Source organism: Cryptomeria japonica, chromosome 6, assembly GCF_030272615.1.
Source record: "Cryptomeria japonica chromosome 6, Sugi_1.0, whole genome shotgun sequence".
NCBI lineage: Eukaryota > Viridiplantae > Streptophyta > Pinopsida > Cupressales > Cupressaceae > Cryptomeria > Cryptomeria japonica.
In genome coordinates, this window is record NC_081410.1 from 161836508 (window position 1) to 161908596 (window position 72089).

The window sequence follows — 72089 nt, forward strand, 5'->3', positions numbered from 1 at the left end:
ATTTTGATAATCTAATCAAAATAAGTAAGAAGCACCAAGTAAGAGGTCTACCGAGTCTTGAAAAACCCGAGAATGCTATGTGCCGAGGATGCCAGATGGGTAAGATGACAAGATCGAGCTTTACAAGTAAGTCTTACACTTCTAAGGGAATTTTAGATCTTGTGCACACTAATCTTTGTGGTCCTATGAAAGTTGAAAGTTATTATGGTGATAAATATTTCATATTATTTGTGGATCACTATTCAAGGATGATGTTAGTAATGTTTCTAAAAGAAAAATCAGAAGCTTTTCAAATGTTTAAATGGTACAAGGCAAGAGTTGAAAATGAAACAAGAAGACAACTAAAATGTCTTAGATCAGATAGAGGAGGAGAGTTCACATCTGATGAATTCAACTTATTCTGCAATGATCATGGTATTGAAAGACAAGTCTCTGCACCAAGAACTCCACAATAGAATGGAATAGCCGAGAGAAGAAATAGATCTATTGTGGATTGTGCTAGAACACTGATGATTGAAAAGAAGGTGCCACAAACATTTTGGAGAGAAGCAATAAGCACAGTTGTTTACACCCTGAACCGAGTACAATTGAAGAAAGGTACTTTGAAGACACCATATGAAATCTGGTATGATAAGAAACCTAATGTTAGTTATTTTAAAATCTTTGAAAGTAGATGCTATGTTCACAAAGATGATAGAAATGGAAAGTTTGATCAGAAAAGTGAAGAAGGAATATTTCTAGGTTATTCTTCTAGAAGCAAAGCATTTAAATGTTTGATCAAATCATCTAACAAAATAGTAGAAAGTGTAAATGTGAAAATTGATGAATTTGCAGAAAGAAATGATGAAGGAAATTCCAAGGAACTAGAAGACTATGATGAATTTGTCTATGTTCAACCAACAAGTCTTATCGAGAAAACTGTTGAAGAAAAGGAAGAGAATATCCAGTTACCGAGTGATGAAGAATATCATACAGAGCCTACCAAGCCTGTATTAGCCAAGTATGTCAGAAGACATCATGCACCAAATCAGATTATAGGAGATAAGGATGATCCAGTGATGACAAGGAACAAACTGAGATAGAACACATGTCTGATATCTGAATTTGAATCGAGAATAGTGAAAGAGGCATTTAACAGTGAAGATTGGATAAATTCTATGGCAGAAGAGATTGATCAAATCAAGAAGAATGACACATGGACACTAATCCCAAGACCGAAGGACAAAAATGTAATCAGTACAAAGTGGATTTTCAGAAACAAGCTAAATGAAAAAGGAGAGGTCATTCGAAACAAAGCAAGACTAGTTTGCAAAGGTTATGCTCAAGAAGAAGGAATTGATTATGGTGAAAATTTTGCACCTGTTGCTAGACTTGAAGGAGTAAGAACATTGTTGGCATATGTTGCTTACAAGAATTTCAAGGTATATCAAATGGATGTCAAATTTGCATTTCTAAATGGAATATTAGAAGAAGAAGTTTTTATTGAACAACCTAAAGGATTTGTTGAAGGCAATAATAAAGATCAGGTTTGTAAATTGAACAAAGCTTTATATGGTTTGAAACAAGCACCTAGAGCATGGTATGAAAGATTGCACTCTTATTTGATTAAGATTGGTTTTATAAGGACAAGTGAGAACATCAATATGTACATGAAGAATGATGAAAATGGAATACTGATCTCAACCATATTTGTTGATGATATTATATTTTGTGGAAATGACTCTTTATGCAAGAACTTTGGAAATGAAATGAGCAAAGAATTTGAGATGTCATTAATCGGTGAGATAAAGTATTTTATAGGTTTACAAATATTGCAAATGAAAAATGAGATTTTCATTACTCAATCCAAGTACATAAAGGAAATCATGAAGAAATTTGGAATGGAGGACTCAAAACTAGTAAGTACTCCTATGACTACCAATTGTAAATTATCAAAGAATGATGAATCTGCATTTGTTGATGAGACACTTTACCAATCCATGATTGGAAAACTTCAATATGTTGTTCACAACAAACCAGACATAGCACATGCAGTAGGTATAGTTGCAAGATTCTCTGCAGATCCTAAGGAAACACACATGACAGCAATCAAAAGAATTTTTAGATACTTGAAAGGCACAGAGGATTATGGCTTAGTATATCAGAAGGGAAATAATTTTGAGTTAAAAGTTTATACTGATGCTGATTAGGTAGGCAACATTGATGACAGAAAAAGAACAAGTGGAGGAGCTTTCTTTTTAGGAGAAAGACTAGTGAGTTGGCTTAGCAAGAAACAAGGATGTGTTTCTCAGTCAACATCAGAAGCTGAATATGTTGCTGCAACATTGAATTGCACCAATATTGCATGGATCAAACAACTGTTGGAAGGTATAAATGAGAAAGTTACCAAGCCAGTAACTATATTCTATGATAATACTAGTGCCATTAACATTTCAAAAAACCCTGTTATGCACTCTAAGACTAAGCACATCTCTATCAAATATCATTATCTTAGAGAAGAAGCTCAAGAGAAGAAAGTGGTGTTGGAGTCTGTTAGCACAAAGGAACAAATAGCAGATAGCTTCACCAAGCCACTACCAAGGGACACTTTTGAATATCTCAGAAGTAAGTTAGGGGTCCTACCCCTATCTTCTACTCACTGACCGAGTACGGTGAAAGCATCAATCCGATGACTCTATCGAATATCTTTTAGGAGTTGATGTTGGATTACACACTTTAGGATGTTTTCTAAAGGTGTATAGGAAATATTACAGAAAACAATACAAGGAACAGGAATTGAAGACAAAATGCTCTCACCGAGACTGAATTGACACATTATAGCAGGAATTCACTTCATACAGGAAGAAATTATGTTTTAGTTCTTTACTTTTTGGCATTGTTGTCAAAGGGGGAGAAGACTAATTTAAGGGGGAGAAAATTGAGAAGAGAGGAGAAGTCTAATGTATGGGGGAGAGCATTTTAGCATTTCAGAATCATAGCAATATCCGAATCTTTTAAGGTCAAATCAATTGGTTTTGCCATCAATGCCAAAGGGGGAGATTGTTGGCAATATAGCATTATAACAGACAATGAAAGATTGTTGACATTTCAATAAGGATATTGAAAAGGTTGTTGATGATTATGGATATAACTGATTAAGGATGTTTACTGTCTTGATATTATTATTTTGTCATTGATGTCAAGAAATTGTTTTCTAATTCAGTATGATGTTGCCATATCTTGAGAAGTATGATTTAAAGAATATAAAAATGTGGGTAAAAGACATAGGAAAGATTATGATGAATAAGGGGATGAATAAGGTATTCAATGGGCAACTATTACCGAGTCAGACACTAATGAGATCATGATGTTTAGATTGTTTTAACATCATACATATGTTGTAAATTGTAAGGTTAATACTATACTATGTTATCAAGCAAAGAACCTAGTCTGTAAACCCTAAGGTTATCGCTATCGGTTAATGAAGGCGGAATGTCTACCAAGTGAAGTTTAGTATTCACCGAGTTGTTACCGAGTTGTTACTGAGTTGTAACCGAGCTGTAACAGAATGCATTAAATATTTACATGCGCTATTTAATAAAGGAAGCTGATGAGCTGGAACTGATTAAATGATTGGTATGCCATGCATGAAGTTTGTTAATGAATCTATGGCAAAGGAAAGTCGACATGAAGATCTACAGCGTAGATTGAACCACAATACCCTAGCACAAGTTCCAAGAAATATATGCAAGTTCCAAGGTGGGGTAAAACATTTTATAGATCGAAAGATGCATTGAACCTGGACAAGATTGAAGATCTGATGGCTATGATTGATCATGGGAAATGTGATCAAGGAGATTAAGCGGTTAGCTAATTGTTTATAAATAGGGATCTGTTGATAAACAATGTATGCGGGCAAGTGTATGCACAGGGATGCTACATAGTGATTACTGAGCACAGAAGCTTGAAGACCTATTTGAATAGCAGAGTATAGAAGCTCAGCAGATGGACAAGATTAGTTCTATGTCTAGATTATATTGAGCAAATAAGAATCTGCTTTAGCATTTTAGATGTGAAGTTGTAGATAGATTTTTATTACTGTTATTTTGTGAAAGTGACAGAAAATGACTTAATCGAGTGGACTTAATAGTCTTATTTGTAAAACCCTCTAGCAAGGTGACATTCTGATTGAGTGTTTGAAATCCTTTAACAAGGTCACTTCTAACAAGGTGAAGATCCTAATAGATCTTAGGGAAATCCCTTAACCGGATCACATCTAGTAATGTGTTTGTAATCTTTAACAGGATTTTCTTTTAACCGAGCATACTCTAGAAGAGTATATTTCTTAGTGGGTCTGAAATTCCACAGTGGTTTTTCCCTATTTGGGTTTCCATGTTAAATATGGTGTTATGAGGTTTATGATGTTTATATGCTTTTGAGTTTGCATGTTTAACTATTTTGGTTTTATTACAGAAGTATATGCTACCAAGGTTGAATCTGATGTTTTATGGCTGATTAAGTTTGTATGATTCGCCCCCCCCCCCCCTCTCATCTTGTTGACTATTGGATCTGTACTTATATTAAGTATCAGAACTATCAGTTTTGTGTGTTCTCATTGGTATGTTCAGGTAGTTGTTTGCTTTTCGTTGCAGATCATATTTTTGGTTTCGAGGCTGGTTCTTGTGCTTAATTCTAGATTCTCGGTCCATTTGGATTCTTTTTTGGCAAGATATTGCTTCTGATTTGACTATTTCTGGGTTTTGGAGGAGTTTGGGGCTAACCAATTGGTTTTATTCTTTTCCGATACAGTTTCGTGGTGTGTGGATCTATTTTGGGTCTCACTTAATGTTTCCAAGTCCTTGGTCAACCTTCTTGTTGATGCGCACTTCTCGGTTGTTCTTTTCTAGAGGAATTTCTTTCATTCTTGGGGCCAACCTATTTATATATTTCATTTTCCTGCATGGGTAAATGTAATATTTTGTGGCTGACCCAGATGTTCTGGAGGGTACATATATGATATTATGTAATCATTTATGGGGTAGTAGATCAAAATGATTATTTAGATCCATGATTAGAGATTCTGATGACTCAGAGAGTTCTGGATGGATTGCATCTGACATGTTATCTTGCATGTAACCGGTTGATTACCGGGTGTTCTATGATGACTATATGATGATAACCGATTGTTTATCAGAGGTTCTAAGATAGTAATATGCTCTGATTATGTGATATATCAATATTTTATTGTTTCTTCCATTATGTTACTCTTGCTGCATGAGCCGGTTAGTTCCCTTTGAGGATCCACCGATCATGGCTGCACCAAGTAGTATCAGAATGGGTTATGAACCGATTGGTGGAAGAGCTAGTTGTGAACCTTTAGGCATTCCTTTGGGTGAACAGATCGCCAAGTGGAGGCAAGATGCGAGTGTGTTCAATAGATCACCGAGTGTGAGGCAATTTAAACTGGTAGTCAGATCATTGAGTTGAGGTAGTTCACCAGAGTAGAGGAGGAGATGCCGCCTAGAAGGGTGAACCCCCAAAGGGTAGAGCAAATGATGGAGGATTTCAAGAATGAGATGAGGAACGAGATCCAGAATGCATTGGCTGGTTTACAGAGGAATTCAGAGTCCGAGGATGAGCATGAAGAAGCTAGTGAAGAGCTTGAGGCGGAAGAGGCTGAAGGACCAGAAGACAAAAGAGATGAAATATTTTTTAGAGTAGTGGTGCAAGAAAGTAAAGTTCATAAAGTAGAGGTTTCAAACTTTTCTAGAATGTTGAACCCAAAGAATCTGATTGATTGTATCATAGAGTTGGAGAATTACTTTGAGTTTGAGGATGTCAAGGACCCATAGAGAGTTTGCTTGGCATAGACTAAGTTGAAAGGTCATTCTTCCTTATGGTGGAAAAAATTGCAGGGAGACAAAGTGGAGAATGGTGAAATGAAGATCGCTTGGTGGAGACAAATGGTTGCAAGATTAAAGGCCAAGTTCATACCGAGAGACTCTAAGTTGGAATTGTTCAAGAAGTTGCAGAACTTGAAGCAGAGAAACATGAGTGTGAAAGAGTATACTAAAGAATTTTATAAGGTGATTATCAGATCTAGGCATAGAGAGACGGATAGAGAAAAGGTGGCGAGGTACATAAATGGACTTGCATTTAACATTCACGATGAAATGAGTATGTTGGGGATTTCCACAGTTGAAGAAGCCTACCAGGATGCTTTGAAGGCTGAGGAGAATGTGAGAAGAAGACAATAGAATAACCCTAGAGAAGGAGAGATGCAAAGGACAGATGAGTGGCAGTGTAGAGAAGCGGAATGTTGAAGATGAATCAAAACCTAAGTGGAGTAAAGAATCGGATCAGAAAACATAGAGAAAAGGTAGTGGCAGTAGCAACTGAGAATTTCTTGACAAATGTTTCAAGTGTGAAAAAATCAGACACGGATCTTATGAATATAAGCAGGGAATGGCAAGAATTTGTGTGGAAAATGAGGAACTAGAAGGTGGAGTTATCAGAACTGACTATGCACCGGAGCCAGGAGAATCCCTTATGTGCAGAAGAGTCATGATGGAGTAGATTAGTGGAGATACCGAACCTACTCAGGGAAGGAGTCTTTTTTGGACTGTGTACAAATCAGGTGGTAAGTGTTGTAGGGTTATTGTGGATGGTGGAAGTACTGATAATTTGGTCTCCGAGGAGATGGTAGTGAAGCTTGGATTGAAGAGGCTTAAGAACCCTTGTCCTTATAAGGTGAGTCAGTTACAAGATGATCAAAAGCTAGAAGTAAAGGATAAGTGTTTGGTGAGTTTTAATATTGGACCTTTCATGGATGAGGTCTTGTGTGATGTTGTATTTTTTAGTGCTTATCATATCTTGTTGGGAAGACCTTGGCAATTTGATAGAAGATCTATTTATGATTGTATAGGAAACCTAATCACTATTGAGAATGATGGGTAGAAGTTCACATTGGCTTCTTTGAAGGAGAAAGAGAATGAGGTGAATAATCTGAGTCGTAAGATAAGTTGCAGTACTGAGAAACCGGTTGCAGAGGTTATACCGGAAAATGGCATGAATTTGTAGAAGGATTTGATAGATAAGTATGATAACAAGATAGAACCGGATGACAGAAAGCTTTGGTGACAAGCCTGATTAATTCTTATGGTAGAAACAAATCAGAGTTGCAGAAGAAAGAGAGTAGTAAGAAGAGACATTGTGCAGATCTGAAGCAAGGGAAGAGAAATAAAGAGAATCATAGGTTAGAGAATCTAGTTGAGGTTCCGAAGGAGCTAAGAGAGAGGTTTGCAGATAAGGAAGATGTTTGGATCAGAAATGAGTGTGTTGCGGCCATAACTGATGAATCCTTAAAGAGAATTGACCAGCCTATGCAACAAGAGTAACACAATGGAAGCAACAATAAAACATTAAAAGATCATAGAATCAGATCATATTATGATCTTATAACCTACGGTAACCAACTGGTTATCATCATACATTCATCATAGAACACCCGATAGTCAATCGGTTACATGAAGGCTAACATGCCAGATACAATCCATATGAAACTCTCAAAGTCATCTGGATCTCTAATCCTGAATCTAAATCCTCTTTCTGATCTACTTCCCTACAAATGACTACATAATACCATATATATACCCTCTGGAACATATCCGGGTCGGTCACAAAATATTACATTTACCAATGCAGGAAAATGAGACGTGTAAATAGGTTGACCCCAAGAATGAAATAAATTCCTCCAAAAAAGAACAACCGAGAAGTGTGGATCAATAAGAAGGTCGACCAAGGACTTAATAACATTACACAAGACCCAAAATAGATCCACATGCCAAGAAACCAATCTGAAAAAGAAGAAAACCAACCGGTAAGCCCAAAACTGCTCCTGAACCTAGAAACAGTCAAGCCTAAAGCAATATCTTGCCAGAAAATAATTCAAATGGACTGAGAATCTGGAATTAAGCACATAAACAAGCGTGGAAACTGAAAATTTGATCTGCAATGAAGAGAAAGCCACCACCGGAACATACCGGTAGGAACACAAAAAATGCACACAAAACTGAACAAGAACTAAACTGAAAGGAAATATTTTTGGTTGATGCAAGATTTCTCATAGACCGAGGATGCTCTTGCATCAAAGCATGGGATCTATATCTTGAATCCTTTTCGATATTCAAAAATTTCCTCTCATGGAACATCTCTTTCTACTTGGGGTGTCTGGTACAGGAGCATCCCTATCTATGAGCAATCTTGCATCAACCAAAAATATTTCCTTTAAGTTTAGTTCTTGTTCAGTTCAGTGTGCAGTTTTGTGTTTTCATGCTGGTATGTTCCGATAGTTGCTTTCTTTTCATTGTAGATTGCATTTTTTCTTTCCAAGCTAGTTCTTGTGCTTAATTCTAAATTATCAATCCATTTGGATTCTTTTCCAACAAGACATTGCTTCCGATTTGACTATTTTGGGTTCTAGAGCAGGTTTGGGCTAACGAGTTGATTTTCTTCTTTTTCGAAGCAGTTTCTTGACGTGTGGATCTATTTTGGGTCTTGCTTAATGTTTCTAAGTTCGTGGTCAACCTTCCTATTGATCCAAACTTCTTAGTTGTTATTTTCCAGAGGAATTTCTTTCATTCTTGGGGCCGACCTATTTACACGTTTCATTTTCCTGCATTGGTAAATGTAATCTTTTGTGGCCGACCCGGATATGTTCAGAAGGGTATATATATATATGGTATTATGTAATCATTTGTGGGGTAGTAGATCAGAATGAGGATTTAGATTCGTGATTAGAGATCCGAATGACTTTGAGAGTTCCAGATGGATTGTATCTGGCATGTTTTTTATTAGAATAAACAAGTTTTGAGGGGGCCAAAAACCCCATACAACAATTTTTGAAGGGACTTAAAACCCTCGGATTTTTCATGGATCTGGAACCAACAAAGGGATGATGCAAAGATATAACTCAAAATTAAACAACAACAAAGTCATAAACAAAACTAGCCTTGTGGCACCGAACCAACACCAACCAGTCAACAAAGTAAGCAAATACAACTCAAGCTAGCAAAAACAAAAGATATAAATCAAATTATAGATCTAAAAGCAGAGATCAAGGGTTTAAATGGCACACTCAACCAAAAATAAGGGTTTTCCCAGGCTCCCTTAACCTGTAATAGAGTTTGCTGCCAACAACAAAAATGAATCCTAAGGAAAAACAAAAACTAGCCAAACTAGGCCCTTGAAAACTACCAGCATCCAGCCTGTCCTTGAAAAGAGAAAAGAAAAAAAGGTTTTTCCAGGATCCCTCAACCATGAAAGTGAGTTTTTGAAGGCTCCCACAACCTGACAGGGTTTTACCAGGCAACCCAGAACCTTCAACATAAAAAACTACCACAAACCAATAGTTCCAGGAAAAACAAGCAACATCCATCTCCACCTCAGTAGGAGCACAGTCTCCTCCAACCACATCCATCTCCCCCTCCATAGAAGACATGACCACCTCAATAGGAATGACCATAAAAACACCAAGATGCAGATTAACCAGCCAAAAAAACAAGGCCATGGAGTCGTGAGAGAGATAGACATAAGGATCCATCCTCTAAAAAAAGAAAATAGGGTTTATCTTAAATCTTTTCAAGGCCAAAACCATCCACCCCATGGGGTTTTGGAAGGATCCCCAAACCCAAAGTGATGGGTTTTAACCTGGGTCCCATAACCAAGAAAGAAAATCCCCAAACAGAAAGTCTGAGGAAAACAAGCATCCCTAACCTCTCCATGCATCTACTCACAGGAAGAAAGGCAAGACTCAAATCCACCTCAATAGGTGTTGGGATCACCTTAAAAGACACCCCTATAGCCATCCCATGAGAAAGAAAATAAAAAGAGGAATCCTGAAAGCAAACAAACCCCAGTCCAACCTCTGGAGTGGAGAGGACTAGGCCTGCAAACCTTGTGCAATGTAGCAACAACAGAGTAACTCTCGCGCAAGGAAATCCGGCCATAGGGGACCAAACATCACCATAGACATAGAGAGGATTAGAAGCAAAACCAACCCCACACCCCTCCATGCAAGAAGAGAAGGTACCAAACCAGGTGAAAATCCCTCCAAAACCATGTCGGCTGCACCCCTCACAGATCCTACCGGAAAATCCAAAAATCCTTTGGACCCCACCAAAGGGGAATATTGCGTGCATTTGGGATGTTATCTTGCATGTAACCGGTTGATTATCAGATGTTCTATGATGACTGTATGATGATAACTGGTTAATTAATAGAGGTTCTAAGACAATAATATGATCTAATTTTATGATATTTCAATGTTTTATTTTTTCTTCCGTTGTGTTACTCTTTCTGCATGAGCCAACCAGTTATCTTTGAGGATCCACCGGTCATGGTTGCGCCACCAAGGGTGAAAATGAAGCATAGTGATGGTGCATGTTCAAGAGATGATGCATGTTTCCAGTACCTAGTGCATTGGAAAGGTATACCAAATGAAAGGATAATTTTAAAATAAAATAAGAAGGATATCAATCATATTTTTGTTGCAGGTCCTCACTCATGGGACTTGAGTTTCATTTCCATGGGGAGTATGGTGCAGGAGCACCCTCTGGACCTAATATGCCTACAAGAGGAAAAGTTTATATTTTTTAAAAAAAATTTGTATAATTTTTGTAAGGTCATTTGTGACTATTCATGATCTTTTTGGATCATTATGTCAAGGTTTGAGTCATTTGAATAAAAATTGTAAAAGTTGCTCCAAAGTTATCAACATTGTCAAGGCAACTTTGGCAACTTGATGACAACTTTTTAAACTTTTGGTAAAAGTTGTTTAAGGGTAGTTGTAGGTTAGTTGGGTAGTCTAATATGATGCAAATTATATAAATTTGGTTTACAAACTTGAATTTGGAGGTTGGAGAGGGTTGGAGAAGGATGGAATAAAGAACGAACTTATTTTTGTAGCATCTTTACAATTCTTTCTGAAGTTTTTAGAATTTGCAGTCTAAAACATTCCATTGTACAACCTTTTGATGACCTCAAATTTAAGACTATAATATATGGATGGAAAGATATTTGTTTCATTTCCAAATATTTTTGGCTCATTAAAATTTATTGAGTTTTGTGTAAGATATGTCATTTTTGGTGTAGGTTGTCGTGAATGCCTGATTTTTCTATAACAGTCTGAAATAAATGTATGGTATGGATTGATAAGATACAATAACGATCTGAAACTAATAAGAAAAGGTGGATAAATGAGTCTAGTTTCATTTAATTTTGATCTGATCTAATTTCATTAATTTTTGAATGAGTTATGACATTTTTAGTGAGTGAAGGTTTGTCATAAAACTTGGGTTTCCAACAAGCATTAAGAAAACTATAACTTTATATTGCATCATCCAAAAAGGCTCAAACTTGGTGAGAGACTTTTTTACATTGCTGCATAAGGCTCCTAGAAAGTAATTTGGGCTATTTGATCATTTGGGAAATATATGGATGTTTTTGTGTGACTTTTCATAGTAAATGTTGTCATGAGGGTTTAATAAAATAATATATTGTTGAGTTGTTTGATATAATGATGACTTGTGTGCCATCAAAATCCATAGTGAGAGGCCATGTTCAGGCCAATATTATATTTATTTGCTCAATTTTAGATGACATGTGTGAAATAGAGCAAAGAAGCAATGTATCCAACTGGTGTAACTGGAGTGCACCTTGAATTCGTTTAAGTATAACTTGTATGTCGATTGATGTTACCCCACCTCTGCATCACATCTTTAGAAATTGAATCCAATTTTTATAGAAGAAAATAATGACTTTTAATGATCCCCATTTCTATACATTGACATTGGTTTGAAGATTTATATGATACCATCTAAATTTAATTTGAATCTGTTATTGATTATAACAGTCCACCCTTATGAATGCCACAATTTCCTAAATTTGGTCTTTTATTAATTCATCATTTTCTACTTTCATGACTTGATTCCATTATTTTTCCCTCTATATCTTGAATAACCTTTTTTCCATGAGTGCGTTTACATTCCCTTTTTTAAGCTTTTGAGCATTGATGATTTAGATCCCTCTAATGTACCTTATCATAACTATCATCTTTTATTATATAAAAGAAGGGTTTACCATAAGAATCAATTCTGTCATTTGTAATGGTATTATCATCGTGTAAAATTTGTTTAGTAATGCACATCTCATTATCATTATCATTGATATATAGTTTCTCATCATCCCCACATGAAGTTACTGTAGTGCTTGCAAACACCACCAAGGCTCCTCTAACCATCAGACCCATTCTTCTCTGCCATGCCATTCATTTCTTATTAACTGGAGGTCCAAAAGCTCAAGTGAAATGATGGGGACTACGCATATGGGGAAGTAGATAATACTTTACCTTTGATTTGGGTGGAGCAAAGCGGAGATAGATGGTGCAGAAGCAAAACTGGAGAAGAAAGACAAGAGCGCTGCTACACATTACAAGACTATTCTCCCATCCATTGCTTGTGAGAGGGGAGCCATACAAGGTGTATACAAGAAAGTTTAAGAGGCCTATTAGATAGGGCATCCCTGACATCTCTCCCGTTGTCTTCTTCTTATTCACTCTCCAAAAGATAACCCTGCTCATCAATAAGTTAATAGAAATTTAGAAATATTTACAATATATGAACTACCCTTCACTCAACCCAAAAAATGTTCTTATTGTTCTACTTACAGTGGTGCTCCATACATAAGCAAGCAAACGTGCTTCCTGGATTACACACGAGCAGACCAATATTCAGTACAAGTATAGCAGCTATGACTCATGACAGTAACCTAAAACATTGAATTGAAAAATAGAATAAGGTTAAATACAGTGTAATGACCTAAAATGCCAGCCCCGCAACGTATGAGTTTATTCATTATTGGTTTTCTCTCGAAAAGAGGAGAAGAAAAATGAATTACTCGTAAATGGTTACAAGCTGTAGGGTGGTCCTGCATATTTATAGCTGAGTTTTTCACCCGTGCCTACTTGTGCTTCCACCTGTTAAGTTCATGTGTAGAAGGTTATAGAAAATAGGAATAAATGATATTTACTATTTATCATTGTAATAAAGAAGAGATAGTAAATTAGGGAGCATCTTTTCATTATCTAGAAATGGATCATCGTTCATTACATTTAATGGTTTATTCATAAAACATTTAATTCTTTAATCAATAAATCATTTTCAAAGTCCCTTTTTACACATAAAAATCTTTATCTAAAAATTATAAATTTTCTTTTATTTCTAATGATAATTTTCTTATCTAAATGATTCCCTTCCCTTCATAAAATTTAATGCACGATGATCTATTTTTAGATACATGAAAAGATGCTCCCTAGTTTACTATCTCTTTATGCCACAATGACATACAAATATCTCTAAAGAAAAAATTGATTTTGAATAAATTTGACTTGTAGATGACATGAAATGCATGCATGTTTTAGTTTCTCTATAAGTAGTATTATTTTATTACTCTGAATAAAATAGAATCATTCCCACTTGTCTGTAAGTATATGCAATTGTAACAATCTTTAATGAGAGTGAAAGAGACAACTAACAAACATACAAGATAATTATATGATATCTCTCCACATTATTTTAAATTTTTTTTTTTGAAATATAAATATACTAATCTTTATTACAATGATAAATAGTAAATATCATTTATTCCTATTTTCTATACCCTTCTACACACAGACATGAACTTGAGAGGTGGAAGCACTAGTAGGTACGGGTGAAACACACAGCTTTAAATATGCAGGACAATCCTAGAGCTTGTAACCATTTACAAGGAATTCATTTGTTTTCTCTTATCTTTTTGAGAGAAAACCAATAATGAACAAACTCATACGTTGCGGGGCTGGCATTTTAGGTCATTACTCTGTATTTAACATTCTTATAGTTTTAAATTCAATGTTTTAGGTTACTGTCATGAATCATAGCTGCTATAATTGTACTGAATATTGCTGTGCTTGTGTGTGAGATCCAGGAGGCACATTTGCTTTGCTCATGTATGGAGCACCACTGTAAGTAGAACAATAAGAACATTTTTTTTTTTGTTCCAATGGAGGGTAGTTCGTATATTGTAAGTATTGCTAAATTTTTATTAACTTACTGATAAGCAGGGGTATCTTTTGGAGAGTGAATAACAAGAAGACAACGGGAGAAATGTCAGGGGTGCCCTATGCAATAGGCCTCTTTAACTGTCTCATCTACACCTTGTATGGCTCCCCTCTCATTAGCAATGGATGGGAGAATAGTGTTGTAATGGGCACCAACGCTCTTGGCATTCTTCTCCAGTTTTGCTTCTGCATCATCTATCTCCGCTTTGCTCCATCCAAATCAAAGGTAAAGTATTATCTACTTTCCCATATGAGTAGTCCCCATCATTTCACTTGAGCTTTTGGACCTCCAGTTAATAAGATATGAATGGCATGGCAGAGAAGAATGGGTCTGATGGTTGGAGGAGTCTTGGTGGTGTTTGTAAGCATTGCAGTAACTTCTCTGTGTGGATTGGAAGCAGCCCATAAGAAAGTGTTTGTTGGAACTGTTGGAATGGTCGCCTCCATCTTCCTCTACGGATCTCCACTTTCAGATATTGTGAGTAAATTAAGTAAATTTTTAAACATGATTGATGATGCTGAAACATTTCAACATTATTACTGATATATGTTTGTTATACAGAGAGTGGTGTATAGGACAAAGAGTGTGGAGTGCATGTCCTTCTACTTCTTAATGTTTGCTTTCCTAGGCAGCCTGTTGTGGTTGGTGTATGGTGCTCTGAGCAAAGATCTTCTTATCATGGTAATCATATGTTGATAATCTATATAAAGCCATCAGATTTTTACAAGCCATGCTAATATTCAATAATTATTTTTAGATTCGATTGTGTAAGCCAATTTTTATCGTCAACGTTTTGAATCACATTCCGTGACTCATCATCAGTATATTCACCAAGAACATAAAAGATCATCTTCTTGATATTCTTGTTCATCCTGATAATGAATCACGAAATGTGATTTGAAACATTGATGATAAAAATTATCATACACGAACCCAAAAATAATTATTAAATTTTATAAATTTATAGTCTATACACAAAAAAAACTACTGTGACTGAGCTGATTTCACTTGTTTTGTAATTTATGATTCACCCAGATTCCGAATTTCTTTGGAATACCACTCGCTTCGGTTCAGATGATAATATACTGTACTTATTGGCAAAATAGTCGAGTACGAATTGAAGATGTAAAATTGGAAGCAGTGCCTGTGCTGGTAGACAATACAGCTATAGAGCTTCCAGTAAAGCTACCATCGATAAAACTCGGAGTGACATAAAGTTCAGAGTACAGATTTGACAGGAAATTTGCGCAACTTTATGTAATTCTTAGAATAAGTTCCTCCAAATTCCTCTCTGAGAAGAAATTTGAGTGTCATTATATTATCTTCGATATTATACTGTTTTACATAACATCATCTTCTTCTCTTTTGCGTTGCCATTAATGGTGAAAATAGTGTTTTCCCAGGCTATTCTTATTTCAGCAGTAGGAAAACTATAGCTTAGAAAAATCACATCAAAGTGATTCGTAATTAAAATGGTATTCTAACATAGATGAGAATGGGGATTGTGTCCTCCTTTCTCAAATTATTTTCGTTTCTACAGCAATAATTGAGCGAGAAAATATCATGAAATAATTGTACCTTCTAATATAAGTTTACCCTAACACGTTTACCCTTTTCTTTTTTTGTACTTCATTTGCTTGTAGATATTTTATCAATTTTTTATTTTTAACAAGGTATGATCCCAACTTTTACCACAACCGCATCTAATAAGCACAAATATGAGACCCTACCAAAAACAAATAAGAGTAATTCTGTAAGGTACTTTTCCCAACTATCTGTCATTTGACAGTATTTTGGGTGTGGTTATGGGTTTCAATTTTGAAGATGTGATAACGAAGATATTATAATTTATTAATATCATTTGTTAAAATTTGGTTTTAAATTAATTTAAATTAAGATTATTTTTTATATAATAATTTTTGGATGAATATGTGCATTATATTCTATTAATTTATAATAATTACGTATACCTACATTAAAATATAGGAGGACAAAAGGTCACTCCTCAAAGTTACAAAGACAATGTCCATAAAGCAAGATTAAAAAAAAATAGAAAACCCACTTAAGCAGCGAGAGCAACATCAATATGGGAGGCAAAGGGGGATCCTAGTCATCCTCTTTGCTCCATACATCAGTAGGATCTGGGGTGACATCATGAAGGGACCACCCCTCATTAGCAATTGTCTATCCCTCCTCTTTATCTTCATTCCTTGTTGGTGGAATTGCTAAAGCCAACCAAGGGAGCCACTTGAAGACAATAGCCAACCACCACCACCACTAGCCGAGGATCAATTGTTGCCACCACTAGTAGCTGATCCTACCTCATCCATAGGCCACCTAGAGGCGAAAACTTCGGACAAAGAGAGGCAAAATGTTGTTGAGCCATGCCGCTCTTGCCACCAGAGTGGCAATGAGGACCCTGGGATCTTGGTGACTAAGAATGCCAAGCTGAGAAACTTTGGCTATGCCTATGGCTGCAAGGGAGAGAATGACCACAAGTAACTGAATTGTCCAAGGGAACCGTGGCCACAATACAAGGGGCATTACCCCAATGATCTAGTAACTCCTAGAGGTGGACCACCTCTAGTGCTACTTTATTTGCTTGAACTTCAATCTGGATCATAACATTCTTACAAATCGAAGCTTTAGTAAAAAGAAAAATAAAAGTATCAATAGAATTGTGAGAAAAAATAATATAATTATTTTATTTCCATAAGAAGAACATAATCTCCACCCTAAAAGCATGCTAGATCTAGATATTCTTGAAGGGAATGCAAGGCGAATCCCCCAAAAGAACCACGTTCCAAGAAAAAGAGGTTATGCTTGAAAGGGAAAAGAAAAACTCATGAATCCAACTCCATAAATGTTGAGCATGGTAGCAGAGCTAGAAGAGGTGTTTGAAAGACTCTGGTTAGCCAACAAATGGATGAGGGTCCACTACCCCCATGTGTCTAAGACGAGAGCCTATAGGCAATTCTTGGAAACGAATACACTAAGTGAAACGGACAAGTTTAGGCTCAATGACAGCTAACCAATTGTTGTGAAATAGTTTTTTCTAAATAGATAGGTGACTACAAATGCCACCACAACTTGAGAACATCCACCATAGGAAGGTGTGGAGAAAGCTAGTAGCGTCCCAAACATAGCTTATAACTGTAGAAGGCAATGTTAGTTTGCTAATGCCAATCTTTCTATCATGGTCTAATAGCGATGCCAAGTTGTACAACATATTCATAGCCAAAGCCAATATAGGCATGTTGAATGTCTATCTATTTGGTTGTAAGAGATGAAACCACTCTCAAATCTTCTCAGAAACAAAGATCCATAGTAGCTTTGGAGAACAAATCATAGGAAGTGCAAATGCCCTTTTTATGAAATTGCAAATTAAACTCAAGCCAAATGTGTCACAACCTCCTCCATTATGTATTTGATGTTGCCTTATTATTTAAATGATAATATTACTCTAATATTTGCTTGGTGAAAACTAAATGGGTAGAATTACATGAGGCATATACGGTATCATTAAAATCACATATGTTAAAATTATACACTAAGGTTGAACTTTCAGATCACCCTCCACGTCACCTAGTTGGATTTCTACTTAATTCCCACACCAAAACAAAGAATCACAAATGTATTTTTCCACATCGCCTAATTAAGTAGTTGTTAAACTCCACCAAACCTCCCACACTGATTGTCATTAAAAAGTTGCATGGGAGTTGACTCCACATTGCTTAACGGTGGTGTAGTTAACTTAAAAATCAATCTCCATGTTTACATCTTATTCGACTCATCAACATGAAGATTTGGTACTCATAAAAGAAAAAAACTTAGTGAAGTAAACAGCTTTTCGATTTGATTATTTGCACACAATCAAATTTAAAAATTGTTTACTTCATTATCATAGATTGTGGAAATCTAATAGAATTGAAACACACTTAGTTTTGTACCACTACTGAGAGATACATTGAAGGAAATACCCACGTCACCAAAGAAGACTCCACATAAATATCACCATACCACCAATCTGCGACTTCACATGGAAAGAATAGGTCGCACCAAATCCACACCTACTTTGTTCTCCATGTCGTAGCACCTTCTAGGAAGAAATAACTTAAGAGTCAAAACAACGTGGCATTAAACTGAAAAGTATTGCCACGTCTCATTATAACATATACTTAATTTGAAAAGTATTGCGAGAGGGAAGCTAATATAAGAAAGATTAATCAGCAATGGAAAAGACAATTTTCCACTCACGGACATTCTCTACTAAAGGAGTTCTATCGTTGGCCATTCTCCATTCCTTTTGTAAGTGATTGATGCAATAAAGTATCGAAACCATGTGCATTCTTCTTCAAACTCTTATTCATTATTGTCTACCTTGTTTTTTATTCTTTTTGTTTTTTTCAAGAGTGAGAGAGTTGTAGCCTACCATTTTGAAGCTAATCTTCTTTAAAGGAATGTATAAGTATAGGTCTCAATGTGTAAGTATACGCCTCAAATTAATGGTTCTATTCTAGAATATGGTTATGTATCATGGCACTAGTAATCAAGTTGCTAATTTTGAATTATTGATTTTAGTAATTATATTATCATGTGAATTGTATCAACCTTCCTTGCGCTTCATGCAACAAATAGAATGTATACATTATTAGATTTAAATATATTATGTTTAATTTGCACAAAGGATTAGCTATATCAATCTATGATATCTACCATTCTAACGAACAATTGTTATAGACACCTATATACATTGTGCACCAAGAATAATATAGCCAATACTCTCATACGCCTATTGAAACATATCTTAAAACAATCAGCCATAAATGCTTCATCTCTAGCATCAACTTTTGAATGTTTTTTAAAAAATCAAATGCTAAAATGTTAGCTTTAAAAAATCTATCAATAATACCTTTGTCAGTTCTAACATTAGAAAATGCAAACTCAAATGTCATTGTTGCTACAAATATTCGTTCTTGTGTTTGACAAAGGCTTGAACCAATCGATGCTTACTAGACTACATCAATGGCTTCCTTCTTTTAACTTTGACTATTCCAAAATACATCATAATTTGAAGCTTTTTTCCTTATTTATCTTATCCACCATCTATCTTTTATATACCTATTATAGAATACGTAGATGTAGTCAATCTGATAATTTCTTATAATTAGCTGGATTTTAAACATTGTGGTAGCTAGTTGGGAAAGCATCTAGATATCCCCCTCAACATGAACACTTTTTCTTAAAACAAAACTGCCCTACTATTCATGTGCTCATGCATGCTTATATCTGATATAATTTTAGCATACTTTAATTTATTTCTTCAAGTACTTTAAATAATGTCCCTTCACTATTTCGATATACTCTTATTAGTGCAAGCAAGAGGGATACTATCTAATAATTATGAATCCATTTTCCCTTCTTTATTCATGCTTGCTAGTTAACTTTTATTATGAATTTTTTTACATTATTCAATTAGTAAATTTGTACATAAACCATAATCTCAACATTATAGTCTTTTAGACAGTTTGTCAGGCATCTCATTCATCACTTATGATGTTTTTGTGCAATATGTTATTTTATACCTCATGCTTAATTTTTTGGGGATAGATTTAGTAATCAAATTTTATATTTTTCAATAGTCATTGTATTGTTAGTTTCTTTTTTTTTTATGATGGAAGAATTGAACTCATCTTATTGGAATAAAGCAGATGTCAAAATATTGTTATCAATAAATTGCAAGGCATAATCTAGTTGATCCTTAATTGATATTATTTGTATATTCTATTGTTGATAAACCAAAAAAGTGAATTGTTATTTGTAGACTCATCAATTAAATAGTTTTGTCAGTTGTACCATTTTTTTTTATGTTGACATTTGAAATCCTTATTATTAGATGATATTCATTTTGGGTATAACAGTCCTTGTTTTTTCTTAAATGTCGCGTTTCTCCAATAGATTAGTATATTGATAGTGTGTAGTAACAATTATCGTTTGCGTATGTTGGTTAGAAGAAATTATTGTCAAAAAATATAAATTATAGAATCAATATAAACTAACTAAATATAGTTTTTTTTTTTTTTTTAAATTAATTTTTTTTTTTTATGATCCATGTTGTGATAGACATTATTTTTGGGTATTAATTTGAGGTTGCATTTATTTTACAAAAAATTGATAAACTATAGCATTTTCAAATGATCAACCATGTGAGTAGATGGATGCAATAGAACTTAACACTGAATAATTAGATTCTTTAATTATTATTATATGGATTGGCATATGTTGCATTTGGCAAGCTTAGAGAATGGCATATTAATATTAATGAATGTTACAAATTATATGAAATAAATTGAGTACTAATATGAATTATATTTAATAGGCAACATAGTAATGTGGTTAGGTTTAAAACTTTATGTGGATTACTAATAAGACTTGGACGATTTTGTAGATCTTCCTTCCAAAAGAGAGTTTGATAAGTATCACCATGTTATATTATTTTGTTGGAAAAATTATATTATTCATGAAGGTGCATATACTAAAACCACTTATCATCTTAGTTCTATCCTATAGTAAAAGAAACATTGTCTAAAATAGTAATTACTTTCATTTGGTATAAATATAAATATTAGATACAGGAATCGGTTGATTATCTCTAGAACTTCGTATTTATGTACATTTATTTATTATAAAAATATTGATTATACATGTTAGTTTATCTAGTTGTATTTTCTTTCATGATGTTAGTAAACCCAATTTTAGAGAGGAAACTTAGAAAAACCCTAACAACATTTGATATATATGGTGGCTTTGGCTCAAACCTATAAGTAATGTTTTCATGATTGAGCTACTACATCTATTGCTTAATAAAGTTGCAACAATAGTGTTAGTGGTATCATCCCTATAAATCATTAGGGAGTAATAAGGGACAATGTGGAGTTTAAATCCAAGGGGTGGGAAATCCCCCTTGGATTGGTAATCTAATAAAATAAATTTTAATGAACCTACATCCACTAGTGAAACCATAGAAAACCCCAATAGGGATTGAATATATGTGATTATTCTATTTCATTATTTTAATTCAGATGTTACAAATCTTGATTTTTGACACAGGAGATATGGGTGACATGATCTTAGGACTAGGACCTAGATGGAGTTAGGTAAACAAGAAAGGGGCCAACATGGGCCCTTTTTTCTTTCTAAGCTTCCCAACATGGGTAACAACCAAAAGAAACTATTTGGGATAATGACCCTAGAAAGGGTTGTGTACTTGCTAAATAGTTTACATCAAACCTAGTTTAGAAACCAAGAATTACATATGCCTTGATCTTGTTTGGAAGTGGTGTATGTAGGCAATCTAGGGATGGAGTGATTCCCTAGTATGTAGGCAATCAGGGATGGGGGTTTAGGAAGGTTAATCATGAATAAGATTAATAACTCAAGGAAATCATTGAGTAAGAAGCTTTGGCTTATGAATTCCAAACATAAATGATAAGATAAAATATATTCATGATATACTCGGAAGGATCCTGGATGGATCATTTGACTCCTAGGCTAAATTCGGGGGTGACTTTTAAGCATTAATTTTAAATAATACCTCTGACGATGATGACCTCAGTACAGTGTAGTCTTCAGGGATGCGACTCGAGAGCTAAATGGTTTCAATAAGCAATAAGACTCTGGCTAGAGAACATACCTATCCCATGTGTAATGGAGATAGATGCCTACCTCATCTGGGTGGATACATGTCATGAATGAACAAATGCCTAACCCATATGATTAGATGTTGTTATGAATTAGACTAATACCTATCCTGCATGGATAGAAGTACCCGAATATACCTATGAGTGAACACTTAATAACATTAAGAAAAAAATAAGAACAAAAAATAATAGTTGGTATTTTGGGGTTTTATGAATGGGTTATTACAAAATGAGCCAAGGGAAGACCTTGAATTTGAATGAGAGAAAACAAACTCTTCATGCTATTGGTAAGTAAGTGGGTGAATTAATACATACATTTGATATTTTCGGTGAAAATATTAATTATAACATTAAAACATTGTATTTTCTATTGGAAAATATAATTATGTATTATTGATCAAATAAATTAATGGTGAATTCACATGCATTGTTCCAATAATTCATAAAAATTGCATGGTTTGGCCACCCTCTTGTGAGGAAAAATTCACCAATTTGAAATTCTTGACAAAAACTATTCACCAATTGTTAATAATTCACAACCAAAAAAATGGTGAGGAGTGGTTCCCAGTTTTGGTTCCTAATGCACTTGAAACCTTCAATATGAGAAGGAAAGGACAACGCTTTGCTAGTGCCTATTGGAGTAGGAACTCATGATTAGGTAATTAAAGTTTGGTTCTCATAGAGGTGAAATTCTTGATGAAGTTTGAATACTTAGATAATTTTGAGTTCATAATGGCTAAGGAACCACTAACAAGGTAAGAATCTTAGTGTTTGCATTGAAGTGGTAACCCTTGATGATGGTAAAGCTAGATAATTCCCAATGGAGACACAACCATGACAAGTTGTTCATTTTTTGTTCCTGATGGGGATGGAAACCTTGATGAGAAGGTTGTGAAGTATTTACAAGAGCATTTTTGTGAGTTCATTAAAGGGTTGGAACCCTGCCACACGCTACATCATTTGAATTATTAGGAGTTCCTATTGAACTCTAAAGCCTCAATAAAGGAATAAGCATGGAGTTCCTACTAGGGTTCAACCCCCAACAAAGGCTACAAAAGACAAGGTTGGACAGTTTGGAGAACTAAACACTTTGTGTGGTTTTAATTGGAGTTAATATCCCAAAACATGAAAATAAGAATGACACAAATGAGGAAAACAAATCATTGAATAGTTCTTAATGGGATAGGAACCTTCGACATGGTGGCAGATTTCTAGTTCTCATTAGTATGATATTTCTTGACAAGTCTTGAAATTTTTTAGTAAGATTGAAATAATCAATAAGGTTATAACATTCCATCAACTGTTTTGGAGGGTCTTTCAAATGTTTTTATGTGGCTACTTTTGGTTGAAGTGCTCATGTGCTAATTTAGTACTACAATTGCTAAGAGTTCAACGTCTCCTACTATGACAATTGAAATTTTCCATATAGAAATTATATGAAGATGGAAGGTGATTTGTGGAGGGATTTTCACCATCAAAGAAAGAAAGGGGATAGAGTTAAGAGAGTGGGAGATCACTAATACAGGAAAGGTGATTGGGAAGGTAGAGAATTTTCAAAGAGAGAAGGAGATGAGTGAGGTGGCTAAGGAGTATGGTATTTAGTAGAACCGATACATTGGAGCCTGAGATATTATGTGTTCTTGTGGAAGAGATCTTGAAGTAAAATTTGTTCTATAAACAATTACAATTTTAATCTTATTGTGTTATTTTGTGAATTGGGTGTTATTTTGGTTGTGATGTTGGGTTGTTTGATAAGACTCTTTGATTGCGTCTACATCAAGTCTCCTTAAGATGGTCCTAAGCATGACCCATCTTTCTAGATACACAAATGCATAGGTACTAAAAACTTCAAGAGCAAGAGATATAATTATGTCACAAGGATAAAATCACACCAAGAAGTTTAGATTTTGCATAATCCTTTCCAAGACCAAAATATACTATTTGGGTAAGTTTGTGATGGTCAAGATAGTACAAGCTTAATAACATCATCTTAACTCACACTTTTGATAATTCTATTATGACAATCAAAACAATTTTAAGTCCCTAATGCTATTATTACCGAATCAATAATAAATTTTTATTTCTAATTATCAGTCATAATTTAGAAAATTTTAATTACATTAAGTTTTAATTTTAATTTAAATACTATTTAATATTTTACATCAATTAATTAAACTCTAACTTGCATTCTTTTTTCATGCATTTAAATGAACGTAAGGTGAGTCGAACACCAACCTCATGAATTAAACTCGGCTACTAACATGTCGTCTCATCTATCAATACCCATAGTATAATAAGCACAGACATTGGAAGATATTTGACTGGATTGAAATCTTATTAATGAAATAGAGATGGAATGGGTATATAGACTCGAGTTCGAACCTCATATATGTTATATAATTAATTGTTGAAGGTACAATTGGATTCTTGCTCTTCTGCTCAAACGCAGGGCCACAGAAAATGCTCCACGATCAGTAGCAATGAAAACTGAATAAGGTGAGTTCGAGTGAGGAGAACATAGTTCCCTTTCTTTTCTGGCTGAGAATAAGGTTAAGCACTAGCTTTTCCACAGCTTACTGAATGTAAGCTACAAATAAGGGGATTCCATTTTAATCCCGAATCACTTTGATCTATCAACCAGCTTGTGTTCCTAAAGCTATACAATGAAAAAGGAAAGCCAAGAGAAAACCCATTAAAAATTTAAGATGCAAGCAAAGCCATTCTACATTGAAAGCAAACAATGGGTATCATTTACCCGCCCTTCCCAGACCCACTACCAAGTATTAGTTTCCAAGTTATCTCATGGTTTCCTTCATATTTTTCTGCATTTCAATGTCAAGTTCAGAAAGAGGAATTGTGGGGCATTTTTCTATGGCTGTTCCATCTGACTGCACAGTCACCACTTTCAATTTTACATCTTCAATTCGTCCTCGACTCTTTTGCTTGTAAATGCAGTATATTATCATCTGAATCGAAGACAGTGGTATTCCAAGAAAATTAGGAGCCTGCATGGACAAGAAATGAAATGAGCTCAGTTGGAGAGGTTCTATTTGTTTAGACAAAAAATGTTTATAGATGCTCAACATATGATTACCATGATAATAATATCTCTGCTCAAAGCACCATAAACCAACCACAAAAGACTGCCGAGGAAAGCGAACATTGAGAAGTAGAAGGACATGCACTCCACACTCTTGCTCCGAATTACAGCTCTCTATATGATAACATATATGTTAGTTGAATAATACTTACTTATAACATATGACTCTAATGAATGTGAGGGAAGTTCCTTACAATATCTGAGAGTGGAGATCCAAAGAGAATGACGGTGGCCACCATTCCAGTAGTTCCCACAAGCATTTTCTTCTGGCCTGCTTGGACTCCCCACATGGAAGTTGCTGCAGTGCTGACAAACACCACCAACACTCCTCCGACCATCAGGCCCATTCTTCTCTGCCATCACATTCATCCCTCATCAACTCGTGCCCTCCAAACCCAAGTGAAATCATAGGGACTATCATGGTGAAAGTAAATAGTACAGTACCTTAGATTCAGGTGGAGCATAGAGGAGATAGATGGTACAGAAGCTAAACTGGAGGAGGAAGCCAATGGCGTTGATAAACATGACAGGAGCATTATCCCATTCATTGCTGATCAGAGGGGAGCCATACAATGTGTAGATAAGACAGTTAAAGAGGCCTATTGCATAGGGCATCCCTGACATCTCTCCCGTTGTTTTCTTTTTTATCACTCTCCAGAAGTTACTCCTGCTCATAAATCAACGTTATATGAACTTAGCAATATTTTACTAAACCAAAAGTGTAATAACATCCCTTCAAAGATAATGTTGTCCTAGTGATGGGGACTTACATTGGTGCTCCATACATGAGCAAAGCAAATGCACTTCCTGATCTCTCACAGAAAAAATACCAGATGGGTCAATATTCAGTACAAGTATAGCACGGAAGATTCATGTCAGAAAACAATAACAATGAATTTAGAATCGGAAAAAGGGTAAATACAGTATAATGACCTAAAATGCCAGCCCCGCAACGTAGAAATTTATTCATTATTGCCTCTCTTAGAAAGAAGAAGAGAAAGAAACAATGAATGCCCAGTAAGAAATATGATCCTGTGAGTGAGATCATGAATTGTGGCGTATTTATAGGTCTATGTTGAAGCCACGCCTACTTGTTCATGCACCTTGAAAAAAACATTGCCACGTGGAATCAGGCATTGATTATTAACAAGGGAATGAAGGTGCCCTGGTTCCTGTCAAATCATAATATATAGTTTTCACTGTGTTTGTCATATGCTTGCATTTTACAACTTGTTAATGGTGTAAGAGTGGATCTGAACAGAGCAACTTTCTCGGAATCTACACTAGTCTTGTAAAACTTTCAAAATATGTCAAACCGCTTTTGCCCCTTGTTGTCTGCGAAGCGTCAAACCGCCTTTGCCCATTGTTGACTGTGAAACTTCTTAGGAGTTTCATCCATTAGCTAGGGTTTTAAATTCTTCAATTTTATTTTGATTGTCATTTGCATGGAAGTAAGCGCGGCTTCAAAGATACTGCAGTTCTTTTTACCTTTCATTTGGGTGCGCCAACGCATCCCTTGCGTACGTTTCGAAGTAAATTCAGCTTTTTGGCTTTTACTTTGCTTTACACAAACTCAACATTACCAAAATTGTTTCCTTTACCACATACCAATGTGAGGGCTGAGTTTGTTGGTGTTGAATATTCTTGGGAAATTTAGTCTACAGGCCAAATAAACTGCCGGAATGAATAAAGTCATTAGAATTAATCTTTTCTTCTTTTGAATTATTGGGTTTTGGGTTCGTTCTATGTAAATCTTAAAATCGATTTTCTCTATCTTTATTTACTTGGTGATGAGTTTGTTCAAATGCAATCCAGAGCCCTGAGAAGTTATAGAGGAGACTCTCTTTATCAAGAACTACATTGCTACCTTTATTAGGCACATTAGGAGCATTAGGAGCATAGCAAATTGTGCATTCCATAACATTAAGCTAGAATTTTATGTCCCCAAATTATATTGGATAGTAACAATATCTAATAGTCAACTGTTCTTTATAAAATACTTAAATTTTGCGTAAGTTCATCCATTTCAGTATTTAATGTATAATTGCATGTTTATATTGGAGATGAGACCTCTTGTTTGTGACTTCACCAATTCACAGTTCTATGTCAAAAGCATTCACACCTTTTCCTTTAAAAAATCTATTTTATCAAAATTAAACTGATTATTTATTCTTTAATTATTTAATTATTTTAAATAAATAATTTTCTCATAATTATTTGAAATAGTAAAAAAAAAATTGTTGTAAGAAAATAATGTAATAAAAAATAAACATGACAAATCAAATCAATTAACTCGCTGATATAAATAGTTGACAATCTCATTAACCAAATTATCATTTAAAAAATAAAAATAAAAAATTATTTTCCATAAAAGACCACTACGACTATATATGTGTGTAAAAGTCTTGCATAAGAACAGTAATTAATCCTTAAGGATGACTCACTTGGACCAGTTGCTCCAAAATACAACTCAAACCAAATATATATATATATATATATATATATACTTCACAAAAATGGGTTGCAGAACTACTACGCAAACCCTAGGACTAGCTAGCTATAGACCGAAAAAACTTGACAGCTGCTGGAGGAAAGATTGCTTGGCCGTCATGTGTTCAGGCTTCCTCTGTGTTCATTCTACCTCCATTTGTTTTGCACCCAAGGCTTCTCTTGGCTCTAAGGTAAGAGTAGAGATCAAATCTGCATTTGATGTGATCGGGAAGTGTTTTGAGTGGTTGATCAGAAAGTGGAGAGCTCAAAACACCTCTGAAAAGTGGGCAACTATTTGATTTCCGAATGAAGACCTATGAATATGCATGGCTATGGTAAAGTGATCAAAGAACCCTGTATCAAAGCTAAGCTTATGGCTTCATAGACTTCTCTGAAAGCCCATTTATTCTTCAAGTATCAACCTAGTGAGGAAGCTGCCATTTCATAATGTGGAAATTCAGCCTAGTGTTCTTTGGAGAGTATGCCATGGAGAAACTTTACAGACCGTGAGACATCTTTCACTTATGGTTCTACTCATCAACCTAGCCTACCAACTTATCTAAATTGGGACATTTTATAATAACTAAGAGCCAAAAGTGCGAGCTCCTTGATTTTATACACTCGTCCATTTGACAATTAATACGCAGATGAAAGGACTGTCCTTGCCCGAGTCCTTGACATCCCATCAAACATGTTGGCTAAGATGGCTGAAGCTATTTTCGCTCCAAAACAGAGTTTTCATACAGTGTGATAGTGACGTGCTAGTCAATCGCAGTCGTTTATTGTGAAATCGACAGTGTAAAACGCACGACTAACATGCGTGTTAGTCAATCTGTACTGTTGTTTTGGAGCCAGAATAGACACGTCCGCTAAGATGTGAATACACATTAGGCAGATTGTAGTGCGATGACAAGACCTGCAGAGTAATGAATAGGGAGGTGATTTGTCATCTATTCGTGCCATCAACCCAAACCACCATTTGAAGTTTAGAAGTAGGGGAGGGGTTAGTATTTGTATAGGGTCTAATAGTTGTACGTTTACTTGTACTTATAATATTCAGTCTTGCCAAATATTTATGCTATATATTGTAAATAAATAATCCACGTGTAAAAAAAAAGTCACAATGCTAGATAAAAACCACTTTAGTTATAATTTCTCTTGATTTGGGGTTGTGAAGGAGAAAATCATGACTATAAAAGGAGGTCATCATTGTTATTATTAACCCTTCATTGGAGAGGAAATTCGTCAAGTAATTTTATTCTCTAAAGCATTGTTTTATTTGGAATTGAGGCAAACCATTGAGTAGTTTCCAGATCGAGAGGAAAATATATTTGATGTTCCAATTTTGTGATTGTTTGTTGGTACAAGTATTAATTATATACATAAATCTCCTTGGATAATTATTTTTTAAATTTTGAGATGGTTTGCCAATTTAAGAGCATTCAAAAAGTCAATGCTTATGAGATATTGTTAGTTTCTCTACGAATTTTTGTACTCGAAGTCTCAATTTTTTTGAGAATTTCTCAAAACACAACTTGCCCTTGATGGCCCCCAATTTCCTCTAGTAGCTCCATCAATATTCTACTTCAACCAACCATTTTGAGGGGGGGATCCACTTAATTGATTGCCTATCAATTTTTATAAGGACTACTATTCAGAGAACTTCTTGGGAATGGAGACACAATTAAGTGACATGAAGATAAAATTTTGGAATCCAATGAAGAGAATTTAGTTGTTGCAAATTTTTATTCTTGCCACATAGGAATTCACTATTTTCAATGTTACCTTTTCAATTTTGATGTAAACTAGATCTAAATTATTTTTCTCTTTTCTAAAATTCTAATATTTCTCTCCCACTAGATGTGCCATATTACAATAGATGCAGTTATTTTCCATATCAAGAAGGAAAAAAATAATGCCATACTAATAATACCTCAATAATTGAACTTGGAAGGCGAGCAAGCGAGTCCAATTTATTTTGGATCCATTTCCAGTAATCATTTGTAAAATGACATTATAGAAGTAAATGATCTATAGATTCTACCACCTTTCCATACAAGAGACAATTAGATTATTCAACCAAGCCCAATTTTGTTAATCTGTCACTTGTCAGAATTTTATTTGTCAAGGCTAGCCATGAGAATGAACCTAATTTATGTAATATTACATCATGCCAACAAAATGAATATGCTCTACCAGGCTGAAAATCCCTATCAAACATCAAAGATTCATAGCCTAATTTAAGAGTAAAATTACTTCTTTTTTAAGGTGTTGAAAATAATGTGTCTTCTTGTTCTGAAAACCAACTAACTCTATTTTGTAAAATTATAGATAACTGGTCCTCTTGATCTTGTGGAATATTTAGATGTTGAAAATTCTACCATGTCACATTCTTGATTGCACAGTCCATTGAAAAAGGTATTACAAGAGAATTTTCCACTTTGACACCATAATCTTATTGAAGGAGTTGTATGGCTACTATCCAAAAGAGGGTAACCATTCCATGAATCATCTAAAAAGAGAGTCTTATTTCCATTTTTGATGATCCATAAGAGTTATAGGAGCATTATCTCTGTGCAATTGATAAGGAAATTCCACATTTTTAATCCTAAAGAGACATTTATAGTTGTGAATATTATTTCTATGGTAGGAGAATCTAACTAATTTGATTTTATTATGTTAGCCCATTTCAACTTTGGTTTTGAGAAAAAATTCCAAACAAGCATTGCCCCCAAGGCCATGTTTCTAGCTTCAAAGTTGGGAATATATATGTCTCCTTTGAATATTTTTTTGCAAATGTTGTCCCATGAAATCGAATGAATTCTTTTTTTTTTTTCATCCATGTTAGCCTTCAACAAGAACCCCCTGATATTTTTTTCCAATTCTAATAACAATGTTTTTGGAATTTTAAGAACTAACATAATATAGTTTGTTATTGTTTTGATTATAAAAGTGAGCGAGGGCTTGGACCCTTACATGGAAACCAAGTAGTAGAAGAGAAGGGCCTCACAAGCTATGAGAAAACCCTAGGTTAAGAACTAAAACCCACAATAAACAGCCAAAACCAGATAAAAACAAAAAATAGAATGAACTAACAACCAAAATCTAAAAAAATCACACCTCAGGAGAAACAAATTGATGGTCTATAGACTAGGGGCTTCAACACCTAGCCAATTGAGACTAAGATCTTTTAGCTTCTCACAAGAGGAGAGTCTTTTGATTTTATCTATGGTAGTAGTAACAATAGGCGAATCAACATTAACATCCACTTTTCTACCATGCAACTCCAAAGCATCAACAACAATAATGACCTTTCCAGACCTTCTCCTTTTGGCATGTCTCCTTTCCTACTCCTCCTATAGGACCAATATTCAAGCCAATGTATTATTCTCTATCTCCTTGTTGAAGGAAACATTCTCTTTCAAGTGCCTCTTCATCATGTCTTGATTACCATGGATAATAGAGATGGACCTTTCTAGATTCTTCCTATCTTCCTTTGTGGCTACAATAGGAATCACGACCTTAACCTCAACTTCTAGAGCATCTCATCTAATAAGTCTCTCTACCGAGTAATTAGCTGCAACCCACACTCCATCATTCTTATCCTTATAGAGTACAGGGAAGTTTTTTTTTTTTAAAACTAAGTGTCATTATGCATAGTTCATATATGAGTGTCACAAACAAACCTCGGGATTAGATCAAACTATTGATAATAGACAACGCACGTGTGAAAGAATAAACATATAAAACTTAAAAAAGATAAGTGCAAAGGTATCCCAAACCTTAGGAAAAGGTCCAAAAGGTGTTAAGGGTCACACAAGACCATCCCCAAATTTTTAAGTCTTAAATCAATAAGCAAAACCTACTAGTAAGTACTAGGCATCATGGATGTGCTCTCGCAAAATCCTAGTAACAAATATAAATCCCTAACACCAACAAAACCCACTTAAAACCTACTAAAGTCACCTCTAAGGGTTCCCTGACATTGTTACCTTTGCAATGCATTTGAAACTAGGTCAAACAAACACCACAAACACCCCTTCAGACCAAACAACTAAACATGGGCTCCCAATCTAATTTATGCCTACCAACTAATCACATGTATGACAAGTGGACACTAGAATGGTGTTTTTGTGTCCCTCACTCACATTAGTGTCCTTGGTATCTACTGGTTTCCTCAAGACCGGTGAACTTGTGTTGTCATCCTCTAAGACACACATTTATTTTGACCAGTGAGCTTCTTGATCGAAAACTTTGATGTCTCACATACCCAAAACCCCTAGGTGAAGAAAAAATATCCAAAAAATCCTAAAACAAAATTGATATAATTGGGAAAAAGGTGATAAATTGAGTCACAAATGGTGCCATCGAGTGACACCTACAAGACTAGTGAGGAATCAAGTGAATTCAAAACATAATCAATGCACCCATAACATCCCAAAATAGACTTGACAACACTCATGGTTTTCCAAACCACCAAGAAATAAGGTACATACCCCTTGCCTGACAGCCCACAAGTAGTCTTGGTTGATCTCAAAATGAGTTCAACACACTCAAATCCATACTAAGTCGATCATTTAAATTCATGACCAGAAGAGGAGATGACTAAATCAGCCTACAAGACTAAACAAACCACATCTTTGTTCATTTTAGAGCACCAATTTAAGTGTTCCTATAAGATATTCAAAAAGTGAAAAGAAAGGATAAACATACAAGATCATAGGTTGTTCTCGACTCCAACACCGAGCACAAAAGTATACCAATTCCAATACAATATGTTACAAATAAATCTATCTCCTCTTGGAGATCCCAATAAATATATAACAATATTTACAATACAAGTGCAATATACATATGATTACAATCTTACAAAAAAGATAGAATGAGAAGAAGCAAGTGTTGAGGAAGTGGAAGAACTCTCCAAATATGATCCAAACCAAGTTCACTGGTCCCCAACGATGGTTTGGAATGACACCCAACCATGTGGTACCCTTACGTCCACTCCACCATGCTGATGGAGATAGTTACACAACCTAAAGAATCATATAAGAATACAAGGGGAAATAATAGGCTATCACATTTACAAGCCAATCATGGAGGATGCACTTCAACATGAAAATCTCAACCACCAAGAATCATAATGCAACATCAAGATTTAAGAGTTGAAAGAGGCATAAACTCAATGCAATCCATATCACATACTATTAATGATAATAATCAACAAGGGCATAACATCAAGTTACCAAGTATATAATCAAACTCAAGATTCAAAACCTCACTAATCCCATAGCATCATGACCGCATACAAGGCTAGCACAACAAACCAAAATGAAAGATCATCAACATGGAAGGCATGTCATCTTATGGTTGCTATTAATATATACAGGGCTAGGTACATAGAGAACAAGAGAGGGGAGTGTCATCCCATATCTCAAAGGGATGACTCATGCAAAACCGAGCATTCTCTCATATAGATGAAAATGGCAATCATGCAATATTTGACATGACATATGTGGACATACCACTGTGAGTAAGATCTAGTTCCTACATATGTGGGAATGTCTCCCCAATACTTTTTTGGCCTTGTACTAGCATTCAAGGCAATTTTGGGGCACCAATTAACTTAATTATTGTTTTAACCCATCCCAAGATTTAGCTATTTTTTCACTTGATTAAGTAACTCTCCACACCCTGATTGATAGTGACTTTGGGTCAAGGAAACATTTGGATCCACTCCGATCATCAACTCTATTACCATCTCTAGACTAAATAAAATACAAAACATGAAGCCAAATGATGAACATACCAATTTATAAGCCAAATACTCTTGTTAGTTGAGTCCAAAATCCTCAAATGCAATCAATTGACTGAATGACCAAAACACAAAGAGAATTGATCTAAAACAACCCCATCATGGGGGATTCACTTAGTGAACTTGGGTTTTAACATGTGTGTTCATGGCATACTAAAGAATCCCCCTATTTTATAAAAATATTGCCCTAAATATATATCATTTGGACCAAAAATCTGTCCAAGAGGCCATCCACCATTGATGGACCTCCAACATCTCAAGAATCCAAAGTTCTCCAATCTAAAAACCAAGAGAACCCATTGACTCATATCTACAAAACATCACAAATATGCATTCAAATCCTCATATCATCAATCCAATAAAATTTGGGTAACACATCCACATATGAAACCATATTTTCTAGATTTAAAACATACAATTTATATAAACAAATAAATGACAAAATTAGAATTAGAGAAATGCTTTAAAACATTCGAAATAAAATAGAAACCATTTGATTGAAAAACAAAGAAGAAAAGTGAACTCCTACCTAAAAAATTCACCCAAACTTCAAATACAACATGTGATCCACACACATCGAACAAGGATGAATAAATCAAACAAATGGTAGAGTTCATTGAGATAATTCTTCTGAGCATCTACCCAAAACCATCCACTCAAGAAATCTCCCCATATCAAAAATTCAATTTCAAGGTGTAGGGTTTTTGAGAGTTCAAGAGAGAAAATTGATTAAGTATTGAAAAAAATTAATTCAATCAACAAATATAAACTCACTTTTTGAGTGACGTATAAAATAATAATAAAATAAACTTAAATTCAAGTATCAGTTAAATCCCCCAAATGACCCCAAGACAAAATCATGCAACTCTCATTAAATAGAATACATAAAGGAACTTTACATAATTAAATATTAAATCTACATAGTAATATTAAATTTGAATTAATGTATGCACATTAAAAGATGACAATTCACATATGACCAACTATGCACAAATATACATTAGGGTAACCAAACTTTACCATAATAATAATTGACGGTGTGAACACGTGTCATTAGGAAAATCGTCCAAATTAGTAATGGTGGGTAAGGTTGGGTGACATAAATGGCTAGTGTGGTATGTCTTTAAACCACCATCAAGGATATCGAAACACTCAAACTTGTGGAGCTTGGTGGAGTTGATGCCCTATACATATAGTTCCTAAAACATTCACACATCAAGTGTACTTGCTCCATGCATATATATATACACATATATAACATAAATGTAGATGGAGAAAAGATTCCCCTTAGAGGTTAATCAAAACCAAAGCATAATCTAAATCAAATCGCAAAATTTTGAAACAATTATGCTAATCTATCATAACCCTACCAATAGAGACACTAAAATAAAATGTAAACAACACAAAAACTAAATGTAGATATCACCATTCCTTCAGTGTGGCTCCATTGTTCTTTATTTCTCTTCTAATTGATGTCTCTATCATTGTGTAGGTGCAAGTACATATGAATGAAAGCAAGGGTGATAGAAAGGATAACTCAAAAGTGTAATTATAAGATGAAATGATTTCAACTAAATAAAACTTATTAAACGAGATGACTAAGACTGCTTGAAAGTTAGACAGAATAACAATGCATAAAAATTAGATGAATTTATTGAAAGAGAAGTCCCAATTTATAGAAAACTAGAGACTTGATGGATGGATAGGATTACAAAAAATTATTAGGTGGATGGACCAGATTGAGTGCACAACAAAGTTGTCGTTTGAGGAAGGATGAAGAAGATGAGGAAAAAGTAGAGAAAAAGAAAAAAACAGATTTTTTGAGGATGCATAACTCATTTCCGAATTTAAAATTAAGATTAATGAAATATTTCCAAAAAAATAATTTTTGGAAATCTAGGAAAGATATTAGCTTCCCATTTTCTAAAATTAGGAGGATAATAGGAAAAAGCAGAGAATATTCTCATATGAGAGGATATTTTAGAGATAATTTAATAAATACAATTTATTAAATATCTCACAACAAAAAAGTAGATAAGAATAACTAAATAAATAAAAATCATTCATTATTCTTATTGGGATGAAAATAATAAAATAAATTTAATAATTTATTAAACATATTTATGGAAAGATTAATTAGATGATGAATTTAATTAATCAAAGTAAAAATGAGAATAAATAAATTATTTATTTAATTTATTTATTTGACTATAGAAGAAATGTTAGTAGGAAGAGGGGTACAATTAATTAATCAATCAATCAAATAGTTAATAGGCCAACCAAGTCAAACTAACACAAAGACCAAAATTTAGTCAAATTAGGTGAAAATGAGTGAATTTGGAAATAATTGGGAAGGGTCAGACAAAAATTGGGAACAATTGAGCGAAAATGGGAAAATTAGGTCAAAGTGGGTCTATGGATGGAAAGGGGTGAATGTGATGAGATGAGGTGGGAGAAGAGGTCAAAATGAAACCATAAGATAGGAATAGGGAAAAAATGATGCCAATGAGATCGAAAATGGAAAGCGGTAAGCAACAGGATCGCGTGAGAGCAAAATGACATAGATTTGAAAAGGAAATGATCTAGCACAAAAGGGATGAGGCTAAGGACAAAATGAAATCCCAAACTCAAAATAGGAAGAAAGTGAAATGATCTGGATAGAAAATGGGAAAAGCGAAGAGAGACAGGATCCCACAAATAATGAAGATTATATGCATGATTAGGTTAAAAATGAAGAATGCAAGTATTACCAATTTTTAGCGTCTACATTTTGCCCCTTTTTGAGACAATGTGATTTGGAAAATTGTTTCAAAGAAGATATATAAAAATATAACATTAACCATTTCCCAAGCATGACAGGGTATAAGGGTGCTCTCTTGAGAAATTGACTAAAAAAATATGGAAAAGAGGTTAATTTGTTGACAATTATGCTAGGATTCCAACATCGCAAATGGAAGTGAAATGAGAGTTAAGATGCAAAAGATACAAGGTTGGGAAGATGAAAATGACTGGGACTAGTGCAAAAGAAAGAACATGCATGTCCATCTAGGTAGTCTAGAGAGCTATAAAAGGGGTTGGGAGGGTGAAAAGAGCCCATTTTCTCTCTCTTTTTTGAAAGAATTGGAGCTCTCAAGGCAAGAAGTTAGCAAGATGGTGTGAATTCTAAGGGAGAATCATCATGGTGAGTGCGTGCAGACCTATCAGTGAACATAGGGCATAGGACCAACGGTATGTACCCTAAATCCTACTTGTCAATTTGAGATTTGAGTACACTTTTCTAGGCATTATTTCCTCATTATAGATGCATGTCATGGGGTCTATATTAAGACCTGCATAGTTGGATACACTTGCTGCATAGTTGGTTAAGTTTGATGCACTTGGTTGATAGATCTACGTAATTAGGGATTAGAATTGTGTAGTTGGTTAGTGAAACTGGGCAGTTTGTTAAGCAAACAATGCAATTAGCCAAGAAAACTATGTAGTTGGTTAAAGGGACTACAAAATTGGTTAGACCAACAAGCAATTAGATAGGTTCCGGGGTTAGGGTTTTATTGGTGATGACCTAGGGTTTTGGCTTGATGGATTTGAATTGAAGAATTAGGTTCCTAATTAGGAAACTAAATTAGGGTTTTGCAACTAAGGTTAAACCAATTAGGGTTTAGCCATAATTTATTGGGTAAGGGATTACGATGGAATGATTTAGGTTAACCTAATATTTTCCCCATTATATTATAGGTTGTGGTTCTAACTTTATAGACTCGTGAGAGTCAACCTTCATGTCTATCACTACATCATCGTTTGCAAGAACATGAGATAGATTGTTTGCTACGTTTGGGATTATTTCACATTACATTCATGTCTAAGATAAGGGAAAATAGGGAATTGATTATTGCATTGATGGAGTGGTGATACTATTGGCCATTTGGATGAATTGATTATGTCTTGCATTGATGTTTTGTCATTGATGTCAACACTAGTTGTTTTGGCTACTTTACCGATATCCTTTTGGTCCTGGTAAGTTGCTTGGTTTTTGGTTGGATTAGATCATGATGATCTGGTATTCTCTGGTATGTTTGGTTTATGGAATTGGTTTATTCATGCTACTCATATTCATGTTTAGTTAGTTGGTTTTGATCTGGTGATCGGATGCTATCCTGTATGCTGACAGGCTTGGTTTGTTGTTCCGGTGAAGGTTTCACCGATAGAGCTTTGTTGAAGATCTTTGATGATATGCATAAGTGGTGTTGGTGCGGCTTCTAGTAGAGATTTAGGATGCTGATGGTGATCATGTTCAAGACTTGGTTGATTTGGATCATTGCTTTAGCATGTGTGGACCTAAATTGGGTCCCAGTTTATCTAGGTTATGGATTGACATAATGTAATGTGTGAATTGGACTTCTCGACGTGTTTTCGGGATGTCTTATGGGTTGAATATTATTTGTTTGGTCTCAGGCTGACATTTTTGTAATTATGTAATTTATTTTATTATCTGGTGGCCAATCTTATTATTTGTGGTCGACGATTTGTATATATATGATGTAAGATCTCATTGTAGATCATCAAGGAATGGAATAGAAGCGAACAATGTAATAATCATTCATGTAGAGGATTTGTTCGATCATTGGTGATTGAGTTCGGTTTATGTAAGAGGATTTAGTCCTCAGGTATTGAGCTTAACTGGAACTATATTCATGCATAGGAAATGCTATCATTGCAATTCATTCTTTCCTCTGGATTGAAGTTTGGATTTTTATGTAGTCAGTGAGACTCCTTCTATGATGAGCAATGTGCTCTAGGTTGTTGGCCTTCCTGCAAGTGTAGGCCTCTTAATTGTAATCACATACTTATTGCAGAAGTATTATCTGATTGTAGGTAGGCTTCCCACTGTGGTTATTCCCTTTATCGGGTTTTCCACGTGCAAATCTTGGTGTCATGTGGATGGTATCTATTCTCTAATTGTTGTTTATGCTTAATTGGTATATCTTCTATTTCAGTATTTGGTTTATGCATTCTAGTATTAATCTTTTGGGTTCTGGTAATCTAGTGACAATTGATTCACCCCCCCCCTCTCAGTTGTCTTCCGGTTATTTGAATTGTCTAACAATTGGTATCAGAGTACTGGTCCTCTCATTAGAAGCTTAACTACTTGAGGAAGATCCTATAGAAACTAACAGTTCAAGTTCATCTAGTTCATCTGCTGCTATCTTTCGGAGAGATATTCCTAGACTTGATGGAACAAATTACAGAGAATGGAAGATTCAGATGGAGACTCATCTGAGATGTCTTGGAAAGGAGATTTAGGAAATTGTAGAGAATGGTGTTACACCTTATAATCTAACATTTGACAACCCTCCTCTGACAAACTTGGATAAGGATCTTGAGAATTATTGTAGAGCAAGAGAAGCCCTCTTGTGTGCACTTTTTGATCATCAAATTATGGGATTAACTGACAAATCATCAGCAAAGGCTATATGGGACAAGTTGGAGACTCTTAATGAAGGTGACCCTACTATTAAGATTGCTAAACTTGATGGTTACCAGGTGAGATATGAAAACTTGAAGATGGAAGAAGATGAAAGGATTACTGCATTCATGGAAAGGGTAAATGAAATTGTTATGGGAATTCAATGTTGTGGTGGAACTCTGAGTGAAGATGAAATAGTTTCTAAAGTTGGGAGAGCTTTGCCACCGACTTACAAGATGAAGGCTACTACAATTAATGAATTGAGAACAATGGCTAATACTTTTGTCAATAGAGATACCTTGATTGGGAAACTATCTGCTTTTGAGCTTCAAGAATTTGGATCTTCAGGAGCTGTGAAGTTTGAACCTGCTTTTCATGCATCTACATCATCAACCGACAAGCAAGATTGAAAATATTTGTATGCAAAGGAATTGGATGATATGAAGAGAGAAGATGAAGAATTTGAGCAACTTGAAGCCCTATTTGTTAGAAGAGTACCTAAAGGACCGATAGGAAGTAAGTATGAAGGAAAAGCACCTTTTAAATGTTTTGCATGTAATAAGATAGGTCATTTTGCATCTAGATGTCCTGAAAGGAATTCAATATTTGAAGAAAGAGATAGAAGATATTTTAAGCCTAACCCTGGATATCAGAACAAGTATAAGTACAGGAAAAACAAAGATAAATCATGCTACATAGCGGATGAGGAAGGTGTGACTGATTGTGATGATGAACCGGCACAAGACTCTGCTAATTGTTCCAATAATGGAAAGGAATTAGTGTTTGTGGCTATCAAGGAAGATTTCTGGCACTAGAAGAGAATGTACCTAAAGAGAAGGCACTTGCTGCTAAAATTGAAGATAAGGATGAATGGGTAATTGACAGTGGATGTTCACATCATTTGACTGGAGATAAAAGGAAGTTTCCATCTTTGCGAGAATTTGATGGCGGTCTGGTTAGATTTGGAGATGACAAAGAATGTATGATAAAGGGAAAAGGAACTATATATGTTTATTATGTTGAAGGTTTAAGGCATAATCTTTTGAGTGTAGGACAATTGGTGGATAAGGGATTTCAATTATAGTTCAAGGATAGAAAATACAAAATCATTAATAGATCTAGATTGGAGATTGCAACCAGTACTCAGACAAAAGGTAATATATTTCATTTGAATTGTGGTGAGAAGACATGTTTGATTACACAAATTGATGAGAGTTGGCTATAGCATAAAAGGCCATGTCATGTGAATTTTGATTGCATTGTAAAGATCAATTCAACTAAGGCAGTTAGAGATATACCTAAGATTGTGAAGCCCTATAATCTGGTCTATAAAGAATGTCAAATGGGAAAATAGGTCAGAACCTCTTTTAAGAGTATACAAGACAAATCTAATGATGTTCTTGATCTTATTCATACTATTTTTGTGACCCTACTAATGTTAAAAGTTTTCAAGTTGATAGATATTTTATGCTAATCATTGATGATTATTCTAGAATGATGTGGGTTACTTTTTTAAGGGGGAAATATGAGGGTTTGGAAAAGTTTAAAATCTTTAAAACTAAAGTTGAGACAAAGACAGGATTGAAGATTAAATGTTTAAGGTCAGATCATGGTGGATAATTCACATCAGGTGAGTTTAATAACTTTTGTGAGAAGCATGGCAGAAGGAGACAATTTTCTACTCCCTGGACACCTCAACAAAATGGAGTTGTGGAAAGGAAGAACAAAACTATCTTTGATGCTACTAGAACAATGATGATGGAAGTTAATCTACCTCATATCTACTAGAGAGAAGCAGTGAGCACAATAGTTTATATATTCAACAAAGTACATATAAAAGGAGAAATCGGTAAGACACCTTATGAATTATGGTTTGGCAATACACCTATAGTTAAGTATTTCAAAATCTTTGGTAGTAAATGTTATATGAGGAGAGATGATATCATTGGCAATTTTGATCCTAGATGTGATGAAGGAATATTTCTTGGTTATTCTAATGAAAGAAAGGTATATAGATGTTATAAAAAGAGATTGTAGAGAATTGTGGAGAGTGCTAATGTCAAGGTGGATGAGTTGAATAAAAGTCAAATCAGAATTAATGAGCAAGAACTGATAGTGGAAATGATCATAACTGAATTGGTAACATCTTTACTAGAATAGAATGTTGACCCAGTTACTTTGGCTGTATCAAAAAATTCAACTATAACTAAAGAATTGGGAGAATAACGGAAAATCAAAAGACTCCTAGGTATGTAAGGATGAATCATTCAGAAGATCAGATCATTGGGGATAAGACTAATGGAGTGATTGTTAGACACAATGTACCACTGAGAGGGGGGTAAATCAGTGGTTTTCAATCCTTTGCCCTTTTTAACCCCAAAAGCAGATGTTGGTTAGTAACTCAAGCACTAAACAACATATCGATAGGATAAGGCAAAGCAACACAATGCAATCACATAAAGGCACATCACATAACACCAGTATATAGGAGGAAAACCCAAGATGGGAAATAACTTGATGAGAAATGCTGCTGGAGTCTACTGCTCTAATCCAGCCTCAAAATGAAACACTTTGGTTACAACATTTAGGGAACCAACCCAAGGAGTACCACTCTACAGTTTATGGGAATTAACCCAAAGGATCTACAACCCCTACTATTTATGGGCACCAACCCAAAGGATCTACAACCACTGTTGTTTATGGGCACCAACCCAAAGGAGCTACAACCCCTGCACCGAGCACCAACCCAATGATCTTCAAAGAATCATTATAAAATATGAAATTAATAACCTATTACAAGTGAATCTTGCAACCACTTCATATAATCTCTCTACTAGTATCACCCCTTCTCTGCCTTACTGGTTCTCTACTCTTCATGTCATTCTGTCTCTCTTCATCTTTCTACTAGATCACTATCTTCTTCTCTCTGCTACACTCTTTTGTTGCTGCCTTACCAGATCAATTCTACTGGTTACCTTTCTTTTGCTTTTACTTTGTCGAAACTTCTCTTCACTTGCTCTGCACTTCAACACTCTCTACTATCTTCTAGTTGGTTCTAGCATTGACCGTTGACTTCACTAATACTCTCTTGTAGCTTGTTGGTTGCTTTAACCTTACCGGTTAATCCTCTGCTAAAACCTATTACCGGTTGTCTCCCTTTTGCTCGATCTCTATGACCCTTTGCAAATATCACACTTCATATACTTCTCTATTCGGCCTTTGGCATTACTTGGTAGCATCTCTCCCTGAGGCAACTACTTACTTCTATCTTCAGCCTGCATATTTATGATAATACATTCCCACCAAAAGAAACATTCAAACTTGGTGCCTTATGGTTTCCTCCATTGATCATGAGGCACATCGAATCCAATCAGATCTTCTTCCAGAGATCAATCACCTGCAACAAATCAATCAATCTTTGCCAATCTCGTGGCTTCCATTATATATTTTATAAGTTTAGCTAACATGGCCCTATATGTCGACATGCATCTGTCAAACACCATAAATTGTTTGATGATATGTTTCACCAACTATGATTTGTATCAAGACATCCTACATCAAACAGTGCACTCCATGGATCCGATCTGATATGCCTTGCCTCAAGTTGCAACCCTTCAGCAACTCGACCCACAATAGTCATAGTTAACATTAAATGTCAACCAACTCTGCAACAACCTCACCTTAATGACACTTCATCGACCTCTACAATCTTTTTGCTTCAACTCCATGGGGCATCCCTATCGGTATCCATCTTAGCTTATACCTCTATGTCGGTTCAGACAGGATCACTGACCAAACACTCCATTGGTGCACACCTACCAGACATCTAACCCTACCAGTTCTCTAGTAACCTTGTTGGTATGTCATCTTTAAGCACCTTTATCGACATCCACCTTAGCTCACTATGTCAAACCAACATGGTCACGAACCAATATCACACAACAGGTGTATGCTTCATACTACCGATCCCTCTTTGCCTATCGGTTAACCTTCTTGCCTTCTCCTTCCTTGTGGTGGTGGATCTTGTCAGCCCGGTCATAAATCATGTCGGTCTTCAACAACTCTCTTGAAGGACACATCATGTGCATCTTCATCAGACTGAGTGCACTTCAGTTTTGTCTCTCTATCCACTTGGTTGTATGTCGCTATTCTCCTTGTTTACCAATTTGCATGTTTCTGCCTTCATACCAATAGTGTGCATGATATCTTCATGCCAACTATCTTCATCCATTTTGCATCTGTGGAAATAACCACTTTCCATCTGCATACTGGTAACTCTATGTGTGCAACTACATAGCCTTATCTTCATTTGACTAGTTCACTTCTCAACCGGCTTGCCAAGGAGGCAAACTCGAGGCAAACTCACCATCTGAACTCTTCCTTTTCTGCCTTGGTAGCACAACATGTCTTCACATTTTTATCTAGTGGGCATATCTGAACTTATCCTCAAGAGGCTTCCTCATATTCTACTTTGGTCATCTGGTCTATGCATCCAATCACCTGCCTTTTCTTACTCTGACTAAATTATCCCGAAGAGTCATGATGTATGTCATGTATGTGTAGCGTCGTAAATTATACACACTTGCTAGGGTGGTACAATTTCACACCTAGTTTAGCACCCGCCTTGGCGCATTTTGCATTTTGCATTACATTTCCCCTTTAGCACTTAATTAATCAAATTAATTAGGTCTAAGGTTCTATTTTATCATCTCCCATATCATAAAGTTGGGCCCTTTTCATTAAAGTGTGCCCCTTTCATTTTATTCCTCTAATACATCATTTAATCAAAAACCCTAATTAGGTCCTATTTTGAACTTGGGGGCTTGATTTTGGGAGTCAAAACATCTCGAAATCACCTGTAACTTCGGGATTCTCTCTAAAATCATCATATCCGACGACCCTGAAAATTTGGTGAAAAGTTGTCGGGACCATGGCGCCCGGAGAGGACCATGGCGCCCGACGTGCACATGGTCCCGGACATTTTTCCCGAAATTTTAGGAACACGATCCAATCATAAAATAAAGCTTAACCCCAAGAAATTGGTGGGAGATTCAATCTCTAGGTCGGCCAAAAGTTGAAATTAAGACCTAGGGTTTTATATATAAGAGCTCTCTTTCTTCATTTGAAGGGATAGGAATTTTTGGTTTCAAGGGCCTTCTACATAGCGAAAGAGCAGATCTTTGAAGACTTCAACAACATTCAACATCCATCCATCAAGCATTCATCAATTTCATTCATCCATTTAGGGCTTTGAAGACATTGAAGAGCAATAGGGGATTACTGACTGAAGATTGGCTTGTACCCCTCCCTTGGGGTTGGGTATGATTTCATGTTGTTTTCATGTCTTTGCATAAGCTTCATCATATCATTTGTATTCATGCTTTAGATCACTTTGTATCTTGATTTGGAGCATTTACATTATCATGTACAAGCAATTAGGGTTTACTTTCTAGGTTGCTCTAGTTTGCTTACTTGCATTTTAGGATCTTGCACACACACAAGGTCTGCACACACTACTTTTACAATACAACTTGGCTATTCATGGAGGTGGAAATCACCAAAGTGGGGGTTTGACTAAGGCAAAACCCTATATAGCCACCCACCATACCTTTTCAGATATAAGTGCAGGTTTCAAGATTCGGACGACGCCGCAAGTTGTAGATCCGACGGAAGCAGACGGAGACTGAACTTCACACCAAATTGCAGAGCAAAAGACCAGGACAGGGGCGTGGGGTGCCCTGGTCCTACCAGGACAGGGGCGCTGGGCGCCCTAGTCCCTGGGATAGGGGCGATGGGCGCCCTGGTCCTTCTATCAGACAGCAGTTCAGCATTTTTCTGACAGCTTTTCAGGTTGCAAAACAACAGTTTCAGGTGCAGAATCAGGACAGTGGCGCCCGCGCCCCCGTCCTGAACATTTCGACTCAGATTTTAACCCCAGGTACACATCTGCATTCTCCTTTTATCCTTGTGTTTATAGCTTTTCATCACTTAATCTCAATCTTGCAATCTTGTTACTAGTTCATACTTGCACTTTGGGGTTAGGGATTGAACTTACATCATTTTATCTTTCAATTACAACAAAGGAATAGAAATCCTAATAGGTAGCCTATGGCTCTCTCTTCCACAAAAAGAAGTAGCCAATTGTGTGATACCTCTAGGCTCTTTCGTATTCCACAAATGTGTGATTGAATGAGATTAGGGCATGTTTGCTTAGTGTCACTTTTTCCCCCACACAGTATGTTATGGGATAAGCAAGGTATTACCATTTATCAGGGGAAGAATAGACAATCGCATTTTAACTACTAAACACCGGTGGAGGAAGATCCATGTCACCTATCGGTAAAGATGTGACTTCACTCAAGAGAGGATACCTCTTCAACTTGACATATGGCCTGGTAAATTTTTCAAATGTTATATTTTCTCATGGAAACAACACATACTCTGTCAAACTCATCTTTCTCGGTGGGAGTCCTGCTAGTTGACCTCATACTAGCATACCGATTGCACTGCTAACCCTTCATTAGATCATACTATAGTGAGCTCTACTGGTCGCATTGTTTCCAGTTCTCATAACTCACTAGTCACTTCTCTATCATGCTTGTTCAGCATCAACATGCATACTTACAAACCAGTTCCTTCTTCCCAATACTGATATGTAAACCGGTTACTCCAACATCCTCACCTAGTGGCTTCACTATCCACACTACCGGTTGATAGCACTAACAACATATCAGATATTTTCCCATACCGGTTGTCCTTCTTTATGCTATATCGGATGACATCAATGACAAAATAATACCAACAATCTCCCCCATTGGCATTGATGTCAACACATGTAGTATTTGGTATACTACAGATCATTTCTCCCCCTTTGACAACAATGGAAAAGGGTCTTGACAACTGGTATACTGCAAGCTCTCTCTTCCCTTTTTGTACTGGTTGCTTGTTTCCTTTTTACCACTAAGGACTGCAACCTCACAACTAGCATCACTTGAATCAGAGAACACACACTAATCAACTTGACATATTCTCCCCCCGTGCAGGTAACTCACACCTTTGTTCACATCTCCCTGTATACCAGTTCACGGTGTAGCAATAATGACACTTTATTTTCTCCTATGTCAAGTGTATCAGGTACCAATCATAAGATATGACTATGAACTCCCGCTGAATCACAACCTTCTTTTCTTCATTTTTTGTCGAGTCCTAAACCGGTACCCCAAACTACACTTTCTACTAGTGGAAGTGAGCATATACGAGTGTTGATGGTCTTTCACTTCCATGACATCCATCCCATCTTTGTGATGTAAACATACCTGACCACAATACCAAGTCACATAGACACATGTCAACACTCGCAGTGGTTGACATCATGATGTCTCATACACATGTGATTCGCTCCTTGTCCAACACTTTGTTATTTAGGACAATGTTTGATGTCATCCGAGATATAAACTCATCTGGCCAGGTCACCGGAGCCACTACAACACAACCAAAACATATTGACCTACATAATCTTCAATACCGGTAATTGTCCCTACCGACAACATACTCCACTTGTTGGTTTACTGTACCAATTTAGTATCTCTGCCAGTATACTTTGTCCACTAGCTCTCCTTCTAGTGTCACATCCCACTTTGACACTTGTGGTAGTGATCCATCTCGCCCGTGTGAATATGTAGTCAAGATATCAATTGCACACATCCTTTTATCTCATATTTTTCATCATGCTGGTGACTGCCCATCCTTTCCTCTATCCTTCTCAACATATGGGGGTGAATGATCTAATCAACATATAGCTCCCCCTAAGGATCTACATCTCCTTTAAACTTTAGGAGGTATCACCTGTGCATTGAGTGCACAGTGTCAGTCTATGGTCATGTTATCTTCCTTCTTCCTCCATACCTACTTGGACTCCCGCCTCTTCTCATTTGTAAGCTTTGCAGCAAGTCTATCTTCTTTTGTTGATAGGTCTTTACATTTCCAGATTCTACAATTTGACAAGTTACATTGCCATAGAAACATACTGTACTCATCCCAACTAGATGATTGAAAGACCTTCTATCAGACTGATTTGGTCTTCTTCTCACGGTCTTGTCATTGTAGCCCGCTTCTACTTTCAATTGACTTCTTGATCTTGCATGAGTATCTCTTCTTTGGGCATAGGTGTTATGCCAATTGCCATGTGCATGAAACATCTTCTTCATGCACACATTATTTCTATGGCCAGATCCATTGCAGTTATAACATATATAATTTATATTTTTTGAGGCGGAAAATGTACTCTGGTTAGCATAACCGGGAGTGGGCTTATGCGAGTTTCTACATTCTGATGTTTTATGCTTAAATACATTACATCTTCTACAAAATGAATTGCTATTCCTAGGAAGAACACTTTATCTATTCCTAGACATATTTTTGCATTCCTCTGCCCTATGGCCACATCCTTTACAACCAAAACAGTAACCAGAGAATGGAGACATATTACTTACAAATTCATTTTGCCAAACATGAGGTGATATGACTAGTTTGGATTCTCCACTTCTACTTCTCCAAGGTGCTCTGTCTCTTTGTCTTCCATCGGTGGGGAATCTCTTAGGCTACTTTCTTGCATTTTTGTTTTTGGTGAGCCCATCTTCTCTCAACTTTCCCTTTCCTTTAAGATCTGCATTGTTTCTTCTTGTTGCACTGATCTTCATTTTTAGCCTCAAGTCCTCACCGGTTGTAGCTAGGTCAACCTTCTTTCTTGGTGCACTTTATACTGTAAAGGTCCGAACCTTGTTATCTCCATTAGAGGAGACAAACTGAATGTCCTTGTGAGAGAAATCCTCACTTGTGGAGTATTCACTAGTAGCATATCCTAATCCTCTGGTATCCTTGGTGTGTTTTTGTTTACTCAACATTTTGTCCAAGACCTCAGTGCTGCCATCATACTGGATCCTTACCTTGAGCTCATTTTGACACTTCTCAATGTCTTTCCTGATACTCTCCATTTCTCCTTTTAGGTCCTGACATTATTTGTCCTTTGTCTCCACTTCTAGTTGGAGATCCTCACATCTTCTCTCCTTAGCATCAAAGACATATTTCAACTCACTAGTCAATCCTTTTGCCTCTTCTAGTTGAGATTTCAATATGTAGATATTATTATTTGATTCTTCAAGGCATATTCACAACCAACTGCATTCTTCATGAATCAAATCTTTGTACCTTTTAAATTCCTTTTCGACATTTTGCAACTCTTCTAGTGCACTTACCAGTTCACATTCATGATCTACTTCAGCTTCATATTCATCATCACTCCCAAACACATCTTGGTGGTAAGAGCGATCTACATGATTACTCTTTGATGTGTGTCTCTCATCTTCTAATTCTTGAGCCATAAAGAGGTGAGTTTCCTCTTTATCATTTTTGCTGCTGCTAACAGATTTACCTTCATCATCTGCAGACACACATGGTTAATTTCTTTTCTTGTTTCCACCAACCAGTTTTACAGTGCAAGGTACATTGCCATACAATTTTTTCAATCTGTCCCATAGGCATTTAGCAGATTTGCATCGGTCCACCTATGAGGATACATCACTAGATAGCCCACTTAGTATTGCCTTCATTGTTCATTCATTGCACAAGTTTCTTCTTTTTGCATCTGAATCGGTGGGAGGACAAACATTAGGGCATCCATTAACAACAGACATCCAGACATCATACCCTAGAGATGACAAATGAACTTCCATTCTACAGCTCCAAATGGAATAATTTGACCCATAAAAAAAGGGAGTAGGGATCGACACTAAACAAACCATTGTGTCCTCAAGACAAAATCTACCCAAGCTGGAGAAAGCTTATCAACTGGGAACCTAGAGCTCTGATACCAATTGTTAGACACAATGTACCACTGAGAGGGGGGTGAATCAGTGGTTTTCAATCCTTTTCCCTTTTTAACCCCAAAAGAAGATACCAGTTAGTAACTCAAGCACTAAACAACATACTGGTAGGATAAGGAAAAGCAACACAATGCCATCACATAAAGGCACATCACATAACACCAGTATATACAAGGAAAACCAAAGATGGGAAAAACCTTGGTGAGAAATGTTGTTGGAGTCTACTGCTCCAATGCAGCCTCACAATGAAACACTTTGGTTATAACATTTAGGGCACCAACCCAAGGAGTACTACTCCTACAGTTTATGGGCACCAACCCAAAGGAGCTACAACCCTTGTTGTTTATGGGCACCAACCCAAAGGAGCTACAACCCTTGTTTTTTATGGGAACTAACTCAAAGGAGCTACAACCCCTACTGTTTATGGGAACCAACCCAAGGGAGCTACAACCACTATTGTTTATGGGCACCAAACCAAAGGAGCTACAACCTCTGCACCAAGAACCAACCCAGTTATCTTCAAAGAATCATTATCAAATACAAAAGTAATAACCTGTTACAAATGAATCTTGCAACCACTGCATGTAATCTCTCTACCGGTATCACCCCGTCTTTGCCTTAATAGTTCTCTACTCTTCCTATCATTTTATCTCTCTTCATCTTTCTGTTGGATCACTATCTTCTGCTCTCTGCTACACTCTTTTGTTGCTTCCTTACCGGAACAATTCTACTGGTTACCTTTCTTCTGCTTTTTCTCTATTGAATCTTCTCTTCACTTTCTTTGCACTTCAACACTCTCTATTGTCTTCCAGCTAGTTCTAGCATTAATGGTTAATCCACTAACACTCTCTTGCAACTTGCTAGTTTCTTTAACCTTACTGATTAATCCTCCACTAAAACCTATTACTGGTTGTCTCCCTTCTGCTCGATCTCTATGACCCTCTGCAGATATTACACTTCATCTACTTCTCTATTCAGCCTTTGGCATTACTTGGCAACATCTCTCTCTAAAGCAGCTACTTACTTCTATCTTCGGCCTGCATATTTATGATTAGACATTCCTACCAAAAGCAACATTCAAACTTGGCACCTTAGGTTTTATTCCACTGATCACGGGACACATCGAATCCAATCAGATCTCCTTCTAGAGATCGATCACCTGCAACAAATCAATCAAGCTCTACCAATCTCGTGGCTTCCATTATATGTTTTCTAAGTTTAGCAAACATGACCCTATATGTCCACCTACATCTATCAAACTCGATAAATGGTTCGACGATATGCTTCACCAATTATGATCTATATTCAGACATCTTGCATCGATCAATGCACTCCATGGATCTGATCTAATACACCTTGCCTTGAGTTGCAACCCTTTAGCAACTCAACCCACAACAATCATAGTCAACATTAAATGTTGACCAACTCTGCAACAACCTCATCTTCATGACACTTCACCGACCACTACAATATTTCCACTTCAACTCCACGTGGCATCCCTATCAGTATCCATCTTAGCTTAGACCTCTATATCGATTCAAACTGTATCACCAATGAAACACTCCACTGGTGCACACCTACTAGATATCTAGCCCTATTGGTTCTCTAGTAACCCTGCTGGTATGTCATCTCTGAGCACCTTTATTGACATCCATCTTAGCTCACTATGTTGAACCAACATGGTCACAGACCAATATCACATAGCCGGTTTATGCTTCATACTACCGGTCCCTCTTCTATCGGTTAACCTTCTTGCCTTCTCCTTTCTTGTGTTGGTGGATCTTGTCTACCCGGTCATCAATCATGTTGGTCTTCAGCAACTCTCTTGAAGGACACATCATGTGCATCTTCATCAAACTGAGATCACTTCACCTTTGTCTCTCTGTCTACTTGGTTATATGTCGTTATTCTCCTTGTTTACCAATTTGCATGTTCTTCCTTCACATCGGTAGTGTGCATGATATCTTCATTCCAACTATCTCCATCCATTTTGCATCTATGGAAATCACCACTTTCCATTTGCATACCGATAACTCCATGTGTGCAACTGCAGAGCCTTATCTTCATTTGATTGGTTCACTTCTCAACTGGCTTTCCTAGGAAGCAAAATTGAGGCAAACTCATCATCTTAACTTTTCTTTCTCTTCCCTAGTAACACAACTTGTCTTCACATCCTGATCTGGTGCACATATCTGAACTTATCCCCATGAGGCTTCCTCATCTTCTAGTTTGGTCATCTGGTCTATGCATCCAATCACTTGTCTTTTCTTACTTTGACTACTTATCCCAGAGAGTCATGATGTATGTCATGTATGTTGTGGGATAAGCAAGGTATCGCCATTTACTGGGGGGAAGAATAGACAATCATACTTTAACTGCTAAACATTGGTGGAGGAAGATCCATGTCACCTATTGGTAAATATGTGACTTCACTCAAGAGAGGATACCTCTTCAACTTGACATATGTCCCGATAGTTTTTACATATATCATCTTTGCTCACGGAAACATCACATACTCTATCAACCTTCTCTTTCTCGGTGGAAGTCCTTCTAGTTGACCTCATACTAGCATACCAGTTGCACTGCTAACCCTTCATTAGATCATACTACAATGAGCTCTATTGATCACACTCTTTTCAATTCTCATCACTCACCGGTCACTTCTCTATCATGCTTGTTCAAGATTACCATGCATACTTACAAACTATTTCCTTCTTCCCATTATTGATATATAAACTGGTTACTCCAACATGCTCACCTAGTGGCTTCACTGTCCACACTATCGATTGATAGCACTAACAACATATCAACTATTTTCCCATACTGATTGTCCTACTTTATGCTATACCGGTTGACATCAATAACAACATAATGCCAATAGTGATGACAAGAAGAAGATTGGCAACTAATGAGGTATGTTTAATTTCTCAAGTTGAACCGATATCAGTAACTGAAGCATGTAAAGATGAATGTTGGATGGAATCTATGGAAGAAGAACTATATCAGATAGAGAAGAAGAACACATGGACTTTAGTTCCTTGGCCTAAAAATAAGAATGTTATTGGAACTAGATGGGTTTTTAGGAATATGTTAAATAAAGATATGAAAGTTGTAAGGAATAAAGCTAGATTGGTTTGTAAATGATGTTCTCAGAAGGAAGGAATTGATTATGGTGAAACTTTTGCATCTGTAGCTAGGATTGAAGTTGTAAGATTATTTATTTCCTATGTTGCACATAAAAACTACAAGGTTTATCAGATGGATGTTAAGTGTGTCTTTCTGAATGGGGATCTTGATGAGGAAGTTTATATTGAGCAACCTGATGGTTTTTCACTTTCAGATGATAAAAACATGGTTTGGAGGTTAAGGAAAGCCTTATATGGATTGGAGTAGGCACCTAGAGCTTGGTATGCAAGGTTAGATAAATATCTTTTGAATCTTGGTTTCACTAAAGGTAATGTTGATAGTAATCTATATTATAAAGTCATTGATAATGATATACTGATTATTGAAGTTTTTGTTGATGACATTATTTTTGGAGGTGAAGATAAGTTGTGCATGGAATTTTCTAAAAATATGGAGAAAGATTTTGAAATGTCTATGATTGGGGAAATGAAAATTTTCTTAGGTTTGCAGATTACTCAGATTGATAAAGGTATTTTCATCTATCAAACTAAGTATGTTAGGGAATTGTTGAAAAAATTTGGTATGGTAGACTCTAAACCGGTAAGTACTCCTATGGTTACAAGTGAGAAATTGACAAGGAAAGATGAATCTGCACCAATAAATCCTACAAGATACAAGTCTATGATTGAAGATCTTCTATATTTGACTCAGACTAGGCCTAGTATAATGAATGTTGCTTGTATTGCATCAAGATATCGAAGTGATCCTAAAGAAAATCATGAGAGTGTGGTGAAAATAATGTTTAGATACTTTCAAGGTACATCTGAATATGGTTTGTGGTACCCTATGGATGATGAATTTACTTTATGTGCATATATAGATGTAGATTGGCCAGGTGGATCTTTCTTTCTTGGAAAGAAGTTGGTTTCATGGATCAGCAAGAAACAATCATGTCCTTCTTTATCTACTGCTAAATTTGAGTATGTTGTTGCTGCTACTAACTATACATAAGTTCTATGGATGAAGAAAATCTTGAAGGACATTCAAGTGTATTGCATTGGACCAGTAGTTATTCACTGTGATAACTCTGCTGCTATAGACATATCAAAGAATCTGATATTTCACTCTAAGACAAAGCACATATCTATCAAGAATAACTTTTTGAAGGAGAAGGTGGAAGAAAATGAGGTTAGACTGGTTTATGTGAACACTAAAGAACAGATTGTAGACGTTTTCACTAAACCTTTGCCTAAAGAATCATGAGTACCTCAGAGATAGATTGGGGGTTTCTGCCTCTCCAACAAAGAACTGATTGATGCTATTTGGCATCAGACTAGTATGCATTATTAGAGATATTATTCATTCTAGATTGATGTGAGGATGCTACTACTTAGGGGGAGTAGTTAGCCTTGTGATTCAGTGGTTTATATTTTTTCTTTGGTACTTTTGTCAGATTTATGGCATTGATGTCAAAGGGGGACAGATATTCATGTGAAAAACTTAAGGGATATATACATCAAGGGGAGTATGTTTTAGAACTTCATTGCTATATTCTTGGATGGGAGATTTGTTTGGCTTTTCTTGGCACTTAGATATTTTTCACATCTAGTGTTTCCATCGATGCCAAAGGGGGACATTGTTGGACATTTGGAGGAATTGATTATGTGTTGCATTGATGTCAACACTAGTTGTTTTGGCTTCTTTATCGGTATCCTTCTGGTCCCGGTAAGTTGCTTATTTTCTGGTTGGATTAGATCTTGATGATCCAGTGTGCTTCGGTATGTTTGGGTTATGGAATTGGTTTATTCATGCTACTCAGATTCATGTTCAGTCAGTTGGTTTTGATCTGGTGATTGGATGCTATCATGTATGTTGGCAAGCTTGGTTTGTTGTTCCGGTGAGGGTTTCACCGGTAGAGCTTTGTTGAAGATCTTTGATGATATGAATAAGGGGTGTTCATGTTGCTTCTAGTGGAGATTCAAGATGCTGATGGTGATCATGTTTGAGACTTGGTTGATTGGGATCATTGCTTTAGCATGTGTGGACCTAAATTGGGCCCCGATTTATTTAGGTTATTGACCGACATAATGTAACATGTGGATTGGACTTCTCAATGTGTTTTCGGGATGTCTTATGGGTTGGATATTATTTGTTTGGTCTCAGGCCGACATGTTTTGTAATTATGTAATTGTTTTATTGTCTGGTGGCCGACCTTATTGTTTTTGGTCGAGGGTTTGTATATATATGATGTAAGATTTCATTGTAGATCATCAAGGAATGGAATAGGAGAGAATAATGTAATAATCATTCATGCATGGGATTTGGTCGATCATTGGTGATCGAGTTGGGTTTATTTGAGCGAATTTAGTCATCTGGTATTGAGCTTTACCAAAACTGTATTCAGGATAGGAGATGCTATCATTGTAGTTCATTCTTTCCTCCGGATTGTAATCTGGATTTTTATGTAGTTAGTGAGACTCCTTTTGTGATGAGCAGTGTGCTCTAGGCTATTGGCATTGCTGCAAGTGTAGGCCCCTCAATTGTAATAACATACTTGCTACAAAAGTATTATCTGACTCTGGGTAGGCTTCCCACCATGGTTTTTCCCTTTATTGAGTTTTTCACATACAAATCTTGGTGTCATGTGGATGGTATCTATTCTCTAATTATTTTTTATGCTTAATTGCTATATCTATTATTTTGGTATTTGGTTTATGCATTCTGGTATTAATCTTTTGGGTTATGGTATTAAAGTTTTAATTGCTTAAGGTTATGGTAATCTAGTGACAATTGATTCACCCCCCCCCCTCTTAGTTGTCTTTCAGTTATTTGAATTGTCTAACAGATGCTCATAGACAAACTCATTTGATCTATCAATGAGAGAGGCGACCATTACTTTGAAGGACATCTGGCAAATTCTTAGGATTCCTATTCATGGGTAGCTAGCTATGTATGAGCCTTCTACTGGGAGAGAGGCATTGAGGTGGATATTCAAGGTGGATGAGGATAAGTTATGCATTGTTGACTATGAGATTAGATGGGAGACTATGGTAGAACAACATTTGAGGTTGGTGACTATCATCAGTGCAGTGATAGTTGGATTAGTGGAAGCAGACAAGAGAGGTCACGGATTCCCCATCGAATGGGGATGGTTGTGGAGGGTACTAGGACAGACAAGACCAGTGACAAGAGAAGCTTGTAGGGGTCCCACAGATACTAAGAGGGGGGGGTGAATTAGTATCTAATTGGTGATAGGAATTTCTTAAGTTAAAACATGCAGAACATAATATAACAGTGTACCGGTATGCAAGAAATAATGCAATAAACAGAATCAAGAATATCCACATGAAAAGTACACCATAACACAAGATGTTTAATAAGGAAACCAGGTGTGGGAAAAACCTTGGTGGGATTTGTGACCCACAATATTCATTCACTGGCCAATAAGAGAATATTACTTACAATAGGGGCCTGTACATGCAGGAAGGCCCACTACCTAGAGCTCACTGCTCAATGGGAAGTCACACTGACTTGCAAATAAGGATTATACTAATCCAATGACTTGTACTACTTTACAATAGCATCTTCAATGCCAGATTTAGTACCGGTTCCTGCTCTGTTCTTTACATATACCCTTGACCTATATTTCGCACATTAGGTCTACCTAATATTTTTCTTTATGCTCCTTCATTTTTACTTCCTCTGTGATTTCAATTAGCAGTATATCAAGAGGTGCCAAGTCTCTATTTGTCCTTTTCTTTTTCTTTGGTGTCAGCTTCTTCTTTGGTGTGGCCTTTCTAACTAGAGATCTCATTGCCTGTTGCTTTTGCCTTGTTCTTCTAGGTGAAGGATCTCTTTATCTAACAATTCTTTCAAAATTTGTTGGCATGTCACCTTCCGAAGAAGTACCTACCGGTGATAGGTGACTTTCAGGTTGTGGAGCTACCAACTCATCCTCTATTATGCCGGTTTTCTTCAATACATCTTCCTTAATGGCTTTTGCTTGCTTGGATCCTTTCCTCACAAATGCCTCAACCTTCTTTACTCTTTTCTTTGATTGTATTTGGCTTTCTATAGTCTCAGCACTACCAAATAATTCTTCCTTAGGTTCATTGGGGGATTCCAGAAGTACTTTAGCATATGTTTCAACTATGTGGTCATCTATTTCATAGCCTATCTCGGTTACCCAAATTGTCCTTGGGATGACTGCTTCCATCCAGATTTCATCTTTCTTAATAATAAAGTATATATCATCTTTGTATTTATCTACTATTTTCTGAGATAACCTTATTCTTTTCTTCATTTTGGTCTTTAATGCTTGGAAAAAGTTATGAATATTGTTCTCCTTGTTCTCACCCATATTATTGAACAGTTCAGTCAATTGTTTTCCTACCGGTATGTCATATCCAAGTTCTTTGTAACCTATACCAGGAACCTGTTTTGTTATGTGTAGCATTAGGCATACTAACAGATTTCCAAATCTAAAAGTTCCTTTCTTATCCTTCTTGATTTTTCCAAGGTTGTCAATTAGTTCATCCTTTAACCATTCACTTATGTAAATTTTCGCATTATCTGTTACCATATCATAAGCACTCTTAATGCATAAACTTGAAACTGAGTTAAGTCTATTAGCATGAGTGTCTTTATAACCTAACATCATACTAATGAATCTCACATTGATATCTTTTACATCATTAACCCTTAAAGATCTATTGTCGAATGTTGCACCAGTTAGTTTTGTAACTAGGTCATTGGCAACCTTCTTGGTTTTATCTGGTCTCTTACCGGTGGTCGGTAACCCTGTGACAACTTTCACAGCTTCCTTGGTGATCTTATGGATTGCATCTAACCAGAAAAATTCTCCATGAACTTTGCTTAAAACTATCCTAATCACATCCTTAGGAAATTCAGGAATGCTAAGGATTTCTGTGAATCCTAGGGTTTTAATAATCTTGTGTTCATCTTTAACATTGCCAGTATCATCACATATTACGGTTTTATAAATGGTTTTGATTTCCTCATCTCCTAACTTTTCAATGTTGTAGTGGATGTACATTCTGGGGTCTTCAGCATATACAACTCCCTTAGGGATTTGAGAAAAAGCACCTAAGGTATCATCCTTCTTTGCTATCTCGGGAACTAACTGAAATATGGGCTTGGGTCTTTTAATTACTTCAACAACATTAGGGTTTGCTATGTATTCAATTGCAGAGGTGGATGCCATGATTAAATACCTTTTACTACCTTAGATGGATGATTTCTTGGAGTGCTTGCTTCTTGCTTGAAATGCCTTATCTTAGAATTTTCGCGCTCTCTGAAAATTTGAAATCACGGTGAAATGAAATGGAGCCAAAACCTTACTTTTATAATGTCTTTTCACCATCTACCACATTTATTGCATGTCGGTTAAGTATTCACTTAACATTGTCTGTCGGTAATAAGTAATTTTCAACTTCTTATCTCTAACCGAGGGAATAATTATCACATGCGTCATTTGATTGCCAAACCCTCAAGGAAATTTTCTTCAATTAGATGAAGAACTTCCTATCAGTGGAGCATTGCTCTGTCCTGCTGGTGAAGCATCACTTTTTCCTACCGATGAAGCATTGGTTGGTTCTACCAGTGGAGAAGTATTCCCAATATTTAGATCAGCTTTCTAATCCATTGTTTTGAGAATTCTTGCTTAACCTCTTCAACTTTTTCTTTACCTTTCAAGCTAGCACTTTTGTTGTCTACCGGTGTTCCTTTACTTCTACAAAATTTAGCAATATGCCCAATCTTGTTACATGCATAACAAGTTACATTATTCTTCTTAATAGCTTTCCCATAACCTATGTTGGTTTGTGTTCTACAATGATTTGATAAATGTCCAAAGCTTCCACAAACATAACATCTCACATTCATTCTGCAGTTTTCAGAGTTGTGACCAACTTTGTTGCATTTTGAACATTGACCAGTGGGTGTGTTGATATTCTGATAATTCCTAGATCTAAATTCATTTTCTCTATGACCATACTTATTATAGTTAAATCATTTTCCATTGAATTGATAAGTAATAGGTTGTCTTACCGGTTTGCTGTGATCCTGAGTATTTGCAGTATCAGAGCTTTCACCAACTTCAAAGCCAATTCCAGAAGTGTCACCTTTAGGTTTTTGATTCTTTAGCAAGGTACCAAGTTCCTCTGAGCTTTTCTTGAATTTTTCTTTTTGTTGATTTGCAGTTTCCACTTCTCTTTCCAAGATTTCTTTTTGTCTCATCAGTTCATTTGAGTCATTCTGAGTGTGCATCAGATATGTCTTCAACATGTCATTTTCATAGCTAAGTCTTGTGTTCTCATTTGCTGCATCACTTAGTCTTCTAGTCAATTCTTCTTCATTCTTCTTCCTATCCTCAATCTCTTTGCAAAATATCATAGTCATATCCTGCATTTCATTTTTTGTTGTCATGATCTCTTGTTTCAACTTGCTTATCATATCATTGAGTGATTCCTTTTCATCATTTTCATTTTGCAATTTTTCACAAAGTTCTCTTCTCTTATTTCTTGCAACAGTAAAATTTTCTTGAAGTGCCTAAATGATATCCTGAGCAGCCCTTAGATCATCTTCTAATTTGATATTTTTCAATTTCTCTGCATCATAGTCTGTAAGAGCTCCTTCAAGTTGCTTCATCAGATTTTCCATCTTTACCAGTGTCAAGATCTTCCTCAAGCTATTAGGCTTCTAAAAATAGAGGACCAGGATCTGATACCAATTGTTAGGGGTCCCACAGATACTGAGAGGGGGGGGGGGGTGAATCAGTATCTAACTGGTGATAGGAATTTCTTAAGTTAAAACATGCAGAACATAATATAACAGTGTACCGATATGCAAGAAATAATGCAATAAACAGAATCAAGAATATCCACATGAAAAGTACAATATAACACAAGATGTTTAATGAGGAAACCTAGTGTGGGAAATACCTCAGTGGGATTTGTGACCCACAATATTCACTCACTGGCCAATAAGAGAATATTACTTACAATAGGGGCCTGCACATGCAGGAAGGCCAACTGCCTAGAGCTCACTGCTCAATGGGAAGTCACACTGACTTACAAATAAGGATTTTACTAATCCAATGACTTGTACTCCTTTACAATAGCATCTTCAATGCCAGATTCAGTACTGGTTCTTGCTCTGTTCTTTACATATACCCTTGACCTATATTTCGCACATTAGGTCTACCTAATATTTTTCTTTATGCTCCTTCATCACTTCTACAAATGTCTATAATGATCTCCTTTATATATAAGAGTCATTTTACAATTTGCCAAGTCGGCTTACAATAATAAACAAAATATTACATAACAAAAATCCTGTCGACCACTGTGCCAGTATACTTGTTTTCTTCTGTGCCGGTGTCGGTGTACTTATCTTGTCGGTGTAATGCTTTGCTGGTATAATGTCTTGCTGGTGCCATAGGATTGCAAGGTTGCCATCAGTGACAAAACCTTCAATCACATACAATGTCTCATTGGAGTGTGCATATGCTAGCAAAGCTTCATCCTCAAGACAGGACACATGGAGCACCTAGTAATATTTATATTTATATAGATCTGTGTAGACACTTTTCAAGATTGTAGCAAACTTGTGAGCTCCATTTTGACATAAAAGACTCAAAATATGTGCTCTTACACTTCCATGATATATATGTGATGTTGTTTTTATGTATATGAATATGCATGATGTTGTTGATTGTATGAATGAGTAAGTGTATTTATTGTTATGATGTAATGAATGATGTTATGTGATAATACTGACTTATGTATGCAGGATTAGATGATATATAAATGATTATGATATGCATGTGGACTAACATAATATAAATGCAAGATGCTTACTATCGTGAGTACCAGAGTACAAGATGATGAAGACTACAAGAACTGACCAAAGGAGAATTAGTAAAAAAATGACAAATGTTAGATGGAGAAGATATTAGTTATAAGGATAAAAGTTAGACAGAGAAAATATTAGTAGTGATGAAAACTTTCTTTCATAAATGAACCATTAGCATTAGAGAGATTTATTTAATATGACAAATGGATACATTGCATCATGACATATGAGGTCAAATTGATAATGCCATCCTTTTGCAAAGAAAAACATACATATATTGCAGACAAGGGATGCTCCAATTAGTTTTGAAATGTTGGGGTGTGTGTGTCAAGGTTCGAGGTATGTGTGATAGTCACAAAGTGAATATATCGACACAAACACCCAAAACATGTACCTATTTCAGAATGTCATGAAAACACCCCACAAACAAAAGACAAAATAAGAAGATCATCTACCATCTCAACCACTCTAATCACTTGTGGATATCCTTGAGTAACATAGGAACATGATGAATAATAAATCAAAGAAGGATATGACTCACTAGACCAATTGAGCCAACAACCATTCTAATCTTTGTTGTCAAAGTTTTGATAGTTTGTGCTTTATAGGACAATCACGATGTCTAGTTTCAGGAGTGATGTACCCCATATAAGACAAACACAGTATGGTTTCGAGCATACTCCACCCTATATGAGATAGATGAGAGATAAATGATAGGTTGATTGATATGGCAAGTTGATCTATCTGATTGTTGATTTGATTGATAGTTTGTCTAATGATGCATGATTTGATAAGCGAAGTGTTTTATGGGTTTTCATTTGTGTTTGCTCAAATGTCTATCTATTGCAAAGGATAAGTTTATTGATGAATGGAAAATGATTTTTTTTGGATTTTTTATTCTTTTGAGATTTTTACGGTTTTGTGCTTATTTGATTTTTTTGGAGATTTCTTAAGGATCATTTTTTGAATATTTTTGGATCTTTTCAGGAAATTTTCTATTTGTTTTTTGGATTTTTTCAGGACATTTACTATGTACATTTGTCATTCTCTGATCCTATAGCAAGAAGGACTCCATCAATTGATCATGATAAAGAATTGCCTCTAATATATGAAACTGATGCTTTGCAAAAAGGATTTTTAAGAAACACACACAACACAAGACAGACAAACGTTAGTGTTTGTGTCAGAAATGAAAGACTATCCTAAGCAAGCATATCAAGAGAGATATTAAACATGTAATGGAAAGCATGAAAATATAAAAGAGATACACTACACTCCTCCAAATGCTAACCAATATGTTCATAGTTGCTCCTCCCTTGTTTGTCTCCTCTCCAAGTTCCACATGAGTGTAGCTCTTAGCTTTGCACTACTATGGAATTCTTATGGAGGTTCAAGATTTATGAATGATTATAAGATTATGTAAATGCAAGCTAGCTAGGAATGAGAGAAAATGAGTTATTTAAGCTATTGTCAAATTTAACCAAAAGAAAAACAAATTAACTATATTCCCAAATGTTCTCTCTCAAATTCAATATAACTTAGATGCATACAAGATTTCTGGATCTGGATTATGAAGGAGTGTGCTCTATTTATAGGAAAAAAAGAGAATTGGATGGTTAAGATTGAGTAATCTCAGCAAGGGGCAGGATTGATGGGGTTGCGATCCATGTGAGGGTTTTCAACCCAATCCCAGAATGACAAATATCAATATGAGATGGCTTGAGAGGAGAGGGAAGAAGCATTAAATTCTTGAGATGACATGAGGGTTACCTTAGGAGGTAATGTTAGCCTTGATTTGAATGAATAAAACCATTATCCAATGAATAATGCCTTTATCTAATGGATAAACTCTTGTGTAAGAGTTAGTGAGGATAACCATGGTCAAAGCAATGAATGCTTGAAGAGACCCATGAGTTGAAAGGAGGTTGAGTTAGAAGGAAAGTCTCTAACCATGTGGATGAGTTGAGTTAACCATAAATGGCTATGTAAGAGCCATAAATGGTCATGTAAGAGCCATTAGTGGTTTGGAAGACTTTAGAGGTTAACTTGTTGAATACATAAAGCATTAAATGCTTTTCAAAGACTTTGAGGCTTTGAGAAGTGACTTCAAGTTGCTTAGGAATGTGACAATATTTAGAAGATGGGATTAGGATAATTAGAAATGATTAGAAGAACTTAGAAAGTGGTTAGAATAGTCTAGAAGGGGATTTAGGATTGCAAGTGGGTTTGGTGGGTGAGGGAAAATAGGATTTTAATTAAAATAAAATTAATTTATTTCAATTGCTGTTGTAACTTGCATTTGTAGGAGAGTGCAAGTGGGGGGTAGTTTAGGGATTTAAATAAATGTTTTAATTATTTATTTAAAAGAGGAAAGGGGGTTAAATTAAATAAATATGTGTTTTATTCAGTGTGGCTTAATGAATTAATTTAAATAAATTTAATAATTTATTTAATTAATAGGAGAAGAGGTTGAAGATAAATCAATTAAATATTAATTTAAATAACTGGTTATTGATGGTTAAATAATCAAATAAATACTAAATTTTCATTTAATTAAGTGGACAGATTTATGTGACAACATTTTCCCCTCTTTGAGACGGTGCGGTTTATCGCGTCGTTTCAAAGAAAGAAAAATAGGTGTGAAGAAATATGCCCCATAAATGTTAATTTAGTGGGTTGTATGCTCCCTCGAGAGATGGGCCGAAAAATTTCAAAAAATTGGGTGATCTCTCGAAAAAGAATGAGAAGTGAAGGGGAGGTAGAATAGAAGAAATTAGCAATAACGGTGAAAGAATGGAAGAAACCAGAGTTAAAACGGAGAAATGAGAGGTGTTGGAAGTTCATAGGGACCTTGGCGGTGAGTGGGGTGAATTAGGGTTAGGGTTGGAGGGTATATATGGGGGTTAAGGGGGAAAAACAGGCTCATTTGCATCTATCTCCCTAGCAGTTTGGAGCTCTAATAGTGACTTTTTGTAAAGGAGTGAGTAGTGATCATCATGCCTATGCCTATAGTAGATCACTGACTAGAGAGGATCTGTTGATTCCAGTGGCCAAATGACTACAGACTAGCAGTACGCAAATTTTGAATTTTGTGTTTTGTGCATTTTTCGCATGTTTTTGCAAGCGTCCAAGTCCAATCAAGCAGTAGCACTTGTGTCGCCTAAAATAGCACTATTGTCTAGTAGTTTTAGTGCTATGGCTAGGTTTAGCACATTTGTGTAGTAGTAATAGTGCTATTGAAGTTTTAGAGCGATTGTGTATTTTTTCTAGCACGTTTGTTTTAGAATAGTGACGCTATGTAGTGGTTTTAGCACATTTGGGTTTTTAGCACTTTTGTGTAGTTGTTTCAGCGCTTTTGTTAGCAGAATAGTGAAAATTGTCTGAAAAAGATTCCCTAGTGTTAAGAAAAAATATCTCCTAATGTCTATATTGGGTAGATGGATGGATGAGTTGTTTTGAATCATAACAGTCCTGTTGAGACTAGGTCATTATGAGAAATGTTTGTTGTAGTCTAGGTTTGCCATGATTACTTACCTATTGAGACCCGAAGATACTTGATCAAAGTATTTGATGATAGTCTCTGTTGAAACTTAAGAAAGTTTGAAACAAAAACTCTGATGGTGATGTTGATGTGTGTGTGTAGGAGGATCTTCCTGTCTTACAGATGTGGGAGCAGCATTTTGTCACACAGTAGTTGCGAGAGTAGTTGACGAAGGCGGAGAGAGATTGCGTTGCGGTGACTAGGTTGTTCGATATGATGCATCTTCCCATGATTCAAAAAAATAATGGACTAATGACAACACTGGTCGAGCGTTGGCATAGTGAGACACGTACCTTCCACCTAGCGATGGGAGAGATGAGGGTTACCCTAGAGGATCTGTGGCGGATACTACATATCCTGATACGAGGGGAGGTGACGACCTATGATTGACGACTAGGGATGGCAGCAGTGCAGAGGAATTTTGTAGATGATGTTTATATTGAGGATGGTTTGATATCCTAGGAGGACATAGCAGCATTGTATGAGCCTTTACCAGCAGTTTTTGTAGGGATTGTCGGGGGTTTGCTATGCCCTGATCGACGTTCACATGGACTAGTCGTTGGTTGGGGCCAGGTGATTGAGCAAATGATGACTGAGGGGACCCGCTATGCTTGGGGACCACGTGTGCTAGCACATCTTTACAGGGAGCTACATGAGGTGGTGTACCGGGAGGTGAGATCACTAGGGGTAGGGATCACATTTCTACATGTCTGGTCATGGGAGAACTTTCCAGTCACTTGGCTCATCTGTTTGAGATTCAGGATGATAGATCAGCCCTACGTATGCATGTATGGAAGGATGATGAGCCAGCCCTACCTAGGGAAGTTAGAGTTTTGGCGACGAGATTTAGATGATCTAGACTTAGTGATATGGAGGCCATATATCAAGTGTGAGCCCTAGGATGATGATGCAGAGGCCCATTCATATGTATTTATGACATAGTTTTTGATTGGTCGCACACCCTACCTTGTAGAGAGACAGGTGCCAGGGAGAGTGATGAGGTAGTTTGGATGGAGGCAAGGATTGTCAAGGGTGTCAGGTGAGTATGCATGGGCTGTATAGGAGAGATTTTAGTGGGGACCAATGTTACCATATGATCAGGACTTGGCAAAGTTTTGGACCTTATAGGCTAGATCGTGGCATATGAGGCCTAATACTGTGGATGCAGGGGTGACGGAGGAATATACATAGTATCGTATTGCACATTCGATTGCATGGATTTCAGATCCAGCTGAGCCGATACTAGCTTTTGAGGATGAGAGGAGGCGGTGACGAAGGAGGAGAGGAGGTAGGGGTGGAGGAGGAGGATATGGGGGAGAGGAATGTGGTGGGGGAGGTTATGGGGGAGTAGGAGGAGGGGGAGGTGGTGGAGGGGGTTGATTATAGAGGAGAGGGAGAGGCGGGTAGCCATTGCAACTGTCATAGGGTCCTTTGATATAGGGTGTTGGTAGAGCATGATGGGGGGATGTTGGTGAGGGAGTGAAGGCCAGGGAGATGCGAGAGGGAGCCATAGGTGGAGGAGGGGATGCTATGGTCATGGGAGAGGGAGCCATAGGTGGAGGAGGGGATCCTATGGAGATGAGAGAGGGAGCCATAGGTGGAGGGGGAGACCCGCGGGAGCACATGATAGTATATTTGCAGACTCGACTTACAGCAGCCGAGGCACATCTAGAGGAGAGGAATGCAGAGATTATAGCTAGGGACGTTCAGCTATTTGCATGAGAGTCAGATTTGACAGTAGTGAGGCAAGAGCGGGATGATGCAGTTGATAGGGTGATCCAGCTGCAGGATAGAGTGTGGGTTTTGGAGTGAGCACAGGCACAAGGTCTGACGGAGGCAGTATTGAGTGCGATGCAATAGTTAAGGGGAGAGATTGACTACTGGTGAGGTTTATATGAGTAGGTTGTGTCAGTTAGCTAGCGAACTATGAGCTACTCTCAGATGCGGAAGGTGAGATCAAAGTGGTCATAGATGGTACAAAGTAGTGTTGGTGTTATGGGTCCTCCTCGGTGGGATGGTGAGAGTGGTGCAGGTGGTAGTAGTGGAGCAAGGGGTGATGGTGGTGCAGCATCTGGCCAGAGTACCATTTGAGAGATTTTATGTACTTGTGACATTGTTATTTTGGACTGTGACTTGGATGGCTCTTGGTAGCTGATATATTTGACATCATTGTACTCTGATACATGTATTCTTTTTTGATGCGGTATATGATATGATATATGAGCAGATTTCATGCTTTGATATGATATGATATGATATGATATGATATGATATGATATGATATGATATGATATGATATGATATGATATGATATGATATGCATATGTATGATGACTTGTATGTTTGTTTATATAGGATGATGATTTATGAGTTATGCTTAGATTTATGTTATGGATGATTTGCTTTCGATATGTACATGTTGATGATATGACTTCTATATGAATGCTATGGATTATTTGGCTAATCATGTGGATGGAGGTCAATAGATACATGATGCTTTGTTGTAATACTTATGAATGTGATGCAATGATGACTATGTATGTGTAATGATGAGTGAATGATGATGATTATGGGATAGATAATACTTGTTTATGTTGATGATATGATGATATAAGTAAATGATGTATTTTGTTTAAGATGAATCTAAATGAATCAAATGTTTATGCAAATGTTTATGTACGCAATTTAGATGAATTCATTTTTAATGGATAAATAAATGTGAATACAAATGTTTATGTTATGAATGCACTTAAATAAATGTATCGAAATGATGTGATGTTTTGTGAGATGTATAAAAATGAATCTAAATGACTTAGAATGATTCAAAACATAACTAAGTGATAAATGAAAGTGAAATGACTATGCAAATAAATGCAACTAAGGGATAAAGAATAAATGAACCTTAATGCAATTAAAATGATAACAAATAACTACACCTTAATGCAATTAAAATGATCACGAATAATTGCACCTTAATGCAATTAAAAGGATAATGAAAGGAATGCATATTTAATTTTGTTAAAATGAATTCACTATATGGATGAATGAATGTTCTTGATAACAAAATGCACTTATATGAAATGCAAGTAACTGATAATAAATGTCTCAAAGTGAATGAACAAATTAATGCACTTAAATAAATATCTAAATGAATCTAAATGCAAGTAAATGATAATGAACTAAATGCATGTAATGCAACTAAGTGATAATGCCATGTCTTCATGATATATGAATGCAAGTTGATGAGAATTTGTAGATGGGGAATGCAGATGGGAGATGATGTATCAAAGAACTCCGTCATGATGTTGTACCCAAGACAAACTATATTAGGTGCTTTCTCATATAAGCTTGCATTACTTGCATGTAACAATTGATATGAATAATGAATGAGAAAATGGATGGGTGATATACAATAGAATGCAATTATAAACATATGAGATGGAATGACTATCCATAGAGTATTCATAGTGCTTTATTTTCCTCATCGAGCATGGTAGTATCATTCTTGGTTGAGGTAGTAGGAACCAAGATTTGAGCATTTCACCTGTAAGCAAGTATTTATAGACAAGAAAAAGAAAGTGACCCTCCATTTTGGTTCATGTGCAGAAGGTCGAGGTATACATTGTAGTCAGTAAGCAATAGTGATCTATGACTAGATTTTGCATATGATCACGTAGCTTAGTGAACTTCCCACATAGAAACCATTAGTACATGCCCAAGAACTTCCTTAGAACGATCTGTAAACAACAAACAAAATGATACTTAGGAACCATCCCGACAACTTTAATCACCTGTGGATATCCCAGAGTAGCATAAAAACCTGATATAAATGAATAAATAACTAACAAACCGACCAAGTACTTGATAGCTTAAACATAATTTTTTTGTCAAAGAAAATCTTACCACGTCTTTGTTTTGTAAGGAAGGATTTGTATCCTTGTTAAGACAATTGTGTGCATATGTTTTCGATTGGTTGGTTGATTTGATAAGCGATCATTGTTTGAGTAGCTCAAAATGTTTGTTTGGTGTCTATTGTGATGTGTTTGTACAAAGGATTTTATGCGTTGCCATGTTTTTGATTGATTTTTAATGTTTTATCATGTTTTTGGATTTTGTGAGTGTTTTTGAATGTTTTTGGTATTGTCTGAGTTTTTATGAATGTTTTTGGGTATTCTTTCTAGGCAGTTTTGCATGAAGAACTCAATGAATCACAAGTAATGCAGAATCCACTTCCATCAATAGGTGAAGATCATTGCCCCTAGTTTAGATGTCACTATGAAAAGAAAGATGTAGGACACCTAAAGTACTAACCCTAGTTGCAGATCAATACTAAGCCATGGTTTAAATGATGGATGAATGGATGCAATGGATGTGATCGCAACAAGTCTGAAAGACAATGGAGCCATAGCCTTTACAAGTGGTGCCTGTTTGCCAAGTTTTCACCATCGCACTTACCCAAGGTGCCACCATAGTGTTTTTCACCATTTGGATGCATGATTTTTCTTTACTATTTTATTTTTTGTATTTTCTTCAGGGAAGTTTTCTGAATTTTTTTGGTGTTTTTCTGATATATTGGAGCCTAGTGCTTTGTACAACTTATGTATGAAACCGTTTGAGGTGCATGTTGTTGATCGGATCTGCTAGTGGTTCCCCTTCTGAAGTTGCCAACTGGTATGCCCCAGACCCAAATACAGCAATGATAACATATGGACCTAACCAGTTTGATTCAAACTTGCCTTGATGTTCTTTGTTTGGTTGTTTATGAGGATTTTCTTTGAGAACAAGATCACCTACCTCAAATGTATGAGGTTTAACCTGATGATTATAGCTTCTATTGATTAGCTGCCAATAGGCCTTGAGGTGGTTGTATGCATCTTGTCACATTTCATCAAGTAGTTCCAAGTCTTGAAGATGTGAGACTCGGTATGCTTCATCATCTATCAGATTATGCAAGGAAACCCGTAGAGATGGTATCTCAACCTCAATAGGAAGAATGGCTTCTGCTCCATAGACCAGTGAGTAGGGAGTTGTGCCTGTAGGGGTTCAAATGCTAGTTCGATACACCCATAGTGTTGGATTTAATTGAACATGCCAATCATGGCCAACATCATTGACCATCTTCTTGAGGATTCTCAATATGTTCTTGTTTGATGCTTCGGCCTGACCATTGCCTTGTGGGTAATAGGGAGTAGAAAAGCAGTGTTGGATGTGAAACTTCTCACAAATATCACAAACGTCTTGATTTTTTAAAGGAAGCTCGTTATCTATAATGATGGACATGGGTACACCATACTGACGATGAACAAAGCGATCTTCTTGTCGGTGACTTGGGTAAGTGGAACGGCTTCGATCCACTTTGTGAAGTATTCGGTAGCAGTAATGATTAATTTGTGGTCGTTGGATGATGATAATGGATTTTACCCACAAGGTCAAGTCCCCATTGAAAAAAGGGCCATGGTGTTGTGATTGGTTGCAATTCCTATGCTGGTGCATGTATCAGATCTCTGTGGACTTGGCATTTTTTGCACTTTTTGACAAAGTAGTAGGAGTCTTTTTCCATAGAGGGCCAATAGTATCTGGCTCACATGATTTTCTTTGCTAGTGAAGGACCACTTGAGTGAGTCCCACAAATTCCTTCATGTTTCTCTTCCAAGGCCTTTGTTATCTCATCTTGTTCCAGACATCAAAGGAGAGTACCATCAAGACTTGCCTGTATAGGGTATCGACAATGATGGTGTATCAAGCGGTTTGGTGGATTAAGGTTTTGCATTGGTTATTGGATTGGTTGGGAGGAAGTGTGTGATCGCGGAGGTAAGTGAAGAACTCACCATACCATGGGGATTCAGAACCGACAAGATGACATATTATTTTAGTTTTGGGGATATCATACGTGGGGATCCAAATTTGTTCTACCAAGAACTCATAGCATGTTGAATTTTGTGGAAGTTCCAAGAGAGATGCAATTATAGCCATTGCTTCAGCAACTCGATTCTAATCTCTAGGTACTTGATCAGAGGTGAAAGTTGTAAATGATTATTTATAACTATCCACCATCCTTTTATATGGCATAAGCTTATCATCCTTAGTTTGGTACTCATCGGTGACTTGTCAGATAACTAGCTGAGAATCTCCATATACCTATAGCTCTTTGAGATGCCATTGTATAGCCAATCTGAGTCCTATGATCAAGGCCTCATATTCTACTATATTATCGGTGCATGGGAAAGTGAGCATGTATGACTTTGGGATTCTATTGGCTTGAGGTGTAATGAAAAGAATACCTACCCCTGAGCCATGTCTAGTATATGAACCATCAAAATATAGCTTCCAAGGTTGTGTTGTTGTGATCATGAATATCTCTTCATCTAGAAAGTTTGAAACAAGAGGATGGTCACCTGTGAGGGGTGCATTGGCTAACCAATCCATAATAACTTGCTCCTTATTAGCCTTGCGGTCCACATACTCTATATCAAATTCACTCAAGATCATAACCCATTTGGCCAAGCGGCCTATTAATGTTGCCTTGCTAAGTAGGTATTTGAGTGGATCGATTTTGGCGATGAGTTTTACCTTGTGTGTCAACATGTAGTGTCTCGGTTTGGTGGCTGCCAAAATAATTGCTAAGTAAGCTCACTCAATAGGTGTGTAATTGAGTTCATAGCCTACCAATGTGCAAGAGGTATAGTATACAACACATTCTTTTCCTTCTGCATTGTGTTGTGCCAACAATACTCCTAATGCCATATTTGTAGCTGAAATGTATAGTAAGAGAGGTCTGCTTGGATCTGGTGGGATCAGCAAGGATGTATTCATGAGGTAATCTTTAAGCATTTGGAATGCTCGCTAGCACTTTGTATCCCATTGAAAGTGGATATTCTTGTGTAATAGATGCATGAAGGGATGACACTTATCAACCAATTGTGCAATGAATCTCTGAATTGATTGTAGCCACCCTTCTAGTGTCCTTAACTGACTAATGTTCTTTGGGGGTGGCATGTCCATTATTGCTTTGACTTTTTCTAGATCTACTTCAATGCCCTTTCTTGAGACAATGTATCTTAAGAGCTTCCCAAAGGTTACTCCAAAGACACATTTCTTTGGATTAAGGCAGACATGATATTTCTCTAATCTATCGAAGATTTTACCTAGTATTTCCAGATGACCTTCTCTTGTTAATGATTTAGCTGTAAATGATCAACATAATCTTCCATTATGGTGTGCATCATATCATAAAAGATGGTAGTCATAGCTCTTTTATAGGTTTCCCCTACATTTTTAAGACCAAATGGCATCACATTCCAACAGTATGTTCCCCATGGGCATGTGAAAGAAGTTTTATGTTGATCTTCTAGAGCAATCTTGATCTAGTTGTACCCTGAAAAGCCATCCATAAGAGAAAGCATTGTGTGACCTACTGTGAGATCGACAATCATGTCGATGTTTGGTAAGGGGAAGTCATCTTTAGGGCATGCCTTGTTCAAATCTTTGAAGTTTGTGTAGATGTGAATGCCCCCATTAGGATTGCCAACAAGTATAATGTTGGAGATCCAATCTACATAATCGATTGGTTGGATGAAACCAACATCTAAGAGCTTTTTGAGTTTTTCCTTGACAAGAAGAGAAATATGTGGGTGCATCTTTCTGAGTTTTTGTTTTCCAGGTTTATCTCCTTTTGCCATGGTTAGGTGATGCATGACCAAATCAGGATCTAATCCAGGCATGTTTGCATAAGACCATGCAAAGTTGATTTGACATTTCTGGAAGAAATCCACAAACTTTGGTTGTTCCTCTTGAGTTATTAGAGATGCCAAATGTATTTGGTGAGGAGTCTCAAGGGTCCCCACATTGAATTCTTTCATCTCTTTGATTAGGATTGTTGATCTCTCTTGATTTGTACTAGAGGGGAGGATGTCAAACCTTTCATTCGAAGGCGCCTCAGGGTGGTTTTCACCTTTGGATACACTCTTTAGTTTTACTTTTTTGGGATCAAACAACGCCATAGTGTGGTTTTCACTCGAAGATTCATGTTTTATTGTGATGTTTTTGCAACTGAAAGGTTTGGAATCTACCCCAAAGTATGTTGCATTATTAAGTTTGATGGCGAATCCAGCTTTGTGATCCCCGCTTGGTATATGATCCCATATTTCTAAATATTCAATGAGCGCCTCATCATTTTGGAAGTGATCAAGACATGGGGGATTTGGCTAGTTCTAGTCTATGAGTTCGAGGTAGATGATGGGCATGATCTCATCAATTAAGTTGAGTTCAAAGGAGGTATCAGTGAGGGTTAATATAGATGAGTGAAGTTCGTCAATGGTACTCTCCTTGTCAGATTTTGGTGTCAGATTTGATGTAGGACCTGTGAAAGGTGCTTCTTGCTCACGAACCCAAAAGGTTTTAATCCAAGGCTCTCCATAAACTAGGATATCTTTATGAGATGGTGGAGGTGATGTGTCTTCCTTGTCTAAAGTATTTAGATTCACTAAATCAAATTCCCACTCATGTGAATCAGTCTCTGAATCACTCTCTAACATTCGATTACTGTACCATGTTGGGATGTCTTTTGAATTGAAGTGTATTGGTCACGGGTGTATGCACTTTTATAGGTGGGATTGCTGGTGTTGCTGGTAGGATTATCGCTGTGGTTGATGTTGCTACTGGGATTATTGGTGTGGTTTATGCAATTGGTACTACTACTGTTACTGATGGTATTATCAGTGATGTTGATGCTACTGCTAGGATTATTGGTGTCATGGATGTTGTCGATGCCACTGCTTCTATTCTTAGTTTGGTTGGTGTGGTTGGTACTACTGATGGGAGTATTGGTGCCACAGATATAATCAAAGATGACTTTTTGGGAGTAACTGGTTGATACATGGGTTTGCTGGGTTTGCCTTTGAATCTGAGTTTAGGAGGAGATTCCTTGTGAAAACCCAATCTAGTTTTATCTTTGGGTTTTAACTTA

At 36.3% G+C, this 72089-nt stretch overlaps 2 protein-coding genes across 2 annotated transcripts; one reads left to right on the forward strand and one right to left on the reverse strand.

Annotated features, from left to right (window-relative positions):
- Positions 1 to 13738: 13738 nt before the first annotated feature.
- On the forward strand, positions 13739 to 15463 carry LOC131038012 (bidirectional sugar transporter SWEET3b-like). The gene is made up of 6 exons (XM_057970276.2): positions 13739 to 13884; positions 14002 to 14038; positions 14138 to 14360; positions 14454 to 14612; positions 14697 to 14816; positions 15171 to 15463. Exons 1-6 carry the CDS (start codon positions 13848 to 13850, stop codon positions 15348 to 15350), a joined length of 756 nt encoding a protein of 251 aa, XP_057826259.1. The 5' UTR covers positions 13739 to 13847; the 3' UTR covers positions 15351 to 15463.
- Positions 15464 to 24630: 9167 nt separating this feature from the next.
- Positions 24631 to 48081, reverse strand: LOC131038010 (bidirectional sugar transporter SWEET3b-like). Its single transcript, XM_059221980.1, has 5 exons — positions 47909 to 48081; positions 25380 to 25602; positions 25130 to 25288; positions 24930 to 25049; positions 24631 to 24840 (listed from the first exon to the last, which is right to left on the reverse strand). The coding sequence occupies exons 1-5, from the start codon at positions 48079 to 48081 to the stop codon at positions 24631 to 24633; spliced, it is 885 nt and encodes a 294-aa protein (XP_059077963.1).
- Positions 48082 to 72089: the final 24008 nt, after the last annotated feature.

Coding starts and splice junctions, on each gene's coding strand:
- LOC131038012 (XM_057970276.2), top strand. CDS start 13,848: ATGAACAAACTCATACGTTGCGGGGCTGGCATTTTAG. Junction 14,361..14,453: donor TTGCTCCATCCAAATCAAAG/GTAAAGTATTAT, acceptor ATGGCATGGCAG/AGAAGAATGGGTCTGATGGT. Junction 14,613..14,696: donor GATCTCCACTTTCAGATATT/GTGAGTAAATTA, acceptor TTTGTTATACAG/AGAGTGGTGTATAGGACAAA.
- LOC131038010 (XM_059221980.1), bottom strand. CDS start 48,081: ATGGCTCAAGAATTAGAAGATGAGAGACACACATCAAAGAGTAATCAT. Junction 25,289..25,379: donor ATGCTCCACCTGAATCTAAG/GTACTGTACTAT, acceptor ATGTGATGGCAG/AGAAGAATGGGCCTGATGGT. Junction 25,050..25,129: donor GATCTCCACTCTCAGATATT/GTAAGGAACTTC, acceptor GTTATCATATAG/AGAGCTGTAATTCGGAGCAA.